At 39.2% G+C, this 72,089-nt stretch overlaps 1 protein-coding gene, 1 non-coding gene and 1 pseudogene across 2 annotated transcripts; all 3 read right to left on the bottom strand.

Moving 5' to 3' along the window:
• Positions 1-9,434: 9,434 nt before the first annotated feature.
• Positions 9,435-10,309, bottom strand: LOC119034534 (60S ribosomal protein L37a-like). Its single transcript, XM_037125619.2, has 2 exons — positions 10,194-10,309; positions 9,435-9,730 (listed from the first exon to the last, which is right to left on the bottom strand). The coding sequence occupies exons 1-2, from the start codon at positions 10,307-10,309 to the stop codon at positions 9,448-9,450; spliced, it is 399 nt and encodes a 132-aa protein (XP_036981514.2). The 3' UTR covers positions 9,435-9,447.
• A 29,941-nt stretch (positions 10,310-40,250) lies between these two features.
• On the bottom strand, positions 40,251-41,527 carry LOC119062545 (heterogeneous nuclear ribonucleoprotein A1-like 3; annotated as a pseudogene).
• Positions 41,528-47,962: 6,435 nt separating this feature from the next.
• LOC119037844 (U6 spliceosomal RNA) lies at positions 47,963-48,069 on the bottom strand. The gene has a single exon (XR_005080299.2). It is a non-coding gene; the product is annotated as a U6 spliceosomal RNA (small nuclear RNA).
• Positions 48,070-72,089: the final 24,020 nt, after the last annotated feature.

A 72,089-nucleotide genomic window follows, 5' to 3' on the forward strand; every position in this document is an offset into this window, starting at 1 on the left:
CTTCTTCCAAACTTTTTGAAAAAGCTTTTATTTATTTAATTCTTAGAGGGGAAGGAAGAGAGAAAGAGAGGGAGAAAAGCCTCTTGTACATTCCCTACTGGGTACCTGGCCCACAACCCAGGCATGTATCCTGACTGGGAATCAAACCTGTGATCTTTTTGTTTGCAGACCACCACTCAATCCACTGAGCCACACCAGCCAGGGCAATTTTCCAAGCTTATATGTGGTTGTTGATAAAATTAATTTCCATATAGCTTGTTTCTTCAAGGCTAGCATGAGAGAGACTTCTGACTCTGATTTCTACACTCTCAAGTTTCCCCTGATTATATCAGATTTACCTAGAATAATCTCCTTTTATATTAACTCAAAGTTAAACTGATTAGAGATCTTAATTACATGTGCATTGCAAAGTCCCTTCATCTCAACCACACAACATAACCTAAGCACAGATATGGCAACATCATATTCACAGATTCTGCCCACATTTAAAGGAAGGGATTATGCACCAAGGGATGAAAATATTGGAAACTATTTTAGGATTTTGCCTACTATAGCCTGCCCTGTACTCTCCAATGACAGATCTCTTTTTATTAATATTTTATTTATTTATTTTCAGAAAGAGGGGAAAGGAGAGGAAAGGGATGGAAAAAGAAAAGGGAGAGAAACATCGATATGCAAGAGATACATCAATCAGTTGTCTCTCACACATTCACAACTGGGCACCCAAACCACAACCCAGGCCCCAGGCATGTTCCCTGACAGGTAACTGAACCAGTGACACTTTGGTTAACAGGCTGGCACTCAATCCACTGAGTCACACCAGCCAGGGTAACACATTTCTTCTAAGTGCATGATACATTCACAGTGTTCCCAAGAGTCTTATCTCATTTCTGCATCAACTCAAAGTCCAAAGTCACACCATCTAAATCTACATCCGATAATTTCATCAGCTCAAAAAAACGAATCTCCGATAATTTCATCAGCTCAAAAAAATAAATCTCATTTTGTTTTTGGAGCTGATGAAATTATTAGATTTAAACAAAATTCTCATTTAAATCAGCTAAAAAATCCAAATCTCATCATCTAAATTAGCTACATATGTCAAGTACAGCCGAGGCTTTCCCTGCATCTGTTAAGCTTTCTACATGTATTATTACACTTAATTTTGAAAATAATCCTGTGAATACATTTTTATTATCCCATTTTATAGATAAGAAAACTGGGGGCATTGAGAAGTTTAATTTGCCTAGAGTCATCTAGAGATTAAGTTTCATAGTTTAAATTTGAATTCAGGTATGCAGAAATTCATTAGCTACTCTCATTGTCTCTAGAGAAGCAAGTTCTGAAGCCCTTTGGCAAGTTGGGGTTCTTAAATGATCATTCACACCCCCACTGACCAAACTTTGGTGGCTATTGATATTTTCAGACTTAAAGAACGAAATGTCAATAAGCATCCCTAACATTTTAGTATGGGTGAAATTCCCTGCTATGTTCCCATGATAGAGGTGAGAATTGGGTTGAGAGAAGAGTATAAATTAATGAGAGGAATGAAACAAATGTTAGTAACTATAATTGTTGCAGATGGAGATGCAGTCCAGGCTCTTGGTGGGTGTGAGCAAAGAACTAAATGGACCACACAAACAAAGAAGAGTGAAGCAAGCAAGAGAAAATTTCTGGCATCATAATTGATAAATCCTCTGAGAAACAGAAGAAAGCCTAAAACCATAAACACCACTAACCAGAACCAACACTAACAATCAAAATATCCAGGGAAATAAGTGGAAAACCTGACAATTAGGATCCACTTAATTAGAGAAAGACCAAATCCTGAAATAGCCCCATACCTTCCTGAAGCTGAAGTGGTCAGGCGAAAAGATAGGAAAAACCCAATCCAGTTAGAGGAATGCTCTGATCTGTTGTAAATACAGTTTGATCATAGTAAACCAAGGTGAATAAGTACGTGGCAGAAAGCACATCATTACAGTATGTTAGGGATCATCTCAAAAGTTCCAAATTAATTTTCTTTGCTCCTAGTAGCTAATCCCTTCCCTACTACCAGCTCTTGGCCTAATCACCAGGAGGTAAGATAAAAAGAAAACAAGAGAAAAAAGAGATAGGGACTGGAATCACACAGAAAATGTCAGGAATTGCATTTTAACAATTACATGCAGAAATGCAGTCATAACAAAAGTTACACTAAAATATTTAATTCCAAAGTAAACACATATTTTACAAATTCCAAACTCAAAATCATCCAGACTCACAAAATTTTCATTTCTTCTTAGAAACCAAAGGGATAGTAGTTTCAGCCTTGTTTCTCTTGGCTTCGCCATCCCAAGAAACATGAGTAGGCCACCTCTGGCTAGAGAATGGTTCTCTTCTATTTAATGATTACAGGCTTTATAGGGTTTTTAACTTAAGCTTCTACACATATGATTCCCCACAATCCTCCTTGATTATCCACTCAGGGGAGGAAACCACAATGCTAATTATTATCAGGTGTTATAAGGTGATTCTCAGAAATCAGGATGCTGACTGATGACAGCTACTGCAGCTGTCTCAGGGTTTCCTATTTTATCTCCTGCCTCACAATTACACAGTACAGGAACCAAAAAAGGAGGGGGGATATACGGGTACTAGCTCCATTTCTGCCATAACTTTATATGTGACTTTGGGCAAATAGCTTTTTATTTCTTTGATCTTTAGGCCATTGTCAAAGGCCTACAATTCTAACAAGAGGAGCAACCAACACTACAGACAAAATGTCAAGATATGGCTTTTGGTAAAGAAAAGAGACCTGGTTATTTGAATTCCATGACATTGTTTGTTCTTAAACAGAAAATACTTAGGCATATGGATATACCGTTGCCCTCAGAATGTGTGACAGAGCATTTAAAAATATTGCCAGGGAAAAGCCCAGGACCTTTGAGAAACAAAGGTGATATTTCAGTCATTGATGACTACTATTCAGGCCACTAAATTTCTAAAACACAGGGTCTTGAGGAGTGTCAAAGTGAATGAAAGCCCATGAGAAGAGGATATATCATATGCCCTGGTTGGAGAGGACCAGAGAACCTGAATGAAGTTGTATGCACAGGAATGCAATGCCAAACTGGGAAGAAATACCTCTCTCTCATCACTGTACCTATCCAAGTAACCATTTACATCCTGCAGTTTCCTTCCATACACTCACAAAGCCCTACAACTTGTTTTCATTCATTTCAAAATACTGATTATAAAACTATATATATACCAGACACTATGGGGTATATAACAATGTTATAGTGATATAGTCAAGAGTTATCCCTCAGCCTTCCACAAACTATCTGGGACTATTTATCCTTCAAGACTCAGGTCCACAATGATGTCTTTCATGAAATTTTCTCTGGTGAGTGGTGCTTGCTGCCTTTATTCTTCTCTCCTCTCTTCTCTCAGGAAAACTGGAAAAACTAGTACAGTTCCTATGAGAAACCAGGTCTACCTGGTTCTCAAACCTGTTAAAATACCATGCTAATTCACCTTCCAGAGTAGCCAGTAATGCACTGTCATCCTTCTGTGGCTCCTGTAAATGCAGTTTTTATTAGAAGCTAGCTCTTTTCAGCTTTGTTTAGATCAGGTCAATATTGAAGTAAATTTGCATTTGCTAAACACATACCAACTGTTGGTTTGGATATGGAAGAAGGGAAGAAAAAAACAACCCAGAAGCTAACAAGCCACAGTACATAATTCTTCAGGACCCTAATATAATTAGGATATGATGAAAAAGAATCTTGAGTCCTGGCTGGTGTAGCTCAGTGGATTGAGCACAGGCCTGCGAACCAGACAATCGCGGTTAGATTCCCAGTCAGGGCACATGCCTGGGTTGCAGGCTGGTTCCCTGCAGGCCAGTTCCCAGCAGGGGACACACAAAAGGCAACCATACATTGATGTTTCTCTCCCTCTCTCCTTCCCTTCCCCTCTAAAGATAAATAAATAAAATCTTTAAAAAAATTGCCCCTTGCCTGTCATCTCTGGGGACCTGGTGTTTTTCTTAAAAAAAAAAAAGAATCTTGAGGTAAGAGATAGAAAGACAACAGCCAAAGACAAAATGACAACTCTTGACCTAACCACCAGTTTATGCCTGCCAAGTGCTTACTTGGAGATTATTTTTAGAGAGATCAGAATACAGAAGAAAAAACCCTTCACCAATATTCCACTTCTTTGACTAGAAAGGGAACATCGGAGATGCCTAGTTCCTTGAACACCCCCCTGCCAGGCACATTCTCATTACTTACAGTCAGAGCCAGCTAAAGCCAGTACTGGCTCTGTCAGTGTCACCTTACTGCCCTTTGACACATGCTATATGCCACTTGAAGGCTTTTATCAGGCCCATGACACACAGATAAATTTCTGACTGAAAATATAAGAAAATAAACTCACCATTATTTGTTGACAAAAGCCAAAAAACAGGTTTTTGAGTAAAGATAACAGTTAACACTATAACTGAATACTCTTTTTTATGCAAGAAGTTGAATTATTTCTCTATATATTTATAGCCAGTTGCAGTAAACACTTGACTTTATGAAATTTATTTATAAATCACATTTTAATGCTACATATCATATATAAATTAGGCCCTCTCCTGGTTTTCTTAATAATTTATATTTCAACAACTTTTCCTGTTTAAAAATATTTTTTTATTTATTTTTAGAGCGAGGGGAAGGGTAGAAGAAAGAGAGGGAGAGAAATAATAAAGTGTGGTTGCCTCTGGCATACCCTCTATTGGGGACTCGGCCCACAACCCAGGCGTGTGCCCTGACTGAGAATCAAACCAGCAACCCTTTGGTTTGTAGGCCAGCACTCAATCCACTGAGCCACACCAGCCAGGGCTCAAACACTTTCCTTTGTTCATATCTTATATTAACAATTTTTAATTTGTCTCTAGGGTATCTTATAATAAATCACTTGGTAGTGCTCAGCTTGCATACTCCAGCATTCTATGTGCTCACACACACAGCTAGTTCTGTAGCCACTCAATATCATTGTTTATAGGTAAGCACTTGGGAAACTTCAAAGGGCTTCCTTTCCAAATACATTTTATCAACTGCAAACAGATAAGCCACTATATAATGCACTGTTGATATGTAAAAATCTATGTGCACAGACCTGTGCAAAAAACCATATATGATATGTGATATATGATATATTAATATATATTTATATAAAACTGTTGGAGGCAAAGGCAAAGGGTAAATGTTGGGGAAAGTTTCACTTCCATTTGTCAGAGATGGTGAAAGATTGCAGGTGCTGATGGACTTTTGGCTTTACAAGGGCCTTTAGAAGTTCACATTCTATAGGGTTCAAATTAGACTGCTGGTAAGAGGAAGTGTCACTCTTCATTCCAAGTAGGTCTGCTGACTTCCCAGAGATAAGAGCAAATTGAGCTCCCCAGAGTGGCAAGAATAGATGTCACTACAAGGAATGAGGATATCCAGCTGATATGCATACAAACTTCACTTTTCGGGAAGAAGTGAAACTTCCTGGAGACATAGTCAGATTCACCCCACTCCAAAGGGCAGAAAGCCAGAAACCAGATATAGCCACTTCTCTGAAACTGTAACAAAAAAAGCCTAAGCAGCTGAAACAGGCTTGGAGTTCAAGGCAATGGAAACAGAGAGGAAAATGTGGAAGGGCAGAGATGAAGCAGAGATCCAAGGAGGCAGTAAGCTCAAGGTGTTTGTCAGCAGATTCCAGGTCTCACCTGAAGAATGGGTTCTGGAATGGGAGACAGGTAAATAATTTAAATGCACAATATTTGGTATCATACAGACCTAAATATTAAATCCTTGTCTTGATACCTAGAATGTGGCTTTGAGCAAGTTATTTAACTCTTTTTTTCAGGTATAGTATGTGTTGAACATGTATAATTATGGCAGTCACCTCCTAGTGTTGTGAGAATTGAATTTGTTAATATAAGATGATTAGATGAGTGCATAGCCCAGACTGGGTACTTCAATAGCTGGTGCCCATTATTAAAATTAGATTTTGGAGGAAAGAAGGATAAGGATGGACCTGAAACTGGAGAAACTGGGTAAGCAAATATGAGGCAGGCCAGTGTTTCACTACAGAGCTTTAGTTTAATTTGTATTGGGGGACAAGGCTATAGGAAAAAGAACCTCAGTTTCTGGAGTTTTGTCATTGCATTAGTGAAGGATTTTATACTGAGGTCCCCAAAATGTTTTTTTCATCCTCATCTGAGGATATTTTTTCATTGCCTTTAGAGAGAGAGGAAGTGAGGGAGAAAGGGAGAGATAAACATCGATGTTAGAGAAAAGCACCTATTGTTTGCTTCCCATACGTGCTTGGACCTGGGATCATTCATGTCAGGATCTGGACCAGGGATCAAACCTACAACTTAGGCATGTGCCTTGGCCAGGAATTGAAAGCATGGCCTTTTGGCTATGGTATGATTCTCCAAACAACTGAGCTACACTGGGCAGGGCCCCAGAATATTTAACCAAGACTTTCAAACTCTTCCCTTATTGGTTAGGAATGTGACCCTTTAAGCCTGAGTAGGGCGGGCAGGGAGGGACAATTGGGTGAGCTACAGAGAAAGAAAGACTGAAGGGACAGAGCACTGGATACTTTGCAGAAGCAGCCAAAATGTTAGCAGGGACACTCAGAGCTACTCACGCTCCTCTCGTTCACAAATCACCCTAATCCAAGCCATCACCAACTTTTGCCTGGATTATTGGAATAGCTTTCTAACTGGTTTGCCAGCTTCCACCTTTGCTCTCTCTGCCAAAACTCTCTTCTCAAAATGCAGACATAGAAATCTTGCTCTGCAATGATTCCCAGTCCATTAATGCACGTTAGAATCACTTGAGGAAATTTTTAAAAGACCTTATTTCAATGGACTTCCACCAAGATGGAGGTGTAGGTGGAAGCACTGCACCTTCTCACACAACCAAGTTTAAAAACAACAAAGTTTTAGCAACAAAAACGCAGCCAAACCACAGAAAATTGAACTACACAGAAGTCTGACAATAATGAACCCTTCAGCCAAACCGGTAAGAGGGGCAGAGCCAGCAGCAGAGCAGGGTCAAGCAGGAAAGATCCACCAGACCGACCCGGGCCAGTGATGCAGGCACGCCAGCAGCCAAGGGCAGATCCCAAGTGTGGAGAAGCGGGCAGACCCACTGAGGGCGCAAGGCACTGGACCCACTGAGGGCTGATCAAGGTCATACATTTGCATGCAGATAAACCGGTGAAGGAGCTAGCAGTGAGATGGACTGCCCAGGCCCCAGTGGCAGGAAGCAGCAGAGGGGACCACCGTTGTCCCTCTCTGACCCTGCCCCCACATACAGTGTCACAACCCAGCAACCTGGGTAGCCTTGCCCTGGTGAACAACTAAGGCTCCTCTCCTCATACCTAACAGGCTCGAACAGATCAAAACATGGCTCAAGAACAACTCAGAGCCCAAGAGCCCATAAATCTAAGCCATGAAGAAATAGCCAAACTTTCAGATGCACAGTTCAAAACACTGGTGATCAGAATGCTCACAGAACTGGTTGATTTTAGTCACAAATTAGAGGAATATAAGAGGGCTAAACTAATTGAAATGAATGGTAATACACAGGAAACCAATAGTAATGGAAAGGAAACTGGGACTCAAATCAAAGGAGTGGACCAGAAGGAGGAAAAAAATGACCAAACAGAAAAGGATGAAGAAACAAAAATTCAAAAAATGAGGAGAGGCTTAGGAACCTTCAGGACATCTTTAAATGTCCCAACATCTGAATTATAGGAGTACCAGAAGGGGAAGAGGAACAGCCACGAGTGGAAAACTTATTTGAACAAATAATAAAGGAGAACTTCCCCAATCTGGCAAAGGAAATAAACTTCCAGGAAATCCAGGAAGCTCAGAGAGTCCCAAAGAAGTTGAACCCAAGAAGGAACACACCAAGGCACATCATCATTATATTAGCCAAGATTAAAATGAGAGTCCTAGAAGCAGCAAGAGATAAGGGAACAGTTACCTACAAAGGAGTTCCCATCAGACTGTCAGCAGATTTCTCAAAAGAGACCTTACAGGCAAGAAGGGGATGGAAAGAGGTATTCCAAATCATGAAATCCAAAGACTTACATCCAAGATTGATCTATCCAGCAAAGCTTTCATTTAGAATGGAAGGGCAGATAAAGTGCTTCTCAGATAAGATCAAATTCAAGGAGTTCACTATCACCAAGCCCTTATTATATGAAATATTAAAGGGACTTATCTAAGAAAAAGAAGATAAAAAAGATGAACAGTGAAAGGACAGCAAACTCACAGTTATTAACAATCACACCTAAAACAAAAGCAAACTAAGAGGACAGCTAGATCAGGAGCAGAATCATAGAAATGAAGATCACATGCAGGGTTAGCAACAGGGGAGTGGGAGAAAGAGAAGGGAGGAGAAGGTACATAAAATAAGTAGCATAGATGGTAGGTAGAAAATAGATAGGGCGAGGGCAAGAATAGTATGGGAAATATAGAATCTAAAGAACTTGAGACACGTGGTCATAGACTAAAGGGGGGAATGGTGGGGGAGGGTGCGTGCACAGTGGAGGGGAATGAAGGGGAGAAATAGAACAACTGTAATGGCGTAATTAATAAAAAATATATATATATATTTTAAAAAGACCTTATTCCAAAAAGTTAAATCAGAACTTCAGGTGTCACATTTTGTTCCACTGCTTAAATCCTTTAGTGTCTTCTTCTCCCTCAAAAACAACTTCTTACTATATTCCATATGATTAGGCGGCTGCCTGTTTTTTTTAATTTATTTTTTATTCTTAGTTTTTAATTACAGCTTACATTCAATATTATTCTGTATTTATTTCAGGTGCACTGCATAGTAGTTAGACAGTCATATACTTTACAAAGTGATTCCGCCGATATTTCCAGTACCTATCTGGCACCCTACATAGTTATTACAATAATATCGACTATATTCCCTATGCTCCAGTTTATAACCTTGTCACTATTTTGTAACAACCAATTTATATGTCTTAATCCCTTTCCCTTTTTTACTCATTCAGCTCCCCAAGCTCTCTCCCCTCCGGCAACTATCAATCTGATCTTCATATCTATGAGTCTATTTATTTTGCTTTTTCAATTCTACATATAAGTGAAATCATATGGTGTTTGTCTTTCTCTGACTGACTTATTTAACTTAGCATAATACTTTCTAGATCCATCCATGCTGTTGCATATGGTAAGATTTCATTCTTTTTATGACTTGGTAATATTGCATTTTCTATATATACATATATATCACTAGCCTATTGATGGGCACTCAGGCTGCTTCTATATCTTGGCTATTGAACATAACGCTGCAATGAACATAGGGGTGCATATATTATTTTTTTTGTTACATACATTAACCCATTTATTATTGACTAGCAATGTTTCAAATTGTGGAGCTTCTACTGGTCTTTCAATTCCTTCGGTCTTCTGATGGCAGACTTTATTGTGACAGCAGAAGTGGTATTGTAGGTCCAGGCACAACCATCGACCATTTTCATGGAGGAGTCACAGTGCCAGATCCCCACTGCTCTCCTCTTCATCTTGGTTTTGCCACAGAAGGAGCAAGTATACTCAACATGCTGGATGATCTCAATTCTCTTTACCATTTTCCTGAGGGAGGTGCCATAATGGGTGCCATATTTACTGATGATTCTGACTTTCTTGGTGCATTTAGCTATTTTGCTGCAAAGGAAGTCAGACCCCAAGAGGATATTATTTAAAATTAGTGTTTCAGGTTTCTTGGAATAAATACCCAGAAGTGGTCAAGGTATAATAAGCCAGTTCTATTTTTAATTTTTTGAGGAAATTCCATACTGTTTTCCACAGTGGCTGCACTAGACTGCATTCCCACCAACAGTGCAAAAGCATTCCCCTTTCTCCACAATCTCACCAGTACTTGTTGTTTGTTGATTTATTAATGATGGCCATTCTGACAGGTGTGAGGTGGTAGCTCATTGTGGTTTTAATTTGCATCTCTGTGATAATCAGTGATGTTGAACATCTTTTCATATGTCTTTTGGCCACTGCTTATATCCTCTTTGGAGACTCGATCTCCTACCACTTTCCTCTTTGCTCACTATGTTTCAGACACACTGCCTTATTTGTTCTTTTGTGAACATCCTAGTCAAGCTTCTCCTTCAGATACTTTTCAGTTACTGTCCCCTCTGCCTGGAGGACTCTCCCCGAAACATATGCATGGTTCTCTCCCTTATTTTTGTCAGCTCTCTGCTTAAATGTCACTTTATCAGAAAGGTCTTCCATGCCTAGTCAATCTGGCATACCACTCCATTCACACTCTGTCCCTCGGTCTTATTTTGTTCTTTTTATGCACTATCACTACCCTACATATTTTAGATCAATTTGTTTCTGTTTTCCCACTAGGATGTAAGATCTATGAAAAGAGTGAATTTTGTCTGTCATGTTTATATCTAATCTTGTTCTTAGAGCTTTGTCTGGCATATAATAAATGCTCAATAAATATTTAATGTTGGTTGACTGACTGACTGAATGAATAAGTGAGTGAATCTCTGTTTCCACCTTGCTAGGCTCTGAGTGTATGGGAAAAGCCAGAGGAAGTTCCCAGGCTATGACACTACATATTCAGCATATGGCTGTAGCATAAGACTACATTAAACATCTATTATTAATCATTATGTCCAGATGGTTTTTGGTTCAATGTCATAGGATGGATTCCTAGCCATCATAAAAGCCTATTGGTGGTACATAACCTGATAGGTATTACAAGGCCCTATCTAGAGCCTTGGAGAGATTTCTGAGGTTAGTTCTGAAAATGTAGCAGATGGCTATGCAAATGTGTTAACTGATAGTAATACCACATTTGCATAAGTATGTTTTTTCAAAACAATGTATTTCTTTACAAAAAGCTGGACTAGAAATGGCACATTATGTGTTTCCCATTGGTCCTTGAGTGTGATTCCAGTTCAGATAATAGGCTGGGTGGCTCTGGATTGCTCAAATTTGCCTTATGGAGCTACCATGTGAATCCAGGTAGATTCTGAAGTAGCATAAACCTTCCTAAACTGGATATGCACCACTTTTGATTATTGAGGAGTGTCAGAATTGGCCCTAATTGCTGCCATTTTGATCTACTTCTACTCTACCCACCCTGGCACAGCTGGACAACTCACTGTCACAAGAACAGTCCTGCCTTGAACATTGCCATTTCTACAGCTGTGCTTTTGTAATTTTCACTACCTAGAAAACTCTTTACTGTCTTCTCTGACTGTTTGAATTCTAGCCAGTTTACAGAGCCAGAATAAGTATCCCTGCAGAGCAAGGTCTTCTCTGACCATCCCAGATCAAATTGATAGCCCCTTTCAGTGCAAGTAGGAACCATAGCTCATGCCATCAACCCTTCAATAGCTTATCCATGGATGTCACATTAGTTAAGAACACAGGCTCTTGTCAAGGCACACTTGGGCTTCAGTCTTGGCTCTACATGCCCATAGGCAAGTGAATTCATCTCCAAAAAGATCACACCTTAGTAGCGAAACTAAAATACTACTAGAATTAACTACGCTAGCCCTGACCAATGTAGTTCAGTTGGTAGGGCCTCATCCTGAAAAGCAAAATGTCACCAGTTTGATTCTCAGTCAGGCGAATGCCTGGGTTACAGGATGGGTACCCAGTGAGGTTGCATACCAGAGGCAACCAATCAATGTTTCTCACGTCCATGTTTCCTTTCCTTTATTTCTCCCCTCCTTCCTCTCTAAAATTAAATAGACAAATAATTTCAAAAACTAGATTCCACCTAACCAAATTTTATTTAAAACCATAAAGTGATCAAGCTGACTCACAAGTATAATAATTTCCTGCCAAAACAAGTTCCGATTAAAGGAAGACAATAAAATGTGGGCACTCAACAAGGTAACTTTTACAATATCCATAAACCAATAAAAATTAATAGACCTATAAGAATCAGGAAATATGATGTATACACAGGGGAAAATTAGTAAAAATATTTAGACCCAAAATAACACATATGAAATAGTATACAAAGATTTTTAAAACAGCTATTTAAATATGTTAAAGAATCTAAGGAAAAGCATGTACATAATGAAAAGAGACTGAATCTCTAAAAAAGAACTAAATGGAACTTCAGGTGCTGAAAAACACCATAGCTGTAATGAAAAATGAACTGGATAGTTTTCATGGCATTTAAACTCTATAGGAGAAAATATCATCAAACTCCATTATGTGGCAGTAAGAACAATAGAAATTGAAGCATAAAAAATGATAGAAAAAAACAAAATCTCAGTGATCTGTATGACAATATCAACAAATAAAGCAAATGTATTTACAGAAGGGGGAAGAGAGTGTAGAAAAATATTTGAAGAAATAATGAACAAATAATTGAATATTCGATAATGAGTATAAACCTACATGATGCAGAGTCCAGCCCACGGGGTCCATGTGTTGTGGCTGCGACAAATAAATTCACATGGACTACAGAAGTTCTATAGAGAAAAGGAATGACAAGGCTACTCTATAAGTGAGAGAAGGCCCCAACCCCTGCCTAGACAGGGTTTATTGCTTTTCTGGGTACATTACATCAAGGATGGTCCTTATTTACTATGCACAGGTTTGATATAGGTGATTACCTTTTACAGATAACAAAGGAAAGGATGTTGCAGATACAAGGAGAAAAGTGGCTGAACTGCTTACACACCATACTTGGATGTTTAGCACAGATTTTAGTAAGTTACTTTAAAGATATGCAGTAAACATTTGCTGTTTCAATTCAGGGTGAGGGAGTTTTAGCAAAAAGCAAGCCTCAAAGCAGCCTAGGTATATTGCAGTCCTAATTCCCCACAGGAAAACTAATCCATGGGCTCGGTTCTGGTGTGGGGACTTGCTCCCTGCCAGTACTCCAAATCAGGGGCTGGGCTACATTTGCCACTGCCACACAGATAGGTTCCCTATACCTACAGGTATGAGACATTAAAAAAAGTACATGCAGAATATTAAAAAAAAACATGAAGCAACCACATGAAGGTACATCATAACCAAATTGTTGGAGACCAGCAATAAAAGGAAAATATTAAAGTTAAAAAGTAAAAGGAATATATGTAAATACATATAAATGAAGAAATAGAAAAATCAACACTGATTCTCCACCAGAAAAAATGCTGAAAGGAAAAAAACTGTCATTCTGGAACTTTTTTTCAGACAAGCACAAGTTGACAGAATTTATCACCAAAAGAACTGCACTAAAAGAAATGTTTTTCAGCCTGAAAGAAAATAATACTAAGATAGTAACTCAGATCTATACAAAAAAATGAAGCTAGAAATTGTAAAACTTTCCCCTGCATACTTAAAAGTGAATGAGTATTTAAAGAATAAAAATAATTATTGTGAGGTAGATAACATGTGTAGAAGTAAAATGTATGAAGACAATGACATAAAGTTGGGGCAGTTGTTACAAGGTTCTTACTTGCAATGATATATTAATATTCAAAATAGGTTGTGATAAGTTAAACATGCATATTGCAATTACTAGAGTAACAATTAAAAAGAGAAACAATAAATAAAACCTAATAAGCCGGAAGATGGCGTCGGAGTAAGAGGGAGCGGATTCTAGCTCCCGCACTCGTGGGTGAAAATCCTGGCAGATCTATAGAAAAGCAGCGCACTAATCCATCAGTTATCCAGCATTTGTGAAATTGAAAGAACAGAGACTCTGTTGGACGCTGAAACACCAGAAAGCGGCAGAGGTTGGCCAGGGGACCCAGACAAACACAGGAGCAGAAGGGATACACACCACGCAGCGTGCCATGACGAGCACACAGAGTTTCTAGGTCTGCGCCCAGTCCTCAGATCGGCTCCCGGCTTCCAGTCTACCCCCCTCAGACTATCTGGAAGCCCGGGACGCTGAGGGGTCCTGGGAAAAGAGCTGAGACCCTCAACCCCCTCCCTTTCTGGCCAAGCAAGGTGGGGGGCCAGGAGAGACTTGTTTGATAGAGTTTACAGAGAGGGTGCGGAGGACAAAGGGCCCCAACCAAAGACTCTGTGGTTGCCAGCCCAGGAGAACTCAGAGGTGCAGCCTGGGGCTCTGAATCCGGTAGACTTGGCAGCCTGCTCTGCTTCACACCCAGCTTGGCAGCGAGCCCAGGATTGGGCAGAGGGTCTGGGGCCTCCCAACTGAACGGGGGCAGGCCTGTGCTCAATCCCGAGGGAACCAGGCAACTAGGCCGGTGCAGGTGCCTGCAAACACAGCAAACCAGACTATGGCAGTAACCCCTGGGAGGGGAGCGCTGCGAGACAGTCCTAGCTCCCCATTGTAGGGAGCTGAGGGAGAGGCGCCAAGTGTCTGGATCCTGAGAGGGGCTGGCTGAAAAAAAATCACAACAATCGACCCTCAGCCAACTGCAACCAGAAAAACCGGTTCGGCTAGTTTGAAGCCAACAAGTGACATTCCTTTTTCTGAGGTTGTTTTTGAGAGAGTATTTTGGTGGGTTTTTTTTTTACTTTATTTTATTTTTATTCTTTCTTTTTTTTATTTACCTTTCTCCCCTCTCCATTCCTTTTCTTTATCTTTTTGCTTTTTAAAGTAATCTCTTATTTCTTTTAAACTTTATTACTGTTTCATCTTTCCATACTTTTGTCCTCTTTTCCCAGATTTTCTGTTTTATTTTTTTTTCTTTTCTTTCTAAACTTATTACTCTTTCTTCCATTCCCCTACCATTTTTTCCTTTCTTCCTTTTATTTCTTTCCTTATCATTTCTTCCTTTTACCCACAAGAGTCACAATCAACTTGAAAATATGAAAAGACCAGAGCTGGACCCATAGAAGAGGCCTCCCAATAGTAGAGTCAGAGAGACAAATTGCACTTTACTGTAGGAGAGAAGCCACAAGTTGCTGCATATTTGAGTAGGTGGAAGCAGAGAACAACAGGATAACCAAAAGAGGCTGCACCATTGAAATTCACAGGCATTCCACCACAAAAGTTCATACCATAAACCCAGGGTGTCAAAACAGATTAATCTAAGAAGCTGAGGCTAACAAGAAGAGTCTCACAAACAATGGGAAGACAAAGAAACAATCCCCAAATGAAAGGAAAGGAGGAATCCTCAGAAAGAATGTTAGATGAAACAGAGGCAAGTCAACTATCAGATACTGAATTCAAAGCACTGGTTATCAGAAAGTTCAAAGAGCTCACAATCAGCTACCAGAAACTACAGGGAAGTTACAATGATCTCACTATGAACTATATCAACATGAAAAAGGAAATGGAAATTATTAGCAAGGGCCAAGAGGAAATGAAGAATACAATTTCTGAATTAAAAAACACAGTGGAAAGCATTTAAAAGAGAGTGGATGAAACAGAAGACCAGATTAGTGAATTGGAGGACAAAGTAGAAAGCATCTCACAGAAAGAACAGGAAAGGGAAAAGAGGCTCAGAAAGAATGAAGAGAGATTAAGAGAAATGCAAGACAATATGAAACGTAATAATATCCGAATAATAGGAATACCAGAAGGAGAAGAAGAAGAACAAGGGATAGAAAACATATTTGAAAGAGTAATGAAAGAAAATTTCCCTAATTTGACAAAAGAAAAAGTCACACAAATCCAGGAATCTCACAGAGTCCCATTGAAGAGGAACCCAAAGAGGCCCACTTCAAGACACATCATCATTAAAATGGCAAACTTCCAAGACAAAGAGAGAATCTTAAAGGCAGCAAGGGAGAAAAGAGAAATAACATACAAGGGCGTCCCAATAAGGTTAGCCACTGACTTCTCAATGGAAACACTCCAAGCAAGAAGAGATTGGCAAGAAATATTCCAAGTAATGAGAAATAGAGGCCTACAACCAAGGCTACTTCACCCAGCAAGGCTCTCAATCAAGATAGAAGGCCAAATAAAGAGCTTCCAAGACAAAAGAAGTCTAAAAGAATTTGCTGCCACCAAGCCAGCTCTACAAGAAATACTAAAAGGTCTGCTTTAAGGAAAGGAAGGAAAAGAGACAGACAGAGAGGAACACAGGTACAAAAATGGCAATGAATAAGTACCTATCAATAATAACCTTAAATGTAAATGGATTAAATGCTCCAATCAAAAGACACAGAATAGCATCATGGATAAGAAAGTATGACCCACACATATGCTGCCTACAAGAGACCCACCTCAGGACAAAAGACCAGCACAGACTAAAAGTGAAAGGCTGGAAACAAATTTTCCAAGCAAATGGACAAGAAAAAAAAGCTGGGGTAGCAATTCTCATATCAGACAAAATAGACTTCAAAAAAAAGAGCCATAAAGAGTGACCCAGAAGGTCACTTCATAATACTCAAGGGAAGAATCCACCAAGAAGACATTAACATCATAAATATATATGCACCCAACATAGGAGCACCAAAATATATAAGGAAAATCTTAGAGGAATTCAAGAAAGATATAGACAGCAACACAATTATAGTGGGGGATTTTAACACCCCACTATCAAAAATGGACAGATCTTCCAAACAAAATATCAACAAAGACATTGTGGCATTAAACAACACGCTTCATGAAATGGACCTAACTGATATATACAGAGCTCTTCACCCCAAAGAAGCTAAATACACATTCTTTTCAAATGCACATGGAACATTCTCAAAGATAGACCACATGATAGGGCACAAAACGAGCCTCAACAAATTCAAGAATATTGAAATCATACCAAGCATTTTCTCTGACCATAAGGGACTGAAACTGGAAACCAACCCCAAAGGAAAAAACCCAAAACACCCAAAATCATGGAGACTGAACGGTATGCTATTAAACAATGAATGGGTCAAGAATGAAATTAGGGAAGAAATCAAAAAGTTTCTGGAAACAAATGAAAATTATCTCACAACAACCCAAAACTTATGGGATACAGCCAAGGCAGTCCTGAGAGGGAAGTTTATAGCAATACAGGCCTACCTAAAAAAAACAGAAACATTTCAAACAAATGACCTTACTCTACACCTGCAAGAACTCGAGGAACAACAACAAAAACAGCCCAAAGCAAGTAGAAGGAAGGAAATAACTAAGATCAGAGCAGAACTAAATGACATAGAGACTAAAAGTACAATTCTAAAGATCAATGAATCCAGGAGTTGGTTCTTTGAAAAAATAAACAAAATAGACAAGCCTTTAAGTAGGCTCATCAAGAAAAGAAGGGAACGGACACAAATAAACACAATCAGAAATGAAAGAGGAGAGATTACAACTGATACCACAGAAATAGAGAGGATTGTAAGAAATTACTATGAAGAACTGTATGCCAAGAAATTTGAGAACCTAGGGGAAATGGACACATTTCTAGAAAAACATAATCTCCCAAAACTCAATGAAAAAGAAGTAGAACACCTGAATAGACCAATAACAGCAAAAGAAATTGAAGCAGTAATCAAAAAACTCCCATCACACAAAAGCCCTGGACCAGATGGATTCACAGGAGAATTCTACAAAGCATTTAAGGAAGAGCTAACCCCCATTCTTCACAGACTATTCCAAAAAATCCAAAAGGATGGAAAACTCCCCTAACTCCTTTTATGAAGCCAGCATCATCCTAATTCCAAAACCAGATAGAGATACAACAAAGAAAGAAAACTTCAGGTCAATATCGCTGATGAACATAGATGCTAAAATCCTCAACAAAATATTAGCAAATCGCATCCAACAATATATCCAAAAGATTATCCACCCTGACCAAGTGGGATTCATCCCAGGGAATGCAAGGATGGTTCAACATTCGCAAAACAGTAAATATAATTCATCACATAAACAAAAGCAAAGACAAAAACCACATGATCATATCAATAGACGCAGAAAAAGCTTTCGATAAGGTACAACACCCATTCATGATAAAAACGCTCAGCAAAGTGGGAATAGAGGGAGCATTCCTCAAACTAATAAAGGCCATATATGAGAGATCTACAGCCATCATGATACTCAATGGGCAAAAACTAAAATCTTTTCCACTAAGATCAGGAACAAGACAAGGATGTCCACTTTCACCACTTCTATTCAATATAGTATTAGAAGTTTTGGCCACAGCGATCAGGCAGGAAAAGGAAATAAAAGGCATCCAAATAGGAAAGGAGGAAACAAAATTGTCACTGTTTGCAGATGACATGATAGTGTACATGGAAAATCCTATAGACTCTACCCCAAAACTGCTCAAACTAATTAATGAATTTGGCAAAACAGCAGGATACAAAGTCAATATCCAGAAATCAAAGGCATTTTTGTATACAAACAATGAATCAGCAGAAGCAGAAATCAAGGAAAAAATCCCATTCGATATAGCAAAAGAAAAATAAAATATCTGGGAATAAACCTAACCAAAGAGGTAAAAGACCTGTATGCAGAAAACTACACAGCACTGAAGAAAGAAATCAGGGAAGACACAAACAAATGGAAACATATACCGTGTTCATGGATTCGAAGAATTAACATCATCAAAATGTCCATACTACCCAAAGCAACATACAGATTCAATGCAGTACCTATTAAAGTACCAATGGCGTATTTCACAGACATAGAACAAACACTTCAAAAATTTATATGGAATCATAAACGAGCCTGAATAGCAGCTGCTCTTTTGAGAAAGAAGAACAAAGTAGGAGGGATCACAATACCTGATATCAAACTGTATTACAAAGCCACTGTAATCAAAACAGCCTAGTACTGGCATAAAAACAGGCACATAGACCAATGGAACAGAACAGAGAGCCCAGAAATCAACCCAACCCTCTACAGTCAATCAACATTCGACAAAGGGGACAGTAACATAAAGTGGAGTAAAGATAGCCTCTTCAACAAATGGTGTTGGGAGAACTGGACAGCTACGTGCAAAAAAATGAAACTTGAGCACCAACTTACACCATACACCAAAATAAATTCAAGGTGGATAAAAGACTTAAATATAAGCCATGACACCATTAAAGTCCTAGAGGAGAACATTGGCAAGAAAATCTCAGATATTCCACGCAGCAACATTTTTACGGATATGTGCCCTAGAGCAAGGAATATAAAGGAAAGAATAAACAAATGGGATCTCATCAAAATAAAAAGCTTCTGCATGGCTAAAGAAAACAGTATTAAATTAAAAAGACAACCAACTGTATGGGAAAACATATTTGCCAATGATACCTCAGACAAAGGTTTAATCTCCAAAATATACAAAGAACTTACACGACTCCACTCTAGGAAGACATCAAACCCAATTAAAAAATGGGAAAAGGACTTGAACAGACACTTCTCCAAGGAGGACATACAGAAGATCCAGAGACACATGAAGAGATGCTCAATATTGTTAGCTATCAGAGAGATGCAAATTAAAACCACAATGAGATACCACTTTACACCAGTCAGGATGGCTATAATAGACAAAGCAACAAACAACAAATGTTGGAGAGGGTGTGGGGGAAAATGGGACCTTAGTTCACTGTTGGTGGGATTGTAGACTGGTACAACCATTATGGAAAACAGTATGGAATTTTCTCAGAAAAATAAAAATTGACCTGCCTTTTGACCCAGCAATTCCACTGCTAGGATTATACCCCAAGAATCCTAAAACATCAATTTCAAAGAACCTATGCACCACAATGTTCATAGCAGCACAATTTACAATAGCCAAGAGTTGGAAGCAACCTAGGTGCCCATCAGTAAATGAATGGATCCAAAAATTGTGGTACATATACACCATGGAATTGTATGCAGCAGAAAGAAAGAAGGAGCTACTACCTTTTGCAACAACATGGATGGAACTGGAAAGCATTATGCTGAGTGAAATAGGCCAGGCATTGAAGGACAAATACCATATGATCTCACCTTTGACAGGAAGCTAAAGAATAAAACAAACAAGAACACAGAATAAAAACAAAGACGCTGAAATAGAGAACAAGTAGGCAGCGACCAGAGGGGAGAGGGAAGGGAACTTAAGGGGAAAAAGGGGGAGGGATTTTGAGGAACAAGTATGAAAGACACAGAGATGAGGACTGGGGGGGGGGAATGGGAGGGAGGGGGTAGACCGGGTGGGGGGGGGGAAGAGGAAAAAAAATGTACTTGAAAAGTAACTAAAAAAAAAAAATACCTAATAAGCCAACCCGGGGGAAAATATATATCCTAAAAACAAAACAGAAACCAAATAACAACTACCCCCCCAAAACAAACAAAAATCCTTTCCAATTAAAAAAAGCAGAAAAAGAAGAAGAAGGGAGAAAACAAACAGGTGGGGTGAACAGAAAAAATATTGACATAGCAAATTTAAACTCAAACATACAGAGAATTATATCACATGTAAATAAACTAAGTGCCCTGATTAAAATCCAAACATTGCCAGACCAATAAAAAACGCAGACATGACCATATGTTCTCTATAAGAGACACACTTTAAATATGGCCACATAGATTGAAAGTAAAAGATTGGGAAAGGATTTATCATATAAACACTAATCTTAAGAAAGCATAAATAGCTACAGTAATATCAGGCAAAGTAGACTTCAACAGAAAAAATATTGCCAGTGATAAGAGGAACAGTTTATAATAATAAAATGATTAATTTATCAGTAAGATATAATAATAAGTATTTATGCATCTAATTGCACAGCAAAATTCACAGAACTGAAATGAGAGTTAGACAAGAGCACAATCTTAGTTGGAGATTTCAACATTGCTCTCTCAGTAACTAGTTAAGCAAGTAGAAAGAAATCAATGAGGACAGAGAAAAGTTGAACACCATCAAACAACTTGACTTTCTTGAAATTTATTGACTACTATACCAAGTAGCAACAGTATACACATTCCTTTCAAGGGTACATGGAACATTCATCAATAGACCACAGTCTATTTCATGAAACAAGTGTAAATAATTTTAAAGATACTGAAACAATATGGAATTTGTTTTGTTCACAACAGTATTAAATTATAAATCAATAAAAAGCATTTGGAAACAAAGAACAATTTTCTATACAACCATGGGTCAAAGAAGATATCACATGAGAAATTAGAAAATATTTGATCTCAGTGAAAATTAAAAAAACAACATATCCCTATTTGTGGGATTGAAACTAAGCAGTACCTAGAAGGAAATTTATAGCATTAATGCAATACATTAGAAAATAATAGTTTCCAAATCAATTATCTGAGCACTCATCCTAAGAAGTTAAAAAAGAAAAGCGTATTAAACCCAAAGTGAGTGGCAGGAAAGAGAAAAAGAGGAGAAAATAGTGAAATAAAAAGACAAATAATTAACAAAATAAATGAAACCAAGAGTTATTTTCCTAAAAAGATTAAGAAAGTGATAAACTTATAGTTGATTTAAAAAGAGAATGACCATAGATTCCCAATATCAGGAACAAATAGACTCACTAGAGTTCCTACAGATATTAAAAGGAAAATAAGAGTATATTAAGCCCTGATCAGTGTGGCTCAGTTAGTTGGGGGTTGTCCCACAAAGAGAGAATCTTAAAAGCAGGAAGAGAAAAGGAGACAGTTACCTACAAAGGGGTTCCCATAAGACTATCAGCTGATTTTTGAAAAGAGACTTTACAGGCAAGAAGGGGCTGGAAAGAAGTATTCCAAGTCATGAAAGGCAAGGACCTACATCCAAGATTGCTCTATCCAGCAAAGCTATCATTTAGAATGGAAGGGCAGATAAAGTACTTCCCAGATAAGATCAAGTTAAAGGAATTCATCATCATCAAGCCCTTTTTATATGAAATGTTAAAGGGATTTATCTAGAAAAAAAGATGATAAAAATATGAACAATAAAATGACAACAAACACAACTATCAACAAGCGAACCTAAAAAACAAAAAGTTAGCCCTGGCTGGTGTAGCTCAATGGATTGAGCGTGGGCCTGTGAAGCAGAGTATCGTGGTTCGATTCCCAGTCAGGGCATGTGCCTGGGTTGCAGGTCACTTCCCAGCAGGGGATGCATGAGAGGCAAACATACATTGATATTTCTCTCCCTCTCTCCTTCCCTTCCTCTCTAAAGATAATAAACAAAATCTAAAAAAAAAAAGCTAAGCAAACTAGACCAGGAAGAGAATCATAGCAATGGAGATCACATGGAGTGTTATCAGTTGGGTAGGGGAGGTTGGAGAATGGAGGAAAAGTTACAAGGATTAAGAAGCATAATTGGTAGGTGTGGTGGACCCCAGCCAGCAGAGTCCACCTGTTGTGGCTGATGATGAGAATAAATGCACAGATGACAACAATCCTGTGGAGAAAAATGGAACAGCACAGCCACTCTCTCAAGGGGAGAGTGCCTCAACCCTTGCCTAGACAGGCTTTTATTGTTTTCCTCGGGTCTCACATCAAAGAAAGATTTACTATCTATTACATAGAATATTATTGTCTACATTTTAGGTACAATCAAGGAAATGAAAATAACATGCAGAGGGGAATGGCAATGAGCCGATTAGCTCTCTCCTTGTGTAAATTCATACAGGCTTTGGAAGTTACCTTGAAGATAGACAATACACATTTATTGTTTTAGACCAGGGTGATGGAGTCTTAGCAAGAGCAAGCCATAACAGTCTGTATGCATTTTCTAGGCCTGATTCCCATGGGAAAACTCAGTTTGAAAGTCTGGCTCCTACCCACCACCTCACTTCTATAGGTTTTCCATACAGAGCTGAGTCACATTTGCCAGACTAAAACAAACTGGTCCCCTACAAACTCCTCCCCCCTGCTTTTTTAAAGGCTGTTATTGTGATGCATTCCACAAAACTTGCTACTTCCTGGTCTCTTTTGTGAACCTGGGCAAATAATTTGTAAATGCATTGTGATATACAAAACATTATTAAAATCAGTAAACAACCAGTAGCTCCAGTGACCCATAGTCTCGAGTTGAGTCCATTAAACCAGTGTTTTGGGTTTAAGGAGCCCAGATTATCATCAAGGGTTTGAAGAATCTCCTGCTTAGTTAAGTGTTGAATGTCCTACAACTGTTGGTGTAATTACAGTTTCAATTCATTGATTTGTCCCTTTAAATTAGTAGAAAAAGCTCTTCTTAGGTGATGTTGAATATCACTCAGGAGTATTGGCTGGAGTTCCACTGTAGTGAGGTTACACACAGTTTGGAGAATCCAGGATTACAGGTCAGCTTCTGATGGGTCACTAGCAAGTCCTGGCATTCACTGATCCAGTTGAGTACTGATTTAAATGCAGAAAGTCAAGTCAGGATTTCTTGATCAATCTGGGCCTGTTTAAGCATTTCTAAAGTGGGATTGGTTAAGAGAACATCAACAGTATGAGCAGTTTGAACTGACCCAATGAGGGCAGCAGTTGCTATGGCCACAGTAGTTGTGACAACTATAGCAGAAACAATAAAAGCAATCAAAGTGCCAACAAACCGTCGGACTCTTAAAGAGGCCAGCACATTGTTAAGCACTATTATGCCATGGGGATCTTCCCATTCTCTATATAAACTGTAGTGAGGCTTCACTGAGTAATATTGAGATGAGTAAGACAGCTGGCATATATGGAGCCTGAGGGGACAGGCAAAGAATAAATTTTTGTTGATTTATTATGAAAGACTTAAGCTGTCCCTGGAGTTGCCAAAAACAAGTAAGGATGAGAGGTACAAACTGAGATGTAATCTTGTTTTAGAGGGTCAATTTGATAAAAGCATCCTTGGATACCTTTAGGGTCATATACAATTCTTATATACAGATGTATACTAGTAATAAAAGACAAGCCCATTTTCCAAGAATTGTAATGCCAAGGGCTAGTGTGGTTGGGAGAAACAATTCTAATAATAGGTGCTCTGGTACTGGGCCCCTCCCACCACATATTAATATATGAGATTTGAGGTAGAGCTAAAACTATTGTTTTGTCAAACTTAACCAGTACCTTCCAATTAGCTTCCCAGTTCTCCACTACAAAAGGACTTTTGGGGATTAAAGCAATAGTGACATTTGGTCTTCTGCACAAAGACCAAGAGATTAAGTGTTTGTGGCTTCTGTCTGAAGTACAAGGAGGAACAGGAGGAGGATTGAGAGTATGATAAATCCTCTCTGGGTACACAGGCCAATTATAGTTACTATGGAAAGCTAAAGAGAGTGCAGTTGCAAGAGAGGGAGACCTTGGAAAGATACCCTTTATCCCTAAAATACAACACACACTACGCCCTCTGAAAAGCATTTGGGGTTGTCAGCCCTTACCTGGGCAGTTGGGCATGTTCCACCCATGTTGGTGTGTTGACCACAACGATGGCTGATAGCCTTTGCACCCCTGGTCCTGGGCACCAGATGTGGTGGACTCCAGCCAGCAAAGTCCACCTGTTGTGGCTGATGATGAGAATAAATGCACAGATGACAACAATCCTGTGGAGAAAAATGGAACAGCACAGCTACTCTCTCAAGGGGAGAGTGCCTATGGATGCCTTGGCCATTCTCTCAAGGGGAGAGTGCCTCAACCCTTCTCTAGACAGGCTTTTATTGTTTTCCTCAGGTCTTACATCAGAGAAAATTTTATTATCTATTACATAGAATATTATTGTCTACATTTTAGGTACAATCAAGGAAATGAAAATAATATGCAGAGGGGAATGGCAATGAGCTGATTAGCTCTGTCTTTGGGAAAGTTTATATAGGCTTTCAAAATTACCTCGAAGATAGACAATACACATTTGTTGTTTTAGACCAGGGTGATAGAGTTTTAGCAAGAGTAGGCCATAACAGTCTGTATGCATTTTCTACACCTGATTCCCATGGGAAAACTCAGTTTGAAAGTCTGGCTCCTACCCACCACCTCACTTCTATAGGTTTTCCATACAGAGCTGAGTCACATTTGCCAGACTTAAACAAATCAGTCCCCTACAGGTAGTTACAAAATGAAAAGGGAAAAGTTAAGAATAGTGTAGAAAATGGAGAAGCCGAAGAACTTATATGTATGACCCATGGACATGAACTAAGTGGGGGAACACTGCAGGGAGATGGGTGCAGGGTGGAGGAAAATAAAGGGGACAAAAATAGGAGAACTGTAATAGCATAAGCAATAAAATATACTTTTAAAAAATAAATGGGCTTATTTAAGAAAAATAAGGTGATCAAAACTATGAACAGTAAAATGACAACAAACTCACAACTATCAACAACCAAACCTGAAAAAACAAAAACAAAACCAAAAATGAACTAAGGAAACAATTAGAACAGGAACAGAATTCTAGATATGGAAAACATATGGAGTGTTATCAGTGGGGAAGGGAAAAGGGCAGAATTGGATAAAGGTACAGGGAATAAGAAGCATAAATTGTACGCACAAAATAGACAGGGGGAGGTTAAGAATAGCACAGAAAATGGAGAAGCCAAAGAACTTATATGCATGACCCATGGACATAAACTAAAGGGGGGATTCCTGGAGAGAATGGGGGCACCAAACTGGGGGGGGGACAGTAAAAATTGGGACAACTGTAATAACATAATCAATGAAATATACTTCAAAAATTTTGTGAAACAGAGGTTTTATTTATGGTCAGAAAATCAGCTTAGGGATACTAAATGAAGGGTACAATTAAGTAGAGTCTAGTTTGTACACAGAAATGGAGAGATTTTATCCACTGTCTTTTTTTCACATAGCCAGCTTTACTTCCCCTTAAGGTAGAAATTTAACCACCAATTTTTGGGAAAGTCTTCCCTGAAATTCCTTGGTCTTCCATTTATGAAGTTGAACCATATGAAACCGTGGTGTATAAAAATGGTCAAACACTGGCAATATGTCCAACGTAGTAATTCCACCATCATACATCTTATTCAACTGGATTACAAAGATCTGTTCACTTGTTAATGTCCTGGCTTTTTTCTAAAAAAATTATGTATTTATTTATTTTCTTTATAATCATTTAAAATTAATGTTTGAATAAAGTTGTCTCCATTTCCCAACCACCACTTTCCCCAACTCCTCCAACACACAGTTCCCACCCTCAATCCTACCCCTTTTTGGCTTTGTCAATGGATGCTTTATACATGTCCCTGGAGACCCTGCCCTCCCCCCCCATTATCCCCTCCCACCTCTCCTTTGGTTACTGTCAGTTTGTTCTTAATTTCAATGTCTGTGGAATATATTTTGCTTGCTTGTTTGTATTGTTGATTAGGTTCCACTTATAGGTCAGATCATATGATATTGGTCTTTCACCACCTGGCTTATTTCATTTATCATAATGCTGTCCAGATCAATCTATGTAGTCACGAAGGGTATGAGCTCATTCTTTCTTTCTGCTATGTAGAATTCCATTGGATAAATGTACCAGAGTTTTTTGATTCATTCATTTACTGATGGGCACATAGGCTAATTTTAGGACTTGGCTATTATAAATTGTGCTACTATGAACATTGGGGTGCATAGGTTCTTTTGAACTGATGTTTCAGGATTATTAGGGTATAATCCCAGCTGTGGAATTGCTGAGTCAAAAGGCAGTTTCATTTTTAGTTTTCTGAGGAAATTCCATACTGATTTCCACAGTGGCTACACCAGTCTGCATTCCCACCAACAATGTGCTAGGATTCCTTTTTCTCCACAATCTTGCCAGCACTTACTGTTTGTTGATTTGGTTATGATGGCCATTCTAACCAGTGTGATTTGGTATCTCACTGTGGCTTTAATTTGCATCTTTCTAATGGCTAGTGATGATGAACATCCTTTAAAATGTCTCTTGGTGCTCTGTATGTCCTCCTTGGAGAAGTGTCTGTTCAGGTCTTTTGCCCATTTTTAATTAGATCGTTTGTTTTCATGCAGTGGAGTTACAGGAGTTCTTTGTATATTTTGGAGATTAAGCCCTTGTCCATAATATCACTGGCAAATATAGTTTCCCATACAGTTGGTTCTTTTTTAATTTTGCTAATGTTTTCTTTAGCCATGAAGAAGCCTTTTATTTTGAAGAAGTACCTTTTATTTACTCTTTTCTGTATGTCCCTTGTTGTAGGGGACATATTGGTGAAAATATGGTTCCACAGAATATCTGAGATTTTCCTGCCTATGTTCTTCTCTAAGATTTTTATGGCCCCATGACTTATTTTTAAGTCTTTTATCCATCTTGAGTTTATTTTTGTGCATGATGTATGTTGGTGGTCAAGTTTTGTTTTTTACATGTAGTTGTCCAGATGTCCCAACACCATTTGTTGAAGAGGCTATTTCTACTCCATTGTAGGCTTCTGCCCTCTTTGTCACATATTAATTTACCATAGAGACTTGTGTTTATTTTTGGGTTCTCTATTCTTTTACATTGATCTATGTGTCTGTTCTTATGCTAGTACCAGACTGTTTTGATCACCATGTCTTTTTTTTTAAATTTTATTTAGTTATTTTTCAAGTACAGTTTTTTGTCTATTTTTCCCATCCCAGCCTCCCCTGCCCCTTGCTCCTCACCTCCCTCCCATTTCCTCCCCCCCTTAGTTCTCGTCCCTGTGTCCTTCCTATTTGTTCCTCCAAATCCCTCCCCCTTTTTCCCCTTAACTTCCCTTCCTTCTCCCCTCTGGTCACTATCCCCTTGTTCTCTATTTCAGTGTCTTTGTTTTTGGGGTTTTTTTTTTTCTGCTTACTTGTTTGTTTTGTTGTTTAGCTTCCTGTTAAAGGTGAGATCATATGGTATTTGTCTTTCAGCACCTGGCCTATTTCACTCAGCATAATGCTTTCCAGTTCCATCCATGTTGTTGCAAAGGGTAGTAGCTCCTTCTTTCTCTCTGCAGCATAGAATTCCATTGTGTATATGTACCACAATTTTTGGATCCATTCATTTACTGATGGGCACCTAGGTTGCTTCCAACTCTTGGCTATTGTAAATTGTGCTGCTATGAACATTGTGGTGCATAGGTTCTTTGATATTGATGTTTTAGGATTCTTAGGATATAATCCTAGCAGTGGAATTGCTGGGTCAAAAGGCAGGTCGATTTTTATTTTTCTGAGAAAAATCCATACTGTTTTCCATAATGGTTGTACCAGTCTGCACTCCCACCAACAGTGAACTAAGGACCCCGTTTCCCCACACCCCTCCAACATTTGTTGTTTGTTGCTTTGTTTATGATAGCCATCCTGACTGGTGTAAAGTGGTATCTCATTGTGGTTTTAATTTGCATCTCTCTGATAGCTAATGATATTGAGCATCTCTTCATGTGTCTCTGAATGTTCTGTATGTCCTCCTTGGAGAAGTGTTTGTTCAAGTCCTTTTCCCATTTTCTAATTGGGTTGGGTGTCTTCTTAGAGTGGAGTCGTGTAAGTTCTTTGTATATTTTAGAGATTAAACCTTTGTCTGAGGTATCATTGGCAAATATGTTTTCCCATACAGTTGGTTGTCTTTTGAATTTAATACTGTTTTCTTTAGCCATGCAGAAGCTTTTTATTTTGATGAGATCCCATTTGTTTATTCTTTCCTTTACATTCCTTGCTCTAGGGGACATATCAGTAAAGAAGTTGCTGCGTGAAATATCTGAGATTTTCTTGCCAATGTTCTCCTCTAGGACTTTAATGGTGTTATGACTTACATTTAAGTCTTTTATCCACCTTGAATTTATTTTGGTGTATGGTGTAAGTCTGTGCTCAAGTTTCATTTTTTTGCATGTAGCTGTCCAGTTCTCCCAACACCATTTGTTGAAGAGGCTATCTTTACTCCATTTTATGTTACTGCCCCCTTTGTCGAATATTAATTGACTGTAGAGAGTTGGGTTGATTTCTGGGCTCTCTGTTGTGTTCCATTGGTCTATGTGCCTGTTTTTATGCCAGTACCAGGCTGTTTTGATTACAGTGGCCTTGTAATACAGTTTGATATCAGGTATTGTGATCCCTCCTACTTTGTTCTTCTTTCTCAAAAGAGCAGCTGCTATTCGAGCTCGTTTATGGTTCCATATAAATTTTCGAAGTGTTTGTTCTATGTCTGTGAAATATGCCATTGGTACTTTAATAGGTATTGCATTGAATCTGTATATTGCTTTGGGTAGTATGGACATTTTGATAATGTTAATTCTTCCAATCCATGAACAAGGTATATGTTTCCATTTGTTTGTGTCTTCCTTGATTTCGTTTCTTCAGGGCTGTGTAGTTTTCTGCATACAGGTTTTTTACCTCCTTGGTTAGGTTTATTCCAAGATATTTTATTTTTCTTTTTGCTATATCAAATGGGATTTTTCTCTTTATTTCTGCTTCTGCTGATTCACTGTTGGTATACAAAAATGCCTTTGATTTCTGGATATTGACTTTATAACCAGCTGTTTTGCCAAACTCATCAATTAGTTTGAGGAGTTTTTGGGTAGAGTCTATAGGATTTTCCATGTACACTATCATGTCATCTGCAAACAGTGACAGTTTTGTTTCCTCCTTTCCTATTTGGATGCCTTTTATTTCCTTTTCTTGCCTGATCGCTGTGGCTAAAACTTCCAATACTATATTGAATAGAAGTGGTGAAAGTGGACAACCTTGTCTTGTTCCTGATCTTAGTGGAAAAGCTTTTAGTTTTTTCCCGTTGAGTACGATATTGGCTGTAGGTCTCTCATATATGGCCTTTATTATTTTGAGAAATGCTCCTTGTATTCCCACTTTGCTGAGTGTTTTTATCATAAATGGGTGTTGTACCTTATCGAAAGCTTTTTCTGCATCTATTGATATGATCATGTGATTTTTGTCTTTGCTTTTGTTTATATGATGTATTACATTTACTGATTTGCGAATATTGAACCATCCTTGCATTCCTGGGATGAATCCTACTTGATCATGGTGTATGATCTTTTTGATATGTTGTTGGATGCGATTTGCCAATATTTTGTTGAGGATTTTAGCATCTATGTTCATCAGCGATATTGGCCTGAAGTTTTCTTTCTTTGTTGTGTCTCTATCTGGTTTTGGAATTAAGATGATGCTGGCTTCATAAAAAGAATTTGGGAGTTTTCCATTCTTCTGAATTTTTTGAAATAGTCTGTGGAGAATAGGGGTTAGCTCTTCCTTAAATGCTTTGTAGAATTCTCCTGTGAAACCATCTGGTCCGGGGCTTTTGTGTGATGGGAGTTTTTTGATTACTGCTTCAATTTCTTTTGCTGTTATTGGTGAATTTAGATTTTCTGCTTCTTTTTCACTGAGTTTTGGAAGATTGTATTTTTCTAGAAATGTGTCCATTTCCCCTAGGTTTTCAAATTTCTTGGCATACAGTTCTTCATAGTAATTTCTTACAATCTCTTCTATTTCTGTGGTATCAGTTGTAATCTCTCCTTTTTCATTTCTGATTGTGTTTATTTGTGTCCTCTCTCTTCTTTTCTTGATGAGCCTACTTAAAGGCTTGTCTATTTTGTTTATCTTCTCAAAGAACCAACTCCTGGATTCATTGATCCTTAAAATTGTGCTTTTAGTTTCTATGTCATTTAATTCTGCTCTAATCTTGGTTATTTCCTTCCTTCTGCTTGCTCTGGGCTGTCTTTGTTGTTGTTCCTCAAGTTCTTGCAGGCGTAGGGTTAGGTTGTTTGTTTGAGATGTTTCTATATTCTTTAGGTAGGCCTGTATTGCTATAAACTTCCCTCTCAGGACTGCCTTCGCTGTGTCCCATAAGTTTTGGGTTGTTGTGAGATCATTTTCATTTGTTTCCAGAAATGTTTTGATTTCTTCCCTAATTTCATTCTTGACCCATTCATTGTTTAATAGCATACCATTCAGTCTCCATGTTTTTGGGTGCTTTGGGTTTTTTTCTTTGGGGTTGGTTTCTAATTTCAGTGCCTTGTGGTCAGAGAAGATGCTTGGTATGATTTCAATTTTCTTGAATTTGTTGAGGCTCCTTTTGTGTCCTATCATGTGGTCTATCTTTGAGAATGTTCCATGTACATTTGAAAAGAATGTGTATTTAGCTTCTTTGGGATGAAGGGCTCTATATATATCAGTTAAGTCCATTTCTTCTAGGGTGTTGTTTAATGCCACAATATCTTTGTTGATAATTTGTTTGGAAGATCTGTCCATTTTTGATAGTGGGGTGTTCAAATCCCCTACTATGATTGTGTTGCTGTCAATATCTTTCTTGAAGTCCTCTAAGATTTTCTTGATATATTTGGGTGCCCCTATGTTGGGTGCATATATGTTTACAATGTTAATGTCTTCTTGGTGGATTCTTCCCTTGAGTATAATGAAATGACCTTCTGGGTCTCTCTTTACAGCCTTTTTTTGAAGTCTATTTTGTCTGATATGAGAATTGCTACCCCAGCTTTTTTTCTTGTCCGTTTGCTTGGAAAACTTGTTTCCAGCCTTTCACTTTTAGTCTGTGATGGTCTTTTGTCCTGAGGTGAGTCTCTTGTAGGCAGCATATGTGTGGGTCATGCTTTCTTATCCATTGAGCTATTCTATGTCTTTTGATTGGAGAATTTAATCCATTTACGTTTAAGGTTATTATTGATAGGTACTTATTCATTGCAATTTTTGTACCTGTGTTCCTCTCTGTCTCCCTCTTATCCTTCCTTCCCTTAAAGCAGTCCTTTTAGTATTTCTTGTAGAGCTGGTTTGGTGGAGGCATATTCTTTTAGACTTCTTTTGTCTTGGAAGCTCTTTATTTGGCCTTCTATCTTGATTGAGAGCCTTGCTGGGTAAAGTAGCCTTGGTTGTAGGCCTCTGGTTCTCATTACTTGAAATATTTCTTGCCATTCTCTTCTTGCTTGAAGTGTTTCCATCGAGAAGTCGGTAGCTAACCTTATTGGGGCTCCCTTGTATGTTATTTCTTTTTTCTCCCTTGCTGCCTTTAAGATTCTCTCTTTGTCTTGGAATTTTGCCATTTTGATGATGATGTGTCTTGAGGTGGGCCTCCTTGGGTTCCTCTTGATTGGGACTCTCTGTGATTCCTGGATTTGTGAGACTTTTTCTCTTATCAAATTAGGAAAATTTTCTCTCATTACTCGTTCAAATACGTTTTCTATCCCTTGTTCTTCTTCTTCTCCTTCTGGTATTCCTATCATTCGTATATTATTACGTTTCATATTGTCTTGCATTTCTCTTAATCCCTCTTCATTCTTTCTGAGCCTCTTTTCATTTTCTTGCTCTTTCTGTGAGATGCTTTCTACCCTGTCCTCCAACTCACTAATCCTATCCTCCGCTTCATCTATCCTACTTTGGAAACTTTCTACTGTGTTCTTCAATTCGGAAATTGTATTCTTCATTTCCTCTTGTCTCTTGCTGATGGTTTCCATTTCCTTTTTGATGTTGCTGTAGTTTGCAGAGAGATCATTATAATTTCCCTGTAGTTTCTGGTAGCTCACTGTGAGCTCTTTGAGCTCTTTGAACTTCGTAATAACCAGTGCTTTGAATTCACTGTCTGATAGTTGATCAGCGTCTATTTCATCTAACATTCTTTCTGAAGTTTCTGCTTTTTCTTTCATTTGGGGATTGTTTCTTTGTCTTCCCATTGTTTGAGACTCTTCTTGTTAGTCTCTGCTTCCAAAATTGATCTGTTCTGAAACACTGGTTTTATGGTGTAAACTTCTGTGGTATGTTCCTTGTGAAGTTCAGTGGTACAGACTCCTTGAAGTTTCTTGATGTTCTTCGTCTCCACCTACACTCACGCTGGTCCTCGCACTGGTCTCTGCGTTGGTCGCCTACCACTGCTGAATGTCCCGGCTCTAGTAGCCGCCTCCTCAAGCACCCAGGCCCGTTACTAGGGCAGTGGCACAGAGGCTGGGAATGTCCTGGCTCCCGTATCTGGCTCTCTCTGCCGCCCAGGGCCGTCACAGGGGCTTGGAGTGTCCCGGTTTCCGTACCTGACTCCCCGGCGTCTAGTCCTGTCTCTATGGCAGTGGCACAGAGGCTTAGAAAGTCCCAACTCCCGTACCTGATTCCCCAGTGTCCAATCCCCTTGCTATGGCAGCAGCACAGGGGTTGTGACCCTCCCAGTTCCCGTAGAGGGATCCTCTGCCACCCCGGGCTGTCTCAGGGGTTTGGAGTGTCCAGGCTTCCGTACCTGACTCCCCGAGGTCCAGTCCCGTCGCTATGGCAGCGGCACAGGATTTGAGAGCTTCCCGGCTCCCGTAGCTGGCTCCTCTGCTGCGTCACAGGGGTTTGGAGAGTCCCGGCTTCCGTACCTGACTCCCCGGCGTCCAGTCCCGTCGCTATGGCAGCGGCACAGGATTTGAGAGCTTCCCGGCTCCCGTAGCTGGCTCCTCAGCTGTGTCACAGGGGCTTGGAGAGTCCCGGCTTCTGTACCTGACTCCCCGAGGTCCAGTCCCGTCGCTATGGCAGCGGCACAGAATTTGAGAGCTTCCCGGCTCCCGTAGCTGGCTCCTCTGCTGCGTCACAGGGGTTTGGAGAGTCCCGGCTTCCGTACCTGACTCTCCGGCCTCCAGTCCCGTGGCTATGGCAGCGGCCCAGGATTTGAGAGCTTCCCGGCTCCCGTAGCTGGCTCCTCAGCTGTGTCACAGGGGTTTGGAGAGTCCGGGCTTCCGTACCTGGCTCCCCGGCGTCCAGTCTAGTCGCTATGGCAGCAACACAGGATTTGAGAGCTTCCCGGCTCCCGTAGCTGGCTCCTCAGGGTCCAGGCCTGTCTCTATGGCAGCGTCACAGGGCCTTTGGTGTCCCAGCTCCTGCAACTGACCCTTCCGTTGCCCAGGCTAGTAGCTATGGCATCGGCACAAGGGTGTCCCCGCTCTGGTTCCTGACTCCTCTGTCTCCCAGGACCGTCACAGGGGCTTGGAGTGTCCGGCTTCCGTACCTGAGGCCCTGGCTCCCAGGCCTGTTGCTCTGGCGGCAGTACAGGGGCCGCGTGAGACCCAGCTCCGGTAGCTGACTCTGCCGCCGTCTGGTGTTTCAGCGTCGGTCACAATCTCTGGTCTTTTAATTTCATAAATGCTGGGTAACCGATGGTTTATTGTGCTGTTTCTCCATAGATCTGCCAGGATTTTCACCCATGAGTACAGGAGCTAGTATCCCCTCCATCTTACTCCGTCGCCATCTTCCCAGCATCTCCCACCATGTCTTTGTAATATAGTTTGATGACAGGTATGGTGATTCCTCCTACTTTGTTCTTCTTTTTCAAAATTGTTCTGGCTATGCAGGGTCATTTATGTCTTCATATACTTTTTGAAATGTTTGTTCTATGCCTAGAAATATGTCGTTGGTATTTCAATAGGGATTCCATTGAATCTATAAATTTCTCTGGGTAGTATGGACATTTAGATGATGTTTATTATTCCAAACTATGAACATGGGATATGCTTCCACTTATTTTTATCTTCCTTAACTTCTTTCTTCCATATTGTGTATTTTTCTGAGTCCTTCAGTGTCTTTTTTTTTTAACCTTTGTTTTGTTTTGATATCTATTTTGTCAGATATAAGTATTTCTACCCTAGCTTTTTTCCCTGTCCATCTGCTTGGAATATTTTTTTCCAACCCTTCAATTTAATTCTACTTAGGTCTTTTCTTCTGAGGTGGGTGTGTTGTAGGCAGCATATGTGCAGGTCATATTTTCTTACCCATTCAGCTACCCTATGTCTTTTGATTGGAGCACTTAATCCATTTACATTTAAGGTTAATATTGACAGGTACCTATTCTTTGCCATTTTACTTCCTTTCTATCTTTGTTCCTTTCTCTCTCACTGTTTTTCTTCCTTTTCAAAAAGTAGTCCTTTTTCACTTAGCATAATGCTCTCTAGTTCCATTCATGCTGTTGCAAATAGTAGGAGCTCATTTCTTTGTGCTGCATAGTATTCCATCATGTAAATGTACCAGAGTTTTTTGATCCCTTCATTTACTGATGGGAACTTAGACTGCTTCCAGCATTTGGCTATTGTAAATTGTGATGCTGTAAACATTGGGGGGCATTGGTTCTTTTGGATTGGTGTTTCAGGTTTCTTAAGATATAATCCCAGCACTGGAATTGCTTGGTCAAAGGGCCATTTTATTTTCAGTTTTCTGAGGAAATTCCATACTGTTTTCTACAATGGCTTCACCAGTCTACATTCTCACCAACAGTGTACTAGTGTTCCCTTTTCTCCACATAAGCCAGGTGGTGAAAGACAAATTGCACATGATATGGCCTTTAAATGGAACCTAATCGACAAAACAATCAAGGTAGCAAAATACAACCAGAGACATTGAAATTAAGAATGAACTGACAGTAACCAGAAGGGAGGTGGGAGGGTATAATGGGGGTAAAGAGGGAAAGATTTTCAGAAACAAGTGTAAAGGACACATGGACAAAAGAAAGGAGGGTTGGGATTAAGTGTGGAAGGTGAGGATGGTTGGGGTGGGGGAGAGTAATGGGGTGGTAGAGACAACTGTGTTTTCACAACAATAACAAATAATAATAAATATAAATTTAAAAAGGACAACAGCCAACACACACACACACACACACACACACACACAAGCAGTCCTTTTAGCATATCTTGAAATGCCATTTTGGTGGAAGTGTATTCATTTAGCCTTCTTTTGTCTGGGAAGCTCCTTATTTCACCTTTCATTTATTTAAAAAATATATTTTATTGATTATGCCATTACAGTTGTTCTATTTCCCCCTCTTCATTCCCCTCCACCCTGCACACCCCCTCCCGCCCATATTCCCCCTTTAGTTCATGTCCATGTGTCATAAGTTCTTTAGATTCTATATTCCCCATACTATTCTTGCCCTCCCCCTATTTTCTATCTACTGTCTATGCTACTTATTTTGTGTACATCCTCCCCCCTTCTCCTTCTCCCACTCCCCTGTTGCTAACCTTCCATGTAATCTTCATTTCTATGGTTCTGCTCCTGATCTAGCTGTCCTCTTAGTTTGCTTTTGTTTTAGGTGTGGTTGTTAATAACTGTGAGTTTGCTGTCCTTTCACTGTTCATCTTTTTTATTTTCTTTTTCTTAGGTAAGTCCCTTTAACATTTCATATAATAAGGGCTTGGTGATAGTGAACTCCTTGAATTTGATCTTATCTGAGAAGCACTTTATCTGCCCTTCCATTCTAAATGAAAGCTTTGCTGGATAGAGCAATCTTGGATGTAGGTCTTTGGATTTCATGACTTGGAATACTTCTTTCCAGCCCCTTCTTGCCTGTCAGGTCTCTTTTGAGAAGTCAGTCTGATGGGAAGTCCTTTGTAGGTGACTGTCCCCTTGTCTGTTGCTGCTTCTAGGATTCTCTCCTTCATTTTAATCTTGGGTAATGTAATTATGATGTGCCTTGGTATATTCCTTCTTGGGTCCAACTTCTTTGGGACTCTCTGTGCTTCCTGGATTTCCTGGAAGTCTATTGCCTTTGCCAGATTGGGGAAGTTCTCCTTTATTATTTGTTCAAATAAGATTTCCACTTGCTCTTTCTCTTCCCCTTCTGGTACCCCTATAATTTGGATGTTGGAGTATTTAAAGATATCCTGGAGGTTCCTTAGCCTCTCCTCATTTTTTTGAATTCTTGTTTCTTCATATTTTTTTGTTTGGTCATTTGTTTCTTCCTTCTGGTCCACTCCTTTGATTTGAGTCCCAGTTTCCTTTCCATCACTATTGGTTTCCTGTGCATTTCCCTTCATTTCAATTAGTTTAGCCTTCATATGTTCCTCTAATTTGTGGCTAAAATCAACCAGTTCTGTGAGCATCCTGATCACCAGTGTTTTGAACTGTGCCTCTGATAGGTTGGCAATTTTTTGTTCATTTAGATTTATGGGCTCTGGGGCTCTGAGTTCTTCTTTAGCCATGTTTTGATCTGTTCGAGCCTGTTAGGTATGAGGAGAGGAGCCTTAGTTGTTCACTAGGGTGGGGCCACCCAGGTCGCTGGTTTGTGAGGCTGTATGTGGGGGCGGGGTCAGAGAGGGAGCAATGGCTGTCCCTTGTGCTCCTTCCCACCGCTGGTGCCTGCGAGGTCTGTCTCACTGCTCACTTCTTCACTGGTTTATCTGCGCGCAAATGTGTTAACGTAGTCAGCCAGCCACCTTGCGCCTTCACTGGGTCCTCCTGTCACTACCCCACACCTGGGATCCACCCTTGGCTGCTTGCATGCCTGGGTCGAGGGATCTCTCCTGCATGACCCAGCTCTGCTGCTGGCTTTGCCCCTGTTACTGGTCTGGCTGAGTGGTTTGTTGTTGTCAGGCTGTGTATTGTTCAATTTTCTGTGGTTTGGCTGTGTTTTTTGTTGCTAAAACTTTATTGTTTTGAGACTTGGTTGTGCGAGAAGGCACAATGTTTCCACCTACCCCTCCATCTTGGTGGAAGTCTCCTCACTTTCCATTTCAATTGAGAGCCTTGCTGGATAGAGTAGTCTTGGTTGCAGGCCTCTGCTTTTCATTAGTTGGAATATTTCTTGCCATTCCCTTCTGGCTTGTAATGTTTCTGTTGAGAAGTCATCTGCTAGCCTTATTGGGGCTCTCTTTTATGTTACTTCCTGTTTCTCCCTTGCTGCCTTTAAAATACTCTGTTTGTCTTTAAATTTTGCCATTTTAATTATGATATATCTTGCAGTGGGCCTTTTTGGAGCCTGTTGATTGTGATCCTCTCTGCTTCCTGGACTTGTGTGGCTTTTTCTCTCATCAAATTAGGGAAGTTTTCCACCATTACTTTTGCAAACAGTTTTTCTATTCTTTGCTCTTATTCTTCTCCTTCTGGTATCCCTATTATATGGATATTATTCTGTTTCATATTGTCATTCATTTCCTTTAACCCCTCTTCATTCTTTTTTGAGTTTTTTTTTCTGTTCTTGCCTCTTTGGGGAGTTTTTTTCTACCTTGTCTTATGTAGAATTTTTTGGTGAGACATCAAACCACTCAGGTGACTCAGCCCCACTACAGCCCAGATTTGGCAACCTGAGTCTTCTGGTTTTTCCCCAAACTAAAATCACCTTTGAAAAAGAAGAGATTTCAGACCATCGATGAGATCTGGGAAAATATGACAGGGCAGCTGATGGTGATTAGAACTACATGAGGTCCTTACATGAGTACTTTGATGGGGACTGAGGTGTCATTGTTCTGTGTACATTGTTTCATTTATCTTGCATCTTCTTCAATAAATGTCTCTACTTTTCATATTACATGGCTGGATATCTTCTGGACTGATCTAGTACATATGGAAGCAGAAGATGACTCCTTTGCTCCCATTTTTTTAGTCTAAGTTATTCAGATTCAAGTTGAACAAAACATTGCTGGATACCTGTTAGGTGTATATAGGCTGTACTTTATACTAAGAGATTTCATTTACCTCTCTTGTGTGCTTATTACTTTTGTGTTTTTCATTTGAAAGTGCCCTTACAGTCTTACCTGAGTGGTATTAATCTTTCCTATCACTCATTTACTTGTCACATTTATATTAACCTCTTAATATGTTATATGCACTATACCAAACAGCGATTTGAAATTAAAACCAGACCAATGGGTTTGTAATGGGTAGTGAATGAAACCATGGAGGTGATTTATAAGCACAAATAATGAGTTTGGGCTTTGTCAGAGTTCATCAAAATTTGAGTAGGTGCAATATGTTAGGTGAAGTTGTTCAGAAGCCATTACATGAGAAGCAAATTGCAGACTGACCACAGGGCACAGTGTGTAGTGAATCGATGGAATTTACATCAGAATTAATTTGTCATGTATATTATGACATGCAAAATCATTACTGTGTTGAATATTAATTAGGCCTCACTGATAAATCCATTTACCCTAATGACAGTAATGATCCTTTCTGGAGTAGAGTAGGTAATGAGTAGTCTGAGTAACACATCTGGTACCCTGTGCCACAAGAAATGACCTAACTCTATGAAAATTATTTGGCAAGATCCCTTGGACATATCACACCCTTGGAGTGCTATGCAGCAAGACAGAGAAATAGGTTATAGAGATCTCAATCAGGCCAGTTGCCTTTTTTATTTATTTTTATTGTTAACACTGTTGTAGATGTCCCCATTCCCCTCTTTGCCCCCTCTTCCTAACTGCTACACCCTTTCCCTCTGGCCATCAACACACTGTTGTCTGTGTCTGTGGGCTATGTATATAGCTCTATGCATATAGTTCTCTGACTATTCCCTTCACCTTCTTTTATCCAGTCCCCACCTCCTCCTTCCTCTCTGACAGCTGTCAGTCTGCTCCATGTATTCATGCTTCTGCTTCTATTTTGCTCATCAGTTTATTAGGTTTATTAGATTCTACATATAACTGAGATCATATGGTATTTGTCTTTCTCTGACAGGCCAGTTGACTTTTGACATCTGGTCTATTTGAGATACAATTGTTGATGTTGCCTAAAGGGTTTGAATTAGGTTCCAAGCTTCTACAATCCCTTTTATACAGCTTCTAACAGCCCTCCAAATGGTCATCCTCTTCAACTGTCCTCCCTGGTCAGACTTGGGGTAGGAAGGTTAAGCAATCAATACTCAAACTGGTAAATGCAACTTGCTTTGTTTAGACCTGAAGCGGGTACTGGTAGAGTGTTATCCCCAGCAAATCCTCCCCTGTTCCTTTTGCAAGCCCTAACCAGGTCTTTGCACTTTTAAAAGTTTTTATTGAATTTATTGGGGTGACACTGGTTAAAAAAATATACAGATTTCAGGTGCACAATTCTACAACATGTAATCTGTACACTGTATTGTGTGTTTACCACTCTAAGTCAAGTCTCCTTCCATCGCCATTTATTTCCTCTATACCCCCTTCCACCTCCCTCTACCCCTTTTCCCTGGGAATCAATACACTGTTGTCCATTTCCAGGAGCTTTTTTCTGTTTTGTACTTTTTGGATATATATATTTCTTGGTCATGTCTGTGTCAGTCAATATAAAAGTTTTTATGATCCTTTTTTCATCATTACTAGAAATGGTCATTTTTTAATGAAAAATGATAGATTTGGCAACATAAAAATTAACCTATATAGCAAATTTATAATGATGAAAATCAAAGTTCAAATGATAAAATAGAAAAAAAATTGGTCAAACCACATAATAAAAGATAAAGCCTTACTGTGAACCAAAGGGTCACCAGTTTGATTCCCAGTCAGGGCACATGCCTGGGTTGTGGCCAGGTCCCCAGTACAGGGCATATGAGAGGCAATCACACATCGATATTTCTCTCCTTCTCTTCCCCTTTCTTAAAAGTGAATAAATAAAACCTTTAAAAAAGATGCTAATATGTTTTTAAAAGATAAAGCCTTATGTATATTTATTTAATATATGTATTTTGAGGCTTGCCATTTTCTTTCTTTCTTTCTTTTTTTAAAAAAAAGACACATTTATTCAGTGTCATGATCAGACTATTATATTTAGCAATCAATAGCATGGATGCAAAAAGGAAAGAAAAACCTACATTAAAAACCCTTTGTTGGAATGCTTTACACTTTCCACGGAACAGAAACTAAAATAACCTGTTATACAATTAGTCACAAGTACAGTCCTCGAGTTTTTTGCCCATTCACATGAGTATTGTCTAAAACATGTCTTCTTTGTAGCAGCTAGGCCCTGCCACCACTGTGTTTGGCTGAGTTCACAAATCTGTTGTAACCTGTAGCTTCCCTGTCACTTCTCTGGCTCTCCTCTCCTGCTAAGCTTTGTTTCCTGGCATAATTAAAACCTTCTGCCACTGCCATAGCTACTGCTGCTGCTGGAACCACCATAGCCACCTTGGTTTTGTGGTTTGGCAAAGTGTTGGCATCCACCACCATAGGGGCCAGAACTCCTGCCTCCAAAGTTTCCTCCTTTCATAGGTCCAAAATTTGAAGACTGATTGTTGTAATTGCCAAAATCATTGTAGCTTCCACCACCTCCAAAGTTGCTTCCATCATTACCAAATCCATTATAGCCATCCCCACTGGCACCATATCCACCACCACCATGGCTACCACCAAAGCCACCGCGACCGCTGAAGTTTCCTCCACGACCGCTGAAGTTTCCTCCACGACCAAAGTTGTCATTCCCACCAAAACCACCTCCACAACCACCTCTAAAGTTTCCAGAACCACTTCGACCTCTTTGGCTAGATGAAGCACTAGCCATCTCTTGCTTAGATAGGGCTTTTCTTACTTCACAGTTGTGACCATTTACAGTATGGTATTTCTGAATGACAATTTTGTCAACAGTCATTGTCATCAAAAGTTACAAAAGCAAAGCCTCTCTTTTTGCCACTGCCTCATTCAGTCATGATTTCAATAACTTCAATTTTCCCATACTGTTCAAAATAATCTCTTAGGTGATGTTCTTCAGTGTCTTCTTTAATACCACCAACAAAAATCTTTTTCACAGTTAAGTGGGCACCTGGTTTTTGAGAATCTTCTCTTGAGACAGCCCTCCCTGGTTCCACAACTCTTCCATCTACCTTGTGTGGCCTTGCATTCATGGCTGCATCCACCTCCTTCACAGTGGCATATGTGACAAACCCAAAGCCTCTCAAACGCTTGGTGTTTGGATCTCTCATCACCACACAGTCTGTGAGCGTTCCTCATTGCTCAAAATGGCTCCTCAGACTCTCATCTGTTGTTTCAAAGCTCAAACCTCTGATAAAGAGCTTCTGTAGCTGTTCCGGCTCTTTGGGAGACTCTGACTTAGACATGACAGCTGCAGAAGAGAGAATTTCAACGATGCTTACTCAGTGGCGTACACCGGCAGACAGGAGGGCTAGCCATTTTCTTAATGCCATCTCTTGATGAGCAAAAAAATTTTTTTGAAATAATATTTTATTTTATTTGTTTTTTTAAAATAATTGTATTTACTTATTTTTCAAGTACACTTTTCTGTCTATTTCTCCCATCCCAGTCCCCCGGCCCGGTGATCCCCATCTCCCTCCCATTTCAACCCCCCTTAGTTCTCGTCCCTGTGTCCTTCCTATTTGTTCCTCCAAATCCTTCCCCCTTTTTACCCTTAAAATGCCCTCCCTCTCCCCTCTGGTCACTGTCTCCTTGTTCTCTATTTCAGTGTCTTTGTTCTTTTTTCTCTTTTTTTCTGCTTGCTTGTTTGCTTTGTTGTTTAGCTTCCTGTTAAAGGTGAGATCATATGATATTTGTCTTTAAGCACCTGGCCTATTTCACTCAGCATAATGCTTTCCAGTTTCATCCATGTTGTTGCAAAAGGTAGTAGCTCCTTCTTTCTCTCTGCTGCAAAGAATTGCATTGTGTATATGTACCACAATTTTTGGATCCATTCATTTACTGATGGGCACCTAGGTTGCTTCCAACTCTTGGCTATTGTAAATTGTGTGGCTATGAACATTGTGGTGCATAGGTTCTTTGATATTGATCTTTTAGGATTCTTAGGATATAATCCTAGCAATGAAATTGCTGGGTCAAAAGGCAGGTCAATTTTTATTTTTCTGAGAAAATTCCATGCTGTTTTCCATAATGGTTGTACCAGTCTGCAATCCCACCAACAGTGACCTAAGGACCCCTTTTCTCCACAACCTCTCCAACATTTGTTGTTTATTGCTTTGTTCATGATAGCCATCCTGACTGGTGTAAAGTGGTATCTCATTGTGTTTTTTTTTTCTTGTTTGTTTTTTTTATTGCCGGGGTTCACCACTACATGTAAACCCCACAAAATGAAAACCTTTTCTCTCTTGTTAACTCCTATTTCTTTTTTTTAAATTTTTCTTTAATTAATTAATTTATTTTTTAAATTTTATTTAGTTATTTTTCAAGTACAGTTTTTGTCTATTTTTCCCATCCCAGCCTCCCCTGCCCCTTGCAACCCACCCCCCTCCCATTTCCACCCCCCTTAGTTCTCATCCCTGTGTCCTTCCTATTTGTTCCTCCAAATCCCTCCCCCTTTTTCTCCTTAACTCACCTTCCTTCTCCCCTCTGGTCACTGTCCCCTGGTTCTCTATTTCAGTGTCTTTGTTTTTTTTTTCTGCTTGCTTGTTTGTTTTGTTGTTTAGCTTCCTGTTAAAGGTGAGATCATATGGTATTTGTCTTTCAGCACCTGGCCTATTTCACTCAGCATAATGCTTTCCAGTTCCATCCATGTTGTTGCAAAAGGTAGTAGCTCCTTCTTTCTCTCTGCAGCATAGAATTCCATTGTGTCTATGTACCACAATTTTTTGATCCATTCATTTACGGAGGGGCACCTAGGTTACTTCCAACTCTTGGCTATTGTAAATTGTGCTGCTATGAACATTGTGGTGCATAGGTTCTTTGATATTGATATTTTAGGATTCTTAGGATATAATCCCAGCAGTGGAATTGCTGGGTCAAAAGGCAGGTCGATTTTTATTTTTCTGAGAAAATTCCATACTGTTTTCCATAATGGTTGTACCAGTCTGCAATCACACCAACAGTGGACTAAGGACCCCTTTTCCCCACAACCTCTCCAACATTTGTTGTTTGTTGCTTTGTTTATGATAGCCATCCTGACTGGTGTAAAGTGGTATCTCATTGTGGTTTTAATTTGCATCTCTCTGATAGCTAACGATATTGAGCATCTCTTCATGTGTCTCTGGATCTTCCGTATGTCCTCCTTGGAGAAGTATCTATTCAAGTCCTTTTCCCATTTTTTAATTGGGTTGGTTGTCTTCTTAGAGTGGAGTCATGTAAGTTCTTTGTATATTTTGGAGATTAAGCTTCTGTCTGAGGTATCATTGGCAAATATGTTTTCCCATACAGTTGGTTGTCTTTTCAATTTAATACTGTTTTCTTTAGCCCTGCAGAAGCTTTTTATTTTGATGAGATCCCATTTGTTTATTCTTTCCTTTATATTCCTTGCTCTAGGGGACATATCGGTAAAAAGGTTGCTGCGTGAAATATCTGAGATTTTCTTGCCGATGTTCTCCTCTAGGACTTTAATGGTGTCACCGCGTATATTTAAGTCTTTTATCCACCTTGAATTTATTTTGGTGTATGGTGTAAGTTGGTGCTCAAGTTTCATTGTGTACTAGCTGTCCTGGTCTCACAACACCATTTGTTGAAGAGGCTATCTTTACTCCATTTTATGTTACTGCCCCCTTTGTCGAATATTAATTGACTGTAGAGAGTTGGGTTGATTTCTGGGCTCTCTGTTCTGTTGCATTGGTCTATGTGACTGTTTTTATGCCAGTACCAGGCTGTTTTGATTACAGTGGCCTTGTAATACAGTTTGATATCAGGTATTGTGATCCCCCCTACTTTGTTCTTCTTTCTCAAAATAGCAGCTGCTATTTGGGGTTGTTTTGTTTTGATACAAATTTTTGAAATGTTTGTTTAATGTCTGTGAAATATGCCATTGGTACTTTAATAGGTATTGCATTGAATCTGTAAATTGCTTTAGGTAGTATGGACATTTTGATGATGTTAATTCTTACAATCCATGAACAAGGTATATGTTTCCATTTTTTTGTGTCTTCCCTGATTTCTTTCTTCAGTGCTGTGTAGTTTTCTGCATCCAGGTCTTTTACCTCCTTGGTTAGGTTTATTCCTAGGCATTTTATTTTTCTTTTTGCTATATTGAATGGGATTTTTTCTTGATTTCTGCTTCTGCTGATTCAGTGTTAGTATACAAAAATGCCTTTGATTTCTGGATATTGACTTTGTATCCTGCTGTTTTGCCAAATTCATTAATTAGTTTGAGCACTTTTTTAGTAGAATCTATAGGATTTTCCATGTACACTATCATGTCATCTGCAAACAGTGACAGTTTTGTTTCCTCCTTTCCTATTTGGATGCCTTTTATTTCCTTTTCCTGCCTAATCACTGTGGCCAAAACTTCTAATTCTATATTGAATAGAAGTGGTAAAAGTGGACATCCTTGTCTTGTTCCTGATCTTAGTGGAAAAGCTTTTAGTTTTTGCCCATTGAGTATGATATTGGCTGTAGGTCTCTCATATATGGCCTTTATTATATTGAGGAATGTTCCCTCTATTCCCATTTTGCTGAATGTTTTTATCATAAATGGGTGTTGTACCTTATCGAAAGCTTTTTCTGCGTCTATTGATATGATCATGTGATTTTTGTCTTTGCTTTTGTTTATGTGATGAATTACATTTACTGTTTTGCGAATGTTGAACCATCCTTGCATCCCTGGGATGAATCCCACTTGGTCATGGTGTATAATCTTTTGGATATATTGTTGGATGCGATTTGCCAATATTTTGTTGAGGATTTTAGTGTTTATGTTCATCAGCGATATTGGCCTGAAGTTTTCTTTCTTTGTTGTGTCTCTATCTGGTTTTGGAATTAAGATGATGCTGGCTTCATAAAAAGAGTATGGGAGTTTTCCATCCTTTTGCATTTTTTGGAATAGTCTGTGAAGAATAGTGGTTAGCTCTTCCTTAAATGCTTTGTAAAATTTTCCTGTGAAACCATCTGGTCCAGCGCTTTAGTGTGATGGGAGTTTTTTGATTACTGCTTTAATTTCATCTGCTGTTCTTGGTCTATTCAGGTTTTCTGTTTCCTGCTCATTGAGTTTTGGAAGATGACTTTTTTCTAGAAATTTCTCCATTTCCCTTAGGTTTTCAAATTTCTTGGCATACAGTTCTTCATCGTAATTTCTTACAATCCCTTCTATTTCTGTGGTATCAGGTGTAATCTCTCCTCTTTCATTTCCGATTGTGTTTATTTGTGTCCTCTCTTTTCTTTTCTTGATGAGCCTACCTAAAGGCTTGTCTATTTTGTTTATCTTTTCAAAAAACCAGCTCCTAGTTTCATGGATCCTTAGAATTGTGCTTTTAGTCTCCATGTCATTTAATTCTGCTCTAATCTTGGTTATTTCCTTCCTTCCACTTGCTCTGAGCTGTTTTTGTTGTTCCTCAAGTTCTTGCAGGCATAGGGTAAGATTGTTTGTTTGAAATATTTCTGTCTTCTTTAGGTAGGCCTGTATTGCTATAAACTTCCCTCTCAGGACTGCCTTTGCTGTGTCCCATACGTTGTGGGTTGTTGTGAGATCATTTTCATTTGTTTCCAGAAACTTTTTGATTTCTTCCCTAATTTCATTCTTGACCCATTTGTTTTTTAATAGCATACCATTCAGTCTCCATGATTTGGGGTGTTTTGGTTTTTTTCCTTTGGGGTTGTTTTCCAATTTCCATCCATTATGGTCAGAGAAAATGCTTGGTATGATTTCAATTTCTTCAATTTGTTAAGGCTCGTTTTGCGTCCTATCATGTGGTCTACCTTTGAGAATGTTCCATGTGCATTTGAAAACAATGTGTATTTAGCTTCTTTGGGATGAAAGGCTCTATATATATCAGTTAAGTCCATTTCATCAAGGGTGTTGTTTAATGCCACAGTATCTTTGTTGGTATTTTGTTTCAAAGATCTGTCCATTTTTGATAGTGGGGTGTTAAAATCCCCTACTCTAGTTTTGTTGCTGTCAATATCTTTCTTGAATTCCTCTAAGATTTTCTTGATATATTTGGGTGCTCCTATGTTGGGTGCATATATATTTATGATGTTAATGTCTTTTTGGTGGATTCTTCCCTTGAATATTATGAAATGACCTTCTGGGTCTCTCTTTATGGCCTTATTTTTTTTTTGAAGTCTATTTTTTCGGATATGAGAATTGCTACCCCAGCTTTTTTTCTTGTCCATTTGTTTGGAAAATTTGTTTCCAGCCTTTCACTTTTAGTCTGTGATGGTCTTTTGTCCTGAGGCTGTCTCTTGTAGGCAGCATATGTGTGGGTCATGCTTTTTTATCCAGGCAGCTATTCTGTGTCTGTTGATTGGAGCATTTAATCCATTTATGTTTTAGGTTGTCATTGATAGGTACTTATTCATTGCCATTTTTGTACCTTTGTTCCTCTCTACCTCTCTCTTTTCCTTCCTTTTCTTAAAGCAGTCCTTTTGGTATTTCTTGTGAGGCTGGTGTGCTTGAAGCATATTCTTTTAGACTTCTTTTGTCTTGGAAGCTCTTTATTTGGCCTTCTATCTTGATTTCGAACCTTGCTGGGTAAAGTAGCCTCGGTTGTAGGCCTCTCATTCTCATTACTTGGAATATTTCTTGCCATTCTTTTCTTTGCTTGGAGTGTTTCCATTGAGAAGTCGGTAGCTAACCTTATTGGGCTCCCTTGTATGTTATTTCTTTTTTCTCCCTTGCTGCCTTTAAGATTCTCTCTTTGTCTTGGAATTTTGCCATTTTAATGATGATGTGTCTTGAATTGGGCCTCCTTGGGTTCCTCTTGATTGGGACTCTCTGTGATTCCTGGATTTGTGTGACTTTTTCTCTCATCAAATTAGGGAAGTTTTCTTTCATTACTCTTTCAAATATGTTTTCTTTTTTTTTAAATAAATTTATTTATTTTTTTTGAATTAATTATGCTGTTACAGTTATTCTATTCCCCCCTTCATTCCCCTCCAGCAGATTTCTCAAATATGTTTTCTATCCCTTGTTCTTCTCCTTCTCTTTCTCGTATTCCTATTATTTGGATATTATTACATTTCATATTATCTTGCATTTCTCTTAATCCCTTTTCATTCTTTCTGAGCCTCTTTTCCTTTTCCTGTTCTTTCTGCGAGATGCTTTCTACTTTGTCCTCCAACTCACTAATCCGATATTCTGTCTCATTAACTCCATTTTTAATACTTTCAACTGTGTTTTTCAATTCAGAAATTGTATTCTTCATTTCCTCTTGGCCCTTGCTAATAGTCTCCATTTCCTTTTTCATGTTGATATAGTTTGCGATGAGACCGTTGTAGCTCCCCTGTAGTTTCTGGTAGCTCATTGTGAGCTCTTTGAACTTCCTGATAACCAGTGCTTTGAATTCAATATCTGATAGTTGACTTTGCCTCTATTTCATCTAACATTCTTCCTGAGGGTTCCTCCTTTCCTTTCATTTGAGGATTGTTTGTTTGTCTTCCCATTGTTTGTGAGACTCTTCTTGTTAGCCTCAGCTTCTTAGATTAATCTGTTTTAACTCCCTGGGTTTATGGTGTGAACTTCTGTGGTAGAATGCTTGTGAATTTTAGTGGTGCAGTCTCTTTTGGTTATCCTGTCATTCTCTGCTTCCACCTACTCAAATATGGAGCAACTTGTGGCTTCTCTCCTACAGCAAGGTGCAGTTTGTCTCTCTGACTCTTCTATGGGTCCAGTATGGTCTTTTTGTATTTTCAAGTTTTTTGTGTCTGTTGTGGGTAAAATCTATGGAACGCTTCACGAATTTGCATGTCATCCTTGTGCAGGGGCCATGCTAATCTTCTCTGTATTGTTCAAATTTTAATATATGTGCTGCCAAAGCGAGCACCAAAAATTTTTTTAATTTTCATGAAGTCTCCATTATCAAGTTTAAAAAATAATTCACATTTTGTATTCAATACTAATGTACAATAGTATCCTCCCCTAACGTAGGCAGTTCTCTCACTCAACTAGCAGCCTAACTAGCTTACTTCTGTGAAGGGATACTGACCCTTGCTACTCAATATGACATTATAACATGTTAAAAATGCATAATTTCAGGTTTCTCCCCAGACTAACTTAATTTTAAGAAGATCCCAGTGATTGGTAAGCACTAACCTATGCAAAATTCCAACATTTCACAATTACCCTATAGCCTCATTTTGAGTTTCTTCCCCAATGATGCTATAAAGACCTTTAACTAAATAACACAAGTCTCAAATAACTTTTTAACCCTAACATTTTGAACATTAGGGCAAAAGATTTTATGTCAGTGTGTGGATGGGTGCATTTTCATGTTTATTTGTTCTTAGTCATCATATTTGGTTTAATTCCAGATACTCTACTGCAGCCAGGGAATCTAAGTAGAACAGCTAGATTAGTTTATATATTTTAGAAAGCCTGTTTCCTTGCTTCTCCTAAGAGACCATTGAGTCAAGTAATGCCTTTTTTGGACCATCTTGTTAGCTCCTATGCTAATTCATTTTGTTCCTGCTCTGAAAAAGCTTCATTTAAAACTCATAATCTGGTTGGGCAACTGCTTTCTTTCCCTCTGTGTTGCTGGTTATTCTCAGAGAGACTTACTCAAAAACTAATATTTTTTGTGCATTAATTTGTCTAACAGTCTTTAAGATACACCAATGTAGGTGAACAACTAATTTATGCAACACCCTGGTTTGCATAGAAAAGGACTATAATTGCACCTTATTTAAACTACATTAACACCTGCATTTGAAGAGATTCAAATGGATATAGTGCTATGTGAGGCAGCTATTCCTAAAGTGTTGATCACTGCATGAAACCTGCACTTGCATTTGTTCATTCCATTGTGCTACCAAAATGAAGATTGACAGATCCTTGAGTAACCCACCACATCTTAAACAGGGTTGCCATATTTTCTGTATACAGTGAAATCAATAACAAAACAACATACACAGTGCAACAAGAAAACCTGGGCTGCAGGCAAAATTCTATTGCTGACTAGTTTTATGAATGTGGGCAAATTACTTAGATTATCTGAGTCTAAATTTCCCTCATATATGAAATGGTGATAAATGAAATGTGAGAATCAAATTCAATAATGTTAGAAATATTTTGAAAGTTTGCTGGGCCTGTAATATATGTTCAACAAACTTTGCTCTGGTCATTATTTCATAGAACACAACTAGCCTGGTTTCATGATTAGAATCCACACCCTTTATATAGTATTGTATATGTGTATGTATGTGTGCATACATACATGCATGTGTGTATGTATTTGGAATTTGAACTATGAAAAAGACTTAACTTTTTTCCATCTGACTTATTTCACCTAGCACAATACCCTCAAGGTTCCATTCATGTTGTCACAGATGGCAATAATTCATTATTATTTATGAGTAGTACTCCACTGTAAATTTGTGTGTGTGTATACCACATCTTCTTTATCCATTAATCAAAATGTTTTCATATCTTGGCTATTGTAATTTATGTTGCAATAAACAGGGGAGCACAAATATCTTTTTTATTAAATCTTTTGGGGTGACATTGGTTAATAAGATTATATAGGTTTCAAGAGTACATTTCTATGATACATAATCTGTATATTGCATTGTGTACCTACCATCCAAAGTCAAGTCATCTTTCACCATATATTTGTCTTCCTTTACTTTTTACTAGCCCCCCACACCCCTTCCCACTGGTAACCACCATACTGGTGTCTGTGTCCATGAGTTCCAGTTTAATATCTCACATATAAGTGAAATCATATGTTTCTTAGCTCTTTCTGTCTGACTTATTTCACTTAGCATAATATTCTCAAGGCCCATCCATGTTGTCACAAATGGCAGTATTTCAAACTTTGTTAGGGGTTTGTAGTATTATGTTGTATATATGTATCATAGCTTCTTTATCCAATCAACTATTGAAGGATACTTTGTTTGTATCCATGTCTTGGCTACCATGAATAATGCCTCAGTGAACATAGGGGTGCATATATCTTTGCAAATAAATGTTTTTGAACTTTTTGAGTAGATACTCAGAAGAGGGCTTGCTGGTTCATATGGTCTCTCCATTCTTCATTTTTTAAAGAACAGCCAGGCTGTTTTCCATATTGACTGTACCACTTTACAATCCTACCAACAGTATACAAGAATTCTCTTTTCTCCACATGCTCTCCAACACCTGTTATTTCTTGTCTTACGGATAATGCCATTCTGACAGGTATGAGGTGATATCTCATTGTGGTTTGATTTACACTTCCCTAATAATTAGTGATGTTGAACATCATATGTGAAACATAAAACAACAAAGAAAACAGTATTAAATAAAAAGACAACCATCCAACCAAATATGTATGGGAAAACATATTTGCCAATGATACCTCAGACAAGGGGTTAATCTCCAAAATATACAAAGAACTTACACAACTGTAGTCTAAGAAGACAAGCAACTGAATTAAAAACTGGGCAAAGGACTTGAACAGACACTTCTCCAAGGAGGACATACACAGGATCCAGAGACACATGAAAAGATGCTCAATATCGCTAGCTATCAGAGAGATGCAAATTAAAACCACAATGAGATACCACTTTACACCAGTCAGAATGGCCATCATAAACAAGGCAACAAACAACAAGTGTTGGAGAGGTTGTGGGGAAAAGAGGACCCTAATCCATTGTTGGTGGGATTGCAGACTGGAACAACCACTATGGAAAACAGTATGGAATTTTCTTTTTTTCTTTTTTCTTTTTTTCTTTTATTGATTATGCCATTACAGTTGTTCTATTGCCCCTTCATTCCCCTCCACCCTGTACCCCACCCCCACCCTTCCCCCTGTTTAGTTTATATCCATGTGTTTCAAGTTCTTTAGATTCTATATTTCCCATACTATTCTTGCCCTCCCCCTTATCTATTTCTACCTACCGTCTATGCTACTTATTTTCTGTGCCTTCTTCCCCCTTCTCCTCCTCCCACCCCACTGCTGTTAACCCTCCAAGAGATCTTCATTTCTATGGTTCTGCTCCTGATCTAGATGTCCTCTAGGTGTCCTTTTGTTTCAGGTGTGGTTCTTAATAACTGTGAGTTTGCTGTCCTTTCACTGTTCATCTTTTTTAATCTTCTTTTTCTTCGATGAGTCCCTTTAACATTTCATATAATAAGTGCTTGGTGATAGTGAACTCCTTGAATTTGATCTTATCTGAGAAGCACTTTATCTGTCCTTCCATTCTAAATGAAAGTTTTGCTGGATAGATCAATCTTGGATGTAGGTCGTTGGATTTCATAACTTGGAATAATTCTTTCCAACCCCTTCTTTCCTGGAAGGTCTCTTTTGAGAAATCCGCTGACAGTCTGATGGGAACTCCTTTGTAGGTGACTGTCCCCTTATCTCTTGCTGCTTCTAGGATTTTCTCCTTCATTTTCATCTTGGCTAATATAATTATGATGTGCCTTGGTATATTCCTTCTTGGGTCCAACTTCTTTGGGACTCTCTGAGCTTCCTGGATTTCCTGGAAATCTATTCCCTTTGCTAGATTGGGGAAATTCTCCTTTATTATTTGTTCAAGTAAGTTTGTCACTGGTGGCTGTTCCTTTCCCCCTTCTGGTACCCATATGATTTGGATGTTGGAGCGTTTAAAGATGTCCTGGAGGTCCCTAAGTCTCTCCTCATTTTTTTGAATTCTTGTTTCTTCGTATTTTCCTGTTTGGCCATATTTTTCTTCCTTCCGGTTCACTCCCTTGATTTGAGTCCCAATTTCCTTTTCATCACTATTGGTTTCCTGTGCAATTCCCTTCATTTCAATTAGTTTAGCCTTCATATGTTCCTCTAATTTGTGACTAAAATCAATGAGTTCTGTGAGCATCCTGATCACGAGTGTTTTGTACTGTGCATCTGAAAGTTTTGCTATTTCTTCATCATTTAGAGTTATGGGCTCTGGGGCTTTGAGATCTTCTTGAGCCATTTTTGGTCTGTTCACGCCATTAAGTATGAGGAGGGGATCCTTAGATGTTCACCAGGGCAGGGTCGCTCAGGTGGCTGGATTGTGATGCTGTATGTGGGGGCGGGGTCACAGTGGGGAAGTGGTGGCCCCTTCTGCTGCCTCCCGCCACTGGGGCCTGCTAGGTCCCATCTCACTGCCCAGTCCCTTGCTGGTCTATCTGCACATGAATGTGCAGTCCACAGTCAACCCGCTACCCTGCGCCCTGGCTGGGTCCACTGGTTGCTCCCTGGGTCGCTCCCTGGGTCCGCCCGTTGCAACCCCACGCCTGGGATCCGCACACCTGAGTCCATCTGATCGAGTTTTCCTGTGCAGTCCCGCTCGGCCAGCTGCTGGCTTCGCCCCTCTTACCAGTCAGGCTGAAGAAGTTGTTGTTATCACACTTCCAAAAAGTTCAATTTTCTGTGTTCTGGTTATGTTTTCTGTTACTAATATTTTGTTGTCTCTAAACTTGGTTGTGTGAGAAAGCACATCATCTCCACCTATGCCTCCATCTTGGCAGAAGTCCCTGGAATTTTCTCATAAATCTAAAAATGGATTTGCCTTTTGACCTGGCAATTCCACTGCTAAGATTATATCCTAAGAACCCTAAAACACCAATCCAAAAGAACCTATGAACCCCAACATTCATAGCAGCACAATTTACAATAGACAAGTGTTGGACGCAACCTAGGTGCCCATCAGTAAATGAATGGATCCAAAAACTATGGTACATTTACACAATGAGATTCTATGCAGGAAAAACACAGAAGGAGCTCCTACCCTTTGCAACAGTGTGGATGGAACTGGAGAGCACTATGCTGAGTGAAATAAACCAGGCGGTAAAAGACAAATACCATATGATTTCACCTTTTACAGGAACCTAAACAACAAAACAATCAAACAAGCAAAATATAACCAAAGACACTGAAATAGAGAACAGGCTGAGACTTACCAGAGGGGAGAGGGGAGGGAATTTCAGGGGAAAAGGAGAAGGGTTTGCAGGAACAAGTATAAAAGACACATAGACAAAAACTTGGGGAGTGGAAATGGGAGGGAAGGCAGAGGAACGGGTAGGTGGATGGGCTGGGATGGGAGTAAAAGACAGAAAACTGTACTTTAACAACAATTAAAAAAATAAATAATACCCTAGCTGGTGTAGCTCAGTGGATTGAGTGTGGGCTTGCGAACCAGACAATCGCGGTTCGATTCCCAGTCAGGGCACATACCGGGTTGCAGGCCAGTTCCTTGCAGGCCAGTTCCCAGCAGGGGAGACAGGAAAGGCAACCATACATTGATGTTTCTCTCCCTCTCTCCTTCCCTTCCCCTCTAAAGATAAATAAATAAAATATTTAAAATAAATAAATAAATAACTGAGCGCAGGTCTGCGAACCAGAGGATCGCGGTTCAATTCCCAGTCAGGGCACATGCCTGGGTTGCAAGCCAGTTTCCTGCAGGCCAGTTCCCAGCAGGGGATGCACTAGAGGCAACCATACATTGATGTTTCTCTCCCTCTCTCCTTCCCCTCTAAAGATAAATAAATAAATAAATATTTAAAATAATAATAATAATAAAGGAACAAACAAACAAAACAAAACAGAAATAACTCAGACACAGACAACAGGTTGGCAGTTACAGAGGGGAAGAGGGACTGGGGTAGTGAAATGGGTAAACAGTAGTATATGATGAGTGGAAACTAGACTTTTGGTGGTGAGCACATTATAGTGTATACAGATATTGAATTATAATGTACTCCTCAAACCTATATAATGTTGTTAATCAATGTTACCTCAATGAAAAATCTGAAGTGAGAGACATGAACCCCATGAGTGACTGGTGAGGACTAGAATAGGCAAACATAAACTTGTTAATAATTGCACATTTAATTTTTGTTTTGTTTTAAGTATTTGAGCAGAGACTGTGGGCAAAAATGCTCAAGGATAGGACAGTCATTTCAAATTCTCCTGGTCATTAGGCCAGCTGAGGGACTAAATATGTTTCAGAATTTACCATCTCTGCCTACTAAAAGAAAATGTCACATCATTTTTTTAATGTGTCGTATCAAAAATTCTGGGAGATCTCTGGACATAGAAGAGAAATATGATAATTAAGCATGAGAAGAATGTTCTCCTTGACCGGCAAATATTTTTAAAAATGACGGTGGCTGTTGGGTCAGATAATATTCCACATGAAGAATTGATTAGTAAAAGCACAGAAACACTTTTCATTTTCTTATATCAGCTCTCTAAGCTGGGCATATTTGTAAGGTTCCTTAAGTTCAACTGATTCCTGGTAGGGAGTGAAAGGACTGTGGCAGACTGCTTCACATGGAAAAATGGGAAAACACATAAATGCAGGAACATAAAAAGGCAGCCAACTTTTTATTATCATATACTAGGACAATGAAAAGTCAGATACTAAAGTTCTTTGTGGTGTGCTTCATCAGTTAAGAAGGCCACAAACCCTCCGTACCTACATCTCTACCTTCCTTATTTCTTGACACCCAGTTTAAAGTGTGTTACATGAAGTACCTGCCTATTGGGATTTTATGTGAGCTTAAATTAGTGAGTTTATTTCACAAAGGTAACAGCTTGATAGGTGATCAGCTTAACAGCTGAAGGTTATTCTTAAATATTACATTGCACATTTATTATCATGTCCACCTTACAAAAGTGCTTACCAAGGAGGTATGTGCCAGAAAGTACTATTGATTTGAGAGCCCTTTGCTGCATTATGGTACATACTCTCATTAGGCCAACATCTGAGATGTGAAGGACTCTATTCCTGCAGCAGGCACTATGTGAAAATGGCCAGAAATATAGTGTGCTGCTGACATCACACCCTTGCTCCTATTTTTCCAGTATTAAATGAAAATTCTCTTGGCCTTTGCCTGTGTTATTCCTGTGAATTCTGAGGTCATGGAAAGTAAGGAGATGCTTATCAGTCTGGATTCTCTCAGCACTGTTAAGCTACCCTGCCTTCCTTATCCCATCTATCACCTACTCTGCACATTTGCCTCTTGCACACTTAGTGGTAACTATGGAAGTCTGGATGGAGGTGTGCATGCTTCAGCATTTTTAGCTCCCTTTTCTTAAAGGAACTCATACAGTGAAAAGAACTATAAGACAGACTTAGATTTCACTCTGGACTCTGCCACTCACTAGCTATGTGCCCTTGAGTTAATGAGTTCAATGTCTATGAGCCTTATTCTTCTGATCTAAAAAATTAATATAGGAGCTCATTTATAACACTGACAGAATTTAAAAGAATATCTCTAGCATTTGCAACAGTATCTGGTACATACTAGACACCTTACAAATACTACACTTTACCTGATATTTCTATAAGCGTGAAGCAGTCCCCATGCTCCTGCAGGCTTCCCAGGAAGCCCAGGTCCTCTCTGCTCCCTTGATCCACTCAGTGACTTCTCTGACCCTGCTCAGGGAATTCCAGCTAAGATCTCCCCTCTCAGTCATGAACCTCTTGTCCTCTTCTATCAGTATTCCAAGAGTTTACAGAAATTAAAATTGTCCTTGTTCTCACAATAGTTGAGGGCCATTGGCCTGTAGCATCTGGAGAGTAATCTCTTACCTGGAGCCCTCTTTAATGGAACTGATGCTTTTGGTGTCTTGGCAACTGGTTTAGCCCTAGCTTTTTTTAAAAAAATATTTTCTTTGACTTCCGCCAAGATGGAGGATTAAGGTGGATGTGCCTGCCTCCTCTCACAACCAAGTTTAAGGACAACTAAATATTAGCATCAGAAAACACAACCAGAACACGGAAAACTGAACTTTTTGGAAGTCCGCAAACAACAAATTCTTCGGCCCGACTGGTAAGGGGCGAAACCGGCGGCGGGTGAGGAGTTACAAAGGAGAACTCGATCGACCCGGGCGCGGGCGCGGAATCCAGACGCGCGAATCCAGTCGCATGGGTTCCAAACCCAGGATTGGACCTAGTGAGCAGCCCACCGGGTGAGCGACTACGGAGGACTCAGTGGGGAGGCGGTGGCAACGAGTTGACTGTGGGTGCCCGGTTACGCGCGGGTGAGGGAGTGAGCGGGGGACCGGCGGCGGCGGCGGTGCCATTTTCCCCGCTCTGACCACGCCCCCACATACAGCATCACAACCCAGCGACCTGGGACTCCAAGGCGCCGCTTCTCTCACTTAAAGGGCCAGAACAGACCAAAAATGTCGCAGGGGGACCTCAAAGTCCCGGAGATAAATCTAAGTGATGAAGAAATAGCAAATCTCTCAGACGCACAGTTTAAAACACTGGTCGTCAGCTTCCTCACAGATCTGGTGGACTATAGCCACAAATTAGAGAAACATATGAAGGCTAAATTAAGGGAAATGAATGGAATTCCACAGGAAACCCATAGAGATGAAAAAAAAACTGGGACTCAACTCAATGGAGTGAACCAGAAGGAAGAAAAAAATGATCAATCAGAAAGGAATGAAGAAATAAGAATTCAGAAAAATGAGGAGAAGCTTAGGAACTTCCAGGACATCTATAAACGCTCCAATATCCGAATTATAGGGGTACCAGAAGGGGGAAAGACACAACCACCAGTGGAAAAACTATTTGAACAAATAATAAAAGAAAATTTCCCCAATCTGGCAAAGGAAACAGACTTCCAAGAAATCCAAGAAGCCCAGAGAGTACCAAAAAAGTTGGACTCAAGAAGGAACACACCAAGGCATATCATAATTACATTAGCCAAAATTAAAACGAAGGAGAGAATCCTGGAAGCAGCAAGAGCTAAGGGGACAATCACCTACAAAGGAGTCCCCATCAGGCTGTCAGCAGATTTCTCAAAAGAGACCTTACAGGCAAGAAGGGGCTGGAAAGAAATATTCCAAGTCATGAAAACTAAAGACCTACAACCAAGATTGCTCTACCCAGCAAAACTTTCATTTAGAATGGAAGGACAGATAAGGTGCTTCTCAGATAAGACCAAATTCAAGGAGTTCATCATCACCAAGCCCTTATTATATGAAATGTTAAAGGGACTTATCTAAGAAAAAGAAGTTAAAGAAACATGAACAGTGAAAGGACAACAAGCTCACAGTTATCAACAACCACACCTAAAACGAAAGCAAACTAAAAGGACAGCTAGATCAGGAGTGGAAACATAGAAATGAAGATCTCAAGTAGGGTTAGCAACAGGGGAGTGGGAGGAGAAGACGGGGAGAGAAGGTACAGAAAACAAGTAGCATAGACAGTAGATAGAAAATAGATGGGGGGGCAAGAATAGTATGGGAAATACAGAACCTAAAGGACTTGAGACACATGGACATAAGCTAAAGGGGGGGGTAATGGGGGGGTTGGGGGGGCAGGGTGGAGGGGAATGAAGGGGGGAATAGAACAACTGTAACAGCATAAACAATTCAAAAAAAATAAATAAATTTATTTAATTAAAAAAATATTTTCTTTATTTTTCAAGAGAGGGGAAGGGAAGGAGAAAGAAAGGGAGAGAAACATCAATGTGTGGTTGCCTCTCATGTGTCCCCTGCCGGGAACTGGCCTGCAACCCAGGCATGTGCCCTGACTGGGAACCGAACTGCGATACTCTAGTTCACAGGCCTGCGCTCAATCCACTGAGCTACACCAGCCAGGGCTAGCCCTAGCTTTTTCTTGCACCATCAGGTCCTTGATTCTAGTTGAGCTGGTAAGGGTAGGGAGAGGGACACTGTAACTTATAGCTTCTACCAAATCTCTGAACAGATGCCAAAGATTGGTCATGGCCAAGCTCAAGCTTCAAGGCAGGTAGAGGAATTGGGCTTTATTTCACTCACTCCACAGCTTTATAATCTAGAAGTTGTGTAAGGCATGGCTAGGGTCAATGTCAGCCTCATGGATGGAAGAGTAGAACTTCTAGTAGCAGTTAACAACTTTTTATGCCTAAACTCATGGGGCTCTCATGTTTAGACTACAGTCTGACCCCTTGTGTCTGAAAAACCTGAAGGCTTCCAAGCTTCACAGAACTAGAAGTGGGCAAAATCATCCATTTGAGTTTTCTGAAATCCTTGGCTCTGTCTACAGAAGCGTAAAGCAAAAGCTAGATAAAACACATTCAGTCAAACTAGCTTTTTGGAAATCAATCCCGATGGCTTAGGTAGGAACTAGAGGGATTTCTTCAGAGGTGACCTTGACAAAACAACAGGCCAAAGCAGAGTGGTGAACTAGAAGGCACATGGAGGTGGAACTACCTACTAGATCATTCAATGCCATGATGAGTTGCTGAACCTCTTTGTCCTCTTTCCTTAGTATAGTTACAGAACCCATTCCTGTAATTATCTGATTTTTGCCTTTATTACTATAATATGTAATGGGGATAATAATAGCACTCAGCTTATAGCAGTTTTTTGGAGAGTAAATGAGAAAATACATGCAGTTAACACTGTTCCTGGCACATAGCAGCAAGGGTTTCAGTAAATAGCTCCCTCCCTCTCCCCTTCTTTTTCCTGACACACAAAGAACCCCACCACCTTCCAGGCAGCCCTGTTCAGATTGCTGTAGAAAATATTTCATTTCAGGCTGTCTTCCTTCTGCACCTCTAGAGATTGCCTCCCACGCAGCTGATGTGCACATTCAGACAGCAAGTGACTCAGGGACACTGTCAACAAGATGATGAAAACCACAACAAGAAAAAACGATAATCTGAAGGCAGAAATAACTACTGTGAGCTCAAGTACCCATTGATCAATGTTCTTGGCAAGCTGAAATGGTGCAGTTTGGGTGATTGAAGGTTTTGCTGAAACTGAATTTGTTAGAATATTTCAAAATCCTCACTTAGATACTTTGCCAAATTAATGAAATCACAGCAGGAAGCAAACCTGATAATTTACACACAGTACCAGAGGTTGTGAACTAGCTTTCAGATTTCCTTGAGAGCTGATACATGTTCAGCAATATATTCAGAAAATAGGGGAGGTAGAAGTAACTGCTGCTGTCAGCGAGGGCACTCATGGTCCACTCCATGTCAATGAAACATAGCTCTCGTTTTGGTCTCATCCTCCTGGTCTTAGCAGCTCCTGCATGGCATGATTCTTCCCCACATTTTTCTTGCCTTTTGACCCCTCTCTGTATAGAATCTGATATTTCTGTCCTCTTCTACCCTTTCCCTTTTTTGAACTCACTTCTTTCAGGGTTGTTGATTTTTCCCCTTCTACCATGTTGTCCATTCTCCTGTGTCTAATGTGGCTTCCAGTTAGATCTACCAGTTTACCCTAGTTATCTCATTTGATTTCAAGAGTTTGAAGGTAGAAAGGACATCATTTGAGGAAATAAGGTTGTGCAGAGTTGGAGATGCATGAAAAGTGAATGAGCTTTCTAAACAGGCTGTGACATACCCTCCATGGAAGATATACAAGAGGCAGTTTAATGGCCCATTGATATAGACATTGGAAGATTTTTACAATAATATCTGATGGAGAAATATCAGGGGAGTACATTGTAAAATATATGGTTGTCTAACCATTATGCTGTACACCTGAAACTAATACAAAATAATATTGAATGTAAACTGTAATTGAAAAACTTGAGCAAATTAAAAAAATGAAAATAAAAAGTCTAAGCAAAAGAAAAACAATTCTGAGATCCTATAAAACTTAGCAAGAGCAACCCTCTCATTTTACAAATGAGAAAATTAACTTAGATGTTTAAGGAGATGTAGTCAATACATAAACAGGTGTAAAAGCCCAGGCTTCCTGCCTTCTAGTCTAGGGCTTTTCTCACTCTCTCATACTGGTGGCCCCAATCCCACCTTTAATCTTACTCCCTCTGGAGAGCTCTCCTTAATTAAATGCATTCCAGCATCAGTTACATGCTACCTAAAGTATAACACTTTACCTTCCAAAAAATTCTACTACCACCATGACTCAGACACACACCAATAAGAGAAGCAGACATTAAAATTTTTATTAAGAAATGTCTTTGTGTCAAGCTGCCGGGTGTACCATTGCTAGTGAAAATAATATAACTTGGAAGGAGGTATATAAAGACTTTGGCATCTCATCCTTTCAGGTGCTTTCCATGCCTTACTTCTTGATTACATATGATTAGTTAGGCAAGAAGTCTTAACTGAACTTCTGGGTTGGCCCTGCCAAGCCCAACATTATATGAAATGAAGAAAAACAAAAGAAACAGTCATGCTTGCTTTCAGGGAGCTGAGGTTCTTGTTAGGAAGATAGTATGCATGTAAGAAAATGACATGGTAACAATTACAAGTAACATGGCAACAGGCACACAATCTTAATGTTTAAACAGAAACTGTAGATAAGAGGTTGGGGTGCATAAGGGAAAAGATTAGGGTTATTTTTTTTTATTGATTATGCTGTTACAGTTGTTCTATTCCCCCTTTATTCCCCTCCACCCTACCCCTCATCCCCACCATTACCCCTCCTTTAGTTTATGACCATGTGTCTCAAGTCCTTTAGATTCTATATTTCCCATGCTATTCTTGCCCCCCATCTATTTTCTATCTACTGTCTATGCTACTTATTTTCTGTACCTTCTCCCCCCTTCTCCTCCTCCCACTCCCCTGTTGCTAACCCTCCATGTGATCTTCATTTCTATTTTTCCACTCCTAATCTAGCTGTCCTTTTAGTTTGCTTTCGTTTTAGGTGTGGTTGTTAATAACTGTGAGTTTGTTGTCCTTTCACTGTTCATGTTTCTTTAACTTCTTTTTCTTAGATAAGTCCCTTTAACATTTCATATAATAAGGGCTTAGTGATGATGAACTCCTTGAATTTGATCTTATCTGAGAAGCACTTTATCTGTCCTTCCATTCTAAATGAAAGTTTTGCTGGATAGAGCAATCTTGGTTGTAGGTCTTTAGATTTCATGACTTGAAATACCTCTTTCCAGCCCCTTCTTGCCTGTAAGGTCTCTTTTGAGAAATCCACTGACAGTCTGATGGGAACTCCTTTGTAGGTGACTGTCCCCTTAGCTCTTGCTGCTTCTAGGATTCTCTCCTTCATTTTAATCTTGGCTAATGTAATTACGATGTGCCTTGGTGTGTTCCTTCTTGGGTCCAACTTCTTTGGTACTCTCTGAGCTTCCTGGATTTCCTGGAAGTCTATTTCCTTTGCCAGCTTGGGGAAATTCTCCTTTATTATTTGTTCAAATAAGTTTTCCACTGGTGGCTGTGCCTTTCCCCCTTCTCGTACCCCTATAATTTGGATGTTGGAGCGTTTAAAGATGTCCTGGAGGTTCCTAAGACTCTCCTCATTTCTTTGAATTCTTGCTTCTTGACTCTTTTCTGTTTGGCCATTATTTGCTTTCTTCTGGTCCACTCCATTGATTTGAGTCCCAGTTTCCTTTTCATTGCTATTGGTGTCCTGTGCAGTTCCATTCATTTCAATTAGTTTCGCCTTCATATATTTGTCTAATTTATCGGTATAATCAACCAGTTCTGTGAGGATCCTGATCACCAATGTTTTAAACTGTGCGTCTGTGAGTTTTGCTATTTCTTCATCGCTTAGATCTATTGGCTCTGGGGGTCTGAGATCCTCCTGCGCCATTTTTGGTCTGTTCGGGCCCTTTAAGTGCGAGAAGCGGCGCCTTGGATTCCCAGGTTGCTGGGTTGTGACGCTGTATGTGGGGGCGTGGCCAGAGCGGGAAATGGCGACCCCCTCTGCGGCTTCTTACAGCTGGGTGCGGAGGAGCAGTGCCTTAGGTGGTTCACCTGGGGCGGGCCACTCAGAGTGGCTGGGTTATGACGCTGTATGTGGAGGTGGGGTCAGAGCAGGGAAATGGCGGTGCCCTCCACTGCTGTTTGCCGTGGGGCCCTGCCTGCCCGGTCCAACCTCCCACTCCCTCGCCTGTCCACCCTCGCACAAATGCGCGACCTCAGTCAACACGTAGCCCCGGGCCCGGCTGTCTCCCCCACCGTCGCTCGCCTGGTCGCTCGCTAGGTCTGACCCTGCACCTGGATTCCGCACCTGAGTCCGGCTGACCGAGTTTTCCTGTGCTATCCCGCTTCACCAGCCGCTGGTTTCGCCCCTTACCGGTCAGGCTGAAGAATTTGTTGTTAACGGACTTCCGAAAAGTTCAATTTTCCGTGTTCTGGCTGTGTTTTCTGTTGCTAATATTTAGTTTTCTCTAATCTTGGTTGTGTGAGAAGGCACGGCACATCCACCTATGCCTCCATCTTGGCGGAAGTCCTATTTCTTTTCATCATTTTTTTCACAATTGCTCTACCACTATCATCAACAAAATTGATGTATGCCTGCTCTGTTAGATGGGGAGAAAAGGAGGCATCCATGCCAGCATGGGGATTAAGGCCATGCATGCAGGGAGCAAGTACTCAGGTCCAAGAATGTTCAGGTGCCTAAATGTGCAGAAAAGGTGGTAAAAGTAGACATCCCAAGTGCCTAAAGAGGAGGGAGGCTTTTTCTATAGAATGCTCATCATAAGCTGCTCCTTGAAGAACATCTAGGAAACAGAGAAGCAGGTGAATCAGGCATGAAAGAAGTACATTTAGTTTACTCTGAGGGTGTAGGAGATAACATTGAAAAAAGAGGGGTCCACTGTAAAAGGCCATGGATGATACATTAAGTAAAGTGTTTGTACTTTATCCTATAGCCACCTGTGTGCAACTGAAGGTCTTTGGAAGAAAGAGTGGAGGGATTAACTTTATAAAATGTTGTTTAGAAGTATTCATTTGACTTCCAGGTGTGGATTGTTAGTTTTAGTGATGGTGGAAAAATGATCATGTAAATGTGCATCTGGAGCCAAGGCCTGGAGATGTGAATTTCAAGAATAAAAAATAGGTAAAACTAAAGTCCTTGTTTTGGTGTGGATATTTATGAAAAACAATATACTGCATTTTAAAAGCACAGATCAAAGGATGTTGTTTACTTATAATCAATAAGCAACTCTTCAGTGATTTGGGGCATTTGAACTTTTCTTCCAGTTTCATGTTTTAAAGGAAATATAAGAACAAGGTAACTATTGATTTATTCTTTTAATTATGCATGAGTATATTCCTATGAATTTTTTCATTTTTCAAACTTTAACTGTACCTAAAATACTATGTATTCCTAAATTAACAATTTGATAACATTAAAGTAAATTTTTAAAAATAAGCACGTGTCCCTGACAGTACAACCTTTTTTATTTTCCATGTTCCCTTTCACAGTTGATCCCAACATATAATTTATTTTGTAAGATTGTCATTAGTTACTTATATAACTGTCATTAAAACTTATATATTAACTGAACATGTTTTAACTGAAAACTCACCAAAATAAACAAAAATGTAAAATAAGCTTTAAAATAAAATGCTGCATTGACACAATTTTATTATGACTCCATATACTTTCTCTAAACAACAGCAAAATCACATAAGCTGTTAAAAGGCCCAGTTATATTTTATAAGCCTGAGATTTGACATACCAAGAACATAAAGTGTTGATATTTTTAAGATCATCATACTTCTCAAGAAAAGATAAAATGGGCTTTATGATGTGGCATTAATAGTGGCAATACTTATTTATTTCTTCTAATAATAATATCAGTCGTATGTATTATATCCCTACCAAGTGTCAAGCACCATGCTAAGCAATTTGTATACATTAATGATTTCATTCATTCCTTACAATATCCTAATGGGGTAGGAATTATTCTCATTTTGCATGGAAGCAAAATGATGTTGGAAAGACTAGTGACTTAGCCAAGATCATAAAGTTTACAAGTAGCAGAGGGGGGTTTCATATTTAGGTTGGCTTCAATCCCATGTCTCAATTTTTAACTGACTCTCAAGATACTAGTTTCAGTTTTAATAGAAAAGGAGCTATTTTTTCCCATTATTTAGTGCCATGCTCCCAGGTCCCATGTAACTTTTCGTTTCAATGACAGCAACCCTACAGAATCTTTGATAGGAGCCATCAGTAGGGTGAGACAAACCAGTAGCTGACACAAAATTTGTGAATCCTGGGAAAGTGGACAGTTTAAGAAAATGCCTTGGGTAAGCCTTTGGAAGATTTTACCTAGCAAGAAATTGTGTCTTCCTCTGAAGAGATTGACCCCAAGTTCTGAGCTGCTGGGAATCACTTACTTGCACGAATCATGTATTCTCATATTTCTGTATTACAATACCTGTTGGTGTTAGGGGATGGGGGTGGTTATGTGACTAAGCAGAGCTTTCAAACTGTTAGCCCTTTAAAAGATATTTTTTTAGTACCTCATAAATGTCTGACATCATATTTAATCAACTCTTGTCAGTTACATTTGTGTTTGTACAGATGTCTTCATTGGAGCTTCAATTTTTTTTCACCTTACTTTTCTCTATTGTATATTTGGGGAAACAGAAACTTCCTCCACAGTCTCTCTTAGACCCTGTGAGCTAGCCATGTCAGGCACACTTTGGTCATTTTCCTGATAGAGTAGTGCCTGAAAAGAAGTCTCCTAAACTCTTACAACCTCTGCTGTGTGTGGGGCCAGGGCCAGATTCCTGGGCATGCAACATGTGTAGTCACAAAGGGCCTATGCTTAGAAGGGCCCCAGACTTGGCTGAATGTTCTCCTGGAGCTGTCTTGAAATTCTTAATGATTTTTGAACAAGAAGCCCTGTATTTGCATTTTGCACTTGACCTCAAAAGTTATGTAGCTGGTTCTGGTTGAAGCCATGGTCCATTGAGCCAGGGGAAGCAGTTCTCACACAAAGTATTCTTCCCAGCCTCATGTAAAGTCCCCATATTGGGTTGAAGGAGAGTGGGGAGATGAATGGCCAATTCACCTTACTCAGTAGGGGTCTCCTTTCCAATAACCAGTGGTAGACAGTTAAAAACCTGGTTTATATTTAGCCCTACCACTTACAAGATGATCTTAGTAAGTAACTTCATGTCTTGAACCCTTAGTTTTCTATCTAAAATGGAAATAATAGTGTCTGTCTTAAATATCTAAAAGGGTATTTGTCAGACTCAAATGAGATGATGTATTTGAATACCATTGATTGCCATTCAAGCTTTTGAGATTAGTATAATTGTTTATTTTTCCCAAGGTTTATATACAATAGCTTCAAATTTTTCTTATTTAACAGAATAAGCAGTAGTGATTGTTTTTTAACTGTAGGAGTTATGAAATGCACAAAGAAATGGATCAAAACGAACATAAAACCTTGCAGAGAACAGATGATAATTCTTGTGTTGAAAGCTATCAAAATAATTAACTAACAACCAGGAATTAAGTTCTTATTATTTTAAGTAACAATTAGAATTTCAGGAGCATAAATTAGCAGCTACAAATCTATCATCTTTCTGAATATTAGCTTAATGATCCAAAAATAAAATTAAAAATATTTGGGAGGAATTTCCACCTATTTATCTAACTTCCAAATCCCTTGTACTCATCTTCCTCCTGTCCTTATATTTGTTGACCGCTGGTATTAAATTCTTTTTATTGTTGTGTTTAAAGAAGAAATAAAGAAATGTTTAAAATTGTATTTTCCCTGTAGGTCAGAAGCTCCTATCTATCTCCCTCCCACTGACCTCCTCCATTTCCAGTCAGCTATGGGCAGTTACCCTGGTAGAACTATTTAAATTAAATTTATTGGGATTGCATCGCTTAAAAATTATACATGTTTCAAGTGTACACGTTTATATTGTATTGTGTGTTTCTCATCCAAAGTTAAATCTGTTACCATTTATCTCCCCTTTATCCTTTTTTACTTCCTCCTCCCCTCTTCTGCTTTGGCAACCACCATACTGTGGCCTCTCTGTGAGCTTTTGTTTGTCTTGATTGTTCATTTGTTGCTTCTAATTTTATATCCCACATATAAGTAAAATTTAAAAAGTCAAGAACCATATGGTATAACTTTTATTGAAAGTTTTTTTTTTTTAACCAGAGGAGCCTGCACCTACCAGAACTGCCAGTTTTATGTCCTGTTCGCTGGTTTGAGGTGAGGAGTCTAACCATTCTTGAAGGTTGTACTCTTTTTAAAATGTATTTATTAGGGAGAGGAGAAGGGAAGGCGAAAGAGAAGGAGAGAAAGATCAATGTGTGGGACATACATCAATTGGTTGCCTCTTGCATATCCCCAGCTGGGGAATTTGGCCTGCAACCCAGGTATATGCCCTGACTGGGAATTGAACCTGCAACCTTTTGGTTCATAGGCCTGCACTCAATCCACTGAGCCACACTAGTCAGGGTTGAAGGTTGTACTGCTAAAAAAAGCCTCTTTTTATCTTCCATGGCTGTTCGGATAGTCTCCTAGAAAGTTAGTTCATCTACTGATTTATATAGTGAGTTCATTTGGGGGCTCATTTGCCACATTTCCAGAATAAAATGCATAATGTGCATTCCCGATTCACAAGTTGGGCTTTGTATCTATTTCTTCCAAGTCTAGAATGCTTCTTGGTTGAAAATACCATATTTCCAAGGTAGTAGACAACTAGATGGGCCATATGCTGTCCAAAAATGTAAGGAGAAAATATCTCACAACCACTGCTAGGGCTACTTCACTCATAGGCAGCTCGATTTTGATGTGGGCAGCCTTGCCTAATTCATGCATAAATGATTCCAGCATCTAAGCAGTCTGCACAATTTAGCAATTAAGATAGTCAAAAACATTGATCAACAATTTGTGTTCTTGTTTTGCTTATCAAATATACATGGCTACACAGCATAAAATTTCAAGTTAAAAAGCAATTTTGCAGTTCCCTATACTTCATTTCATTTTGTCATATTACCAAGCACCATTCCTAAGTGAATCTTCGTATTCTTATAGCTTAGCCTCTGGTCTTATCACAGATCCTGCCTTAGTACTTTGACTATTTTTAAAAAGGCAATAATCTTCTCTGGGGTGTTTCACTAGATTTGTCAAACTCCCTTTACCCCCAATATCCCAAGGCTGTAGACTGGGGTACTTTGAAAGGTGCATATATACACAGCCTTGACCAAAATATACCTACATTCACTACACTAATAATGAAAGGGAAAAAATGAAATTATTTCATTTTCCTTCAAATCAGCAAAAAGACTGTTCCTGAACAACTGTGCTTAAGTTCATGCAATTAAGGCTGCTGATAACATTAAGACCAGGATTGTGCATGGTGCTCATGGAGGAGGTGCCTCACCCAGGAAACTGGCTTCCCAACATCAAAAAAAGAGCAGGGTGCGTGTGAACAGCAGGCTCTATCAATGGCCATTTGGGCCCCATGCAAGCTGCTTCTTCTCTCCTGGCTTCCATTTCCTCATTTGTAAAAGAAGAGGGTTTGGGTCCTCAGAACAAGTATATTTTGATAGGGAGGTGATAGATAAAAGATGGTAGAGGCTAGCGGCAAAAAAAAAAAAAAAAAAAAAAGCATGGGCTATGTAGCCAGGTTGCCTGGTTCAAATTCTGGCTCTGCTATTTACTAGTTGAGTGGCCTTGGGGAAGTTACTTAAAACACCCTGTTCTTCAATTTCCTCATCCACAGAAGCCTAGCAATAATATTACCTACCTCACAGCATTGTTATAAGAATAAAGATAACTCATACTTGGAAAGAGTTTAGCACAGTACTTGGTACATGGTAAATGCTCAATAAATTGTAACTATTATTATTGGTGGTCTGCAAGATAATAGAGGTCCAGAATTTCTCATTAAGATAATGTCTGATCCTAAAGTCCAAGAAAGCCCAAAATACCAGGCCCCTCAATGCCCCTCAGCTATCTCACTACTGAATACTGAATTACCATCCTCTTCACCTAGCTGAACTATTGGTATATGGAATGTCCCCCTCCCTGCCCCCTTCAACATATATGTCACACACATCATATAGTGCACATTCCTTCACAATGCTTTACCCAAATGAGACAGTGACAGACACACAGCACAGAGAGGCCCACATCACACTTCCACATATCATTCAAAATACACTCTCACATATATCTTCCATACATACACAGTCTCTCTCTTTCTCTCTCTTGTTCCAGTAATTAAATGATATAATGGCATTCTTAACATGCGGGTTTAGGATAGTGACCCAGCTCCCAAAAGGTCACTTCCCCCACAGCATTATCTATGTGCCTCACCTCTCTTAATGGAAGCAATGTGCTCTGGCTGGCCTTGCATGGCCCCTGTCCAACTGGTTGCCAAGCAAATGAGAATGATGCACATTAACTGACTCATTGAGACCTTCATTACCTGAAGTTCAAAGCTCTTCTCTTTCCAACTCTGTGTGACTGCCAAATAACCGAAAGAATCCCTTCCTGTATCACAATCACTGCAATAATGGCCTCTTCAGAGGCCAATGCAAAATTATAGCATGAAACATGAGTAATCTGTAGTCCCTTTCCTGAACCTCTTTGTTGCTTCTGTGGCCTGTGTAAACTGAGTCATTCTAACAAACATACTATGTTATTTCATAGTTTGGGGTCCAGGTGCTAATTATGAGGACAGAAAAAGATAGCACAGCTGGATCTCTAACTTATTTGGATATCTTAAATTCTCCACAGCATTCATTCCGTTCTGAGGTCCGTCAGTGAGAACAGTGGGAAGAAGGGAAACCTGCTATTTGATGGAAATTCAATTTAAGTAAATCAGTACCCCTTCTTCCAGCTGTCATATTACACAGTGGACATCCCTTTAAGGTCAATAAACCTCTACAAAGCACCTCTAGTCTCAAATTTTCTTTAACAGTTTAAAAACTCTTCCAATGCCCTATCAGTTAATGTAATAGAGCAATAATGCAGGTACCAATGTGCTGCAGAACAAGCACCAGCCACCACTAGCCACAATCCTGCTGTGAGACCTGTGCAAGGCACTTCACTTCTCTGGGTGGCAGTTTTTCCATTAGCTATGTAAAGCTTACAGGCCTGTTTCTGAACTTATTCTTTGGAGAATTGCTTGAGAATATCATTTGAGGTATACCCATTTATTTCTAAAATAAAAAGAGGCTATGTCCTAGGTTTGAAAAGTACCCCTGACTTAGGTGCTTCCCCTGTACTTAAAATCGTTTGCTAAAAGCAACAGGATTCACTGATCAGGGCATTGAGTAAGGGACTGCAGTTTAAACATCTTTAGCACTTATAACTGGAAAGCTACTCTGAAGGAATCAGATCTCATCTGAAGACACATTAAGGCTTAAATAAGAACTAAAGAACACAGAGACAGCACAGTGGGGTAAAAGAACACTGGCTTTGTGGTTAGAGGACCAAACTTCTAGTCCTGCTTTGCCACCCATTTTCTAGGTGAACCATTCATGTGTCTCCTCAAGGCTCTTGTTTTCACATTCGTAGGAACATTTGGACTAGATAGTCTCAAAGGTCTTTTCTAGTTTTGATTTTTTTCCCCTCACTAACACTTTTGCATAGAATAGAACCTATTCTAGAGTCACACATGCTGTCCCCAGTTCTGGGCCAGTGTTTAGTTGCCAGGGGAAACAGGCAAGCAGATATGTATGACCATTGTTACTGCCCTCACCAGTCACCAAGTGTGCATCCATTCTTCTGACAGGGTCAGAAGTCACCTTTATGTCTGGACAGTATAAGAGCACTATTGACTATGTGACAGAAAAAGGCAGTGGATCCTTCCTGACTGCATTATGTGCTCTAGCTGTCAAAGAAACTGACTATGTGAGGCTGGGTAAAATATGAGGCATGGTGGAAACAAGACCTGTTATTAAAATAGCAAAACATTTATCCAAATGGTGATACTGATGTAACACTGTGCCTAGTTCTTTCCATTTTTTGTGGAAATAAGTAACTGATTTTAGTATCCACTGAAACACAGGAATATTACCCTGCATATTTTCTTTATAAGCTCCCCCCTACATTAGTGAAGGAAAAAAATTAGCCATCTAGCTTTTTTTGTTCCTGGGGCACAAAATTCAGTTTCAGTCAAGGTTTTAGGCATTCTCTAATAAGAAAATGCCATCTTTTCTGGCTTGTCATGTGGTTATCTATACCTTGCTGAAGTGATTAAAATGAGGAGCAAATGCTTTTTTAAAAAAGAAAGAAAAAGAAAATACTTGGATTGCTATGTTTTAGATTATAGTTAAACATATATTGGATTAAGTTGATCTTGACTGAATGAAAGATACTGTAAAGAATTCTAAACTTATTCCAACTCTGAACATTGCTTTCTGGAATGCTACAGTACAAAATGTCACTGTCATTTCATAAGCACTGATATACTTAATGCATAGATAATATACCTTCTAGGGGCTCTTAAAGCATTCACACATGCATAGATATTTATTTACAACTGTTTTTGCTAAACGAAAATAAAAGATTTAGTTGACTTTCAAACACTTGTATTTTGCTATTTGAATATAGAGAATTATGACTGCAGAGATCCTCATTTAAATAACCAAGAGGTGGCAGTATAACATCCATTGTGTATTCACTGCACCATGTATCATTTAACAATAAAAAATGTAATGTGTAAATAAAAATATGTAACAAGTATTTCTGTCCTTTCTAAATGGCTTCATTAGTGATAGGCACTAAAAAGTATTCATTAAAGTGTGGTGTTCCCTTGTAAACAATAAACATACCCACATACCCCCACTCCAAAATCAAAGCTAGGAAACACAGTTTATTACCACCTGTGAGTTTATTGCAACTCTGGAAATCCATATGCATCCCTTTCACTAATCATTTGTTTTCTTGTAAAACATTTACCTCCTTCCCAAATACAGATGAAAATCAATTTAAAAATAAGTCATGAGGCTCCCCAAAGTAAGAATCTCTGTCTCTATGTAAAAAAGCAATTTAGAAAAAAAATAGCTCAAAGAGTTGATATAGATACACAGCATCTTACAAACTAATTATTACTACTAAAAAAGTAACTATTTATAATAAAACCCTTTTGCTTACCCACGAGATTATTTTTGAACATCTGCAACTTGCTACTTGGGTTATGGTCCAATTAAATTTCACTTAAGCTACCTGAATCTGTTCAGTTTTACTTTTGGTTTTCTATTTCTAACCAGTCTGGGAAATCAAAATCCAATAACAGCAGAAGCAAAATCATTTAGAAACTAGGATCTGTTCAGTTACCAATTTTCTATAAATCTATTTTTAGTACAACTTAATATAAATATATCTGAGCAGTCAGGAATGAGTGTTTGGAATAGGTGGTTTTAGAAAAATAGTTTAAAGAGCAATTGAGTACTTTTACATCTGTCTCTAGAGAAAGTTAGGCAGATCAAACTTTCTGCCATTCACAGGAAAATGTTACTTTAAACCATGAACAACATTATACAAGATTTCTAAAGGCGTGCCACCCTTAGAATAAGCCATTTGAGTATTTGGAAATATTTTTTATGTTATTTAGATACTTAGGCTACTGATTAGAATCAGCAGACAGTCTGTCTAGAGTGTTGGTTGTATGGGTTCTAAAAGTTATCTCAAAATAATTACAGGACATTTAGAGCATTGATATCTGTCACATACCAAAATATTAACAGATTTCCATTTCTAAAAATATATTTAATAGCATAATCATGAGATTGGCAGTTCTGACTGATTATGGGCATTTTAATATTTTAGATCTTTTTATTTCTCCTTTTATATGTCATTTTAAGCCAGAAATTGTGATGGGAAAGAGTACTGAATATTTTTTCACATATGGCACAAACGGCAAACACTTCCTTGATATGTCTAGACAGAGTACCTAGTTTGGGGAAAATTGATCTATGAACAGGATTTAAAGAGTACATGTGAAGATTATGCAGTCAGATGAGACAGAACTGTGTGTGCCATTGGCCACGTGAGATTAAATACTCCCAGTAACTTCAAAGTGGGCAAGGGTTTTATTTCCTGAAAAGGGCTAGAGAATTAATTTATTATACTCTCCCTTAAGAAATCTTCCTGTTTCATCACTTTGTGGAATAAGTTCTATCCTCAATTTTGTTCTTTTCCTTTTAAATCCTCACCCAGGGATGTGTTCATTGATTTTTGAGATAGAAGAAGGAAAAGAGAGAGA

Source organism: Artibeus jamaicensis, unplaced genomic scaffold, assembly GCF_021234435.1.
Source record: "Artibeus jamaicensis isolate MK-2021 breed Jamaican fruit bat unplaced genomic scaffold, CSHL_Jam_final contig_240, whole genome shotgun sequence".
Lineage (NCBI taxonomy): Eukaryota > Metazoa > Chordata > Mammalia > Chiroptera > Phyllostomidae > Artibeus > Artibeus jamaicensis.

Excerpts from the sequence above, each read along its gene's own strand:
- LOC119034534 (XM_037125619.2), bottom strand. The coding sequence starts at position 10,309 with ATGGAAGACCTTTCTGATAAAGTGACATTTAAGCAGAGAGCTGACAAA. Across the intron at positions 9,731-10,193 it reads GAGGGGACAGTAACTGAAAA|CAAAATAGCTAAATGCACCA; the intron begins GTATCTGAAGGA and ends CTTCCTTTGCAG.